Source organism: Punica granatum, chromosome 4 (genome assembly GCF_007655135.1).
Source record: "Punica granatum isolate Tunisia-2019 chromosome 4, ASM765513v2, whole genome shotgun sequence".
NCBI classification, from domain to species: domain Eukaryota; kingdom Viridiplantae; phylum Streptophyta; class Magnoliopsida; order Myrtales; family Lythraceae; genus Punica; species Punica granatum.
Genome location: NC_045130.1, coordinates 28,853,217 through 28,925,305, shown reverse-complemented (window position 1 = coordinate 28,925,305; position 72,089 = coordinate 28,853,217). Strand labels below are relative to the sequence as shown.

General features: G+C 42.4%; 2 protein-coding genes and 1 long non-coding RNA gene across 4 annotated transcripts in view; all 3 read left to right on the top strand.

Annotated features, from left to right (window-relative positions):
* The first annotated feature begins 23,142 nt into the window (after positions 1 to 23,142).
* Positions 23,143 to 30,814, top strand: LOC116206280 ((3S,6E)-nerolidol synthase 1-like). Of its 2 annotated transcripts, none has more exons than XM_031539108.1 (7): positions 23,143 to 23,367; positions 26,564 to 26,831; positions 28,041 to 28,443; positions 29,057 to 29,275; positions 29,389 to 29,521; positions 29,642 to 29,893; positions 30,213 to 30,814. In XM_031539108.1, exons 1-7 carry the CDS (start codon positions 23,158 to 23,160, stop codon positions 30,489 to 30,491), a joined length of 1,764 nt encoding a protein of 587 aa, XP_031394968.1. In that variant the 5' UTR covers positions 23,143 to 23,157; the 3' UTR covers positions 30,492 to 30,814. The 2 variants fall into 2 exon arrangements, with proteins under 2 accessions (XP_031394968.1, XP_031394967.1); XM_031539107.1 differs by lacking the exon at positions 23,143 to 23,367 and adding an exon at positions 26,102 to 26,416.
* A 37,410-nt stretch (positions 30,815 to 68,224) lies between these two features.
* On the top strand, positions 68,225 to 71,488 carry LOC116204295 (probable terpene synthase 4; the record flags this gene model as incomplete). Its single annotated transcript, XM_031536387.1, has 4 exons — positions 68,225 to 68,446; positions 69,647 to 69,874; positions 70,803 to 71,054; positions 71,378 to 71,488. Coding segments are annotated over 4 exons (813 nt in total), but the record flags the coding sequence as incomplete, so codon positions are not given.
* Positions 71,489 to 71,916: 428 nt separating this feature from the next.
* The window catches only part of LOC116205564, a 907-nt gene continuing 734 nt past the window's right edge, over positions 71,917 to 72,089 (top strand). Inside the window, exon 1 of the long non-coding RNA XR_004156531.1 lies at positions 71,917 to 72,089. This exon is cut by the window's right edge and continues 60 nt beyond it. This is a non-coding gene — a long non-coding RNA (uncharacterized LOC116205564).

Here is a 72,089-nt window from a genome sequence, read left to right as displayed (position 1 = left end):
TCCTGAGGGACTGCTCTTGGTGTTCATGACCAGCTTGTGGCGTGCGCACGACTGATTTCAACCGGAAATGCAAAGAGAAACCGATAAAAAAACTATGAAAACCAGGTAAAGGAAAAGATTGGAAAAGGGCGGTCTTGCGTGGTTGAGTGGCTCTCGGCACGTGACCATCTCGTCACGGGGGAGAGTGAGGATCATGAGGAACCCTTAGAAAGTGATGGCACGACTCGCCATGGTCGTGGGAAGGAATGGCGTCGAAGAAGCCCGGAATGCACCCGTGAAACCCGATTCTGCTCAACTCTGGAACGCGGGGCTGGAGGGTTCAAATGCAAAAACTAAGCTCGGAAATAGACTTAGGAGGTCGAAAACATGTGGGATATGAAGTTTGGTTGAGTTTGCTTAAGTCGAGAGGGAAGAACTCGCCTAAAAACCGGGAAAACGCTTAAGGGACTGTTTCTGGATAGAGCTGGAACGAGGTGCTAGGAGATTCAAATGAAAAATCTAAGGTCGGAAATGGACTTAGGAGGTCGAAAACATGTGGGATATGAAGTTTGGTTGAGTTTGCTTAAGTCGAGAGGGAAGAACTCGCCTAAAAACCGGGAAAACGCTTAAGGGACTGTTTCTGGATAGAGCTGGAACGAGGTGCTAGGAGATTCAAATGAAAAATCTAAGGTCGGAAATGGACTTAGGAGGTCGAAAACATGTGGGATATGAAGTTTGGTTGAGTTTGCTTAAGTCGAGAGGGAAGAACTCGCCTAAAAACCGGGAAAACGCTTAAGGGACTGTTTCTGGACAGAGCTGGAACTAGGTGCTGGGAGCTTCAAATGAAAAATCTAAGGTCGAAAATGGACTTAGGAGGTCGAAAACATGTGGGATATGAAGTTTGGTTGAAGTCGGCTAAGGTTGGGTGGCGGTCGCCGGAAAACGGTTGAGTTTTCGGGCAAAACGGCCTTAGAACCGGGCTGTGCTTTGGCTGTGCGATTTCTGGAAAATGCTGAAGTTTGAGAGGGCTTGGAGAGGGTTTCCTAGAGTGAGAAAGCTACAGAGATGATGGAAGTTGAGTTGTGATTAAGTTAATGACCCAAGAGGCTTATATAGGAAGGCTAATGATGCAAAATTAGTGAAATTAAATGCGATTAGAGGGGGATTATGGGGCTGCCGAATTTTGAAGAGGGGTTAGGGAGGGGTTTGTGTCACTTAGAGTGTAGGGGAAGTAAGGGAGAAGTGATGGAAAGTGATGGGAAGTGATGGATGTGAGGATATGTAAGAAATATTTGAAATGTGGGAGGGGGGGGGGGAGCTCTTGGGTTTGAGCCACCGAAATTGGGATTGAGCCGTGGCTTAGGGGAAGTTGAGCCAAAGCTTAGGGTTGAGCCATGGCTGTGGGTTTTAGCCGTGGCTTGGAGGCTTGGCTTGGCTGAGCTGTGGGTCCCATTCGACTAGGAGAAAAGCCGGGAGAAGCTCGAGGCTCGATTGATTGCGCGTCCGATCCCTGAGGTTCGATTAATTGATAGATTTGGAATGTTTGCATGAAGAGAATTTGAATGAACCTAATATCGCCATATGTCATGTGAACGAATATTCAGGTGACTCGGCACCTCGAGAGTCGGTTTTGTCCCGTTTGGACATCCAGAGTGGAGTTGACCGTCCCCGTTCTCAAATTGCTCCTTTGTGCATTGTAGTGTTCGTCTCGGTGAGTTTTTTTTTTTGCCCCATGCGGAATCGTTGGCTCGTCGTCCCTGACCGAAGACCATTAGCCAGAGGTGACCTAGGGATCCGCGATCGGGGTTTTCTCAGTGTTTCCCGAATATCCTGAGGTGTTTGAAGACTGCTGTGGCCTCTGTTCATCAGAAACATGCTCCGAAGACTTGCCGAGAGGCGTTCGTGATCACTGAAATGTCACTCGGGAGGCCTGACTGATTTGCTTGGCCCGAGGCAAAATGATTTCCCTAATCCTAAGAGTCGTAGGGAATGAGTGGTGTGAAGCCCGGACGTCAACTTTCCACCGAATGAGCTCTGAACGCTAGATCCCGTTCGAAAGGGGGCCTTTTTTCTAGGTCGAGGTCCACTCGGGAGACCAAGTCGAGTTCCGAAGGGCCATCTGAAACTTGTTCCAGGGTCTAGGTGGTCCTTGGGTGCGTGCAGGCCCGTTTCCGGGTGCCGTTTACTTGTCCGTGGATCGGGCGCCCGGGAGCCCTGTCAGGAAGGCGTCTGTGAATGTTCGGGAGTGCCTCGGCTCAAGCAGGATGCTTCTGAAATGCGCCCGGATGTGCCGTTGGTCATTTTGGCATCAAGAGGGATTTTTAGAGTCCCATATTGGATACCTTCTGACGTTTCGGTGATTCGATGATGAATAGTATCATAATGCCAGCTTCTGTTGCTTTAGGGCTCGTTGTTCATCTCCCCTTTTGATTGCCCTTCTGAGCCTTTTGGAGGACCCTGCTTCCCTTCTATAGTTCATGCTCCCACGTCCGCGCGTTCGCCTCCTATTGTCGGGTCATGAATAGTAATCCGAGCTTCGGCCGGGAGTCCTCGTGTCGAGAGCCGGTGGGCCAAAATGGGGTGCTGACAGACTCCTGAGCAGAAAAGTAGTCGGGACGTACCCGAAGGGGACGACCCCTGTACAGCAAAGTAGTCCGGACGTACCCGAAGGGGACGACCCCTGAGCAGGAAAGTAGTCGGGACGTATCCGAAGGGGACGGACCCCTGAGCAGAAAAGTAGTCGGGACGTACTCGAAGGGGACAGACCCCTGTGCAGAAAAGTAGTCGAGACGTACCCGAAGGGGACGGACCCCTGAGCAGGAAAGTAGTCAGGACGTACTCGAAGGGGATGAACCCCTGAGCAGAAAAGTAGTCGGGATGTACCCGAAGGGTTTGCAATATGCACGGGGCGCATACCGAATGAACAACATGGTTCAAAGGCGCCTACCCAATGGACTTGCGGGGTTGCATGGTGCAGGGAAACTTAAAGTCGGGACGGACCCGAAGGGGACGGACCCCTGAGCAGAAAAGTAGTCGGGACGTACCCGAAGGGGATGACCCCTGTGCAAAAAAACAGTCGGGACGTACCCGAAGGGGACGGACCCTGAGCAAAAAAGTAGTCGGGATTGACCCGAAGGGGACTGACCCTTGTGCAGAAAAGTAACGTTGCATGGGATGCATTGCAGAATGAAAATGCTTGCTAGAAAATAAATGCAAACGATGGAAAGTTGCGTGAGGTGTGGAAGGAATCATTGTGATTCCTCCATCACTGAGCTTGTCTGTGCTGCAATCGATTTTGTGGCAGAATGTTTCATTGTTTGCCAACTAATTGTGATGCCATTGAGTGCATGTAACGCTATCCTAAAGACTCTTCGTGTGTGGGTGTGAAACCTTGGGTGTAAAACCCGAATGCAGCGGAACGGGTGTGAAACCCTGACTGCGGTGGTGTGGGTGTAAAACCCGAACGCAGCGGAGGGCGTGTGAAACCCTGACTGCATTGGTGTCGGTGTGAAACCTGAATGCAGCGAAACGGGTGTGAAACCCTGACTGCGGTGGTGTGGGTGTGAAACCTGAATGAAGTGGAGCGGGTGTGAAACTCGGACTGCGATGGTGTGGGTGTGAAACCCGAATGCAGCAGAGCGGGTGTGACACCCTGACTGTAATGGTGTGGGTGTGAAACCCTGTATGTGGGTTTGAAACCCTGGGTGTGAAACCTGAATGCAGAGAGCGGGTGTGAAACCCTGACTGCGGTGGTGTGGGTGTGAAACCCGGTGTATAGGTGTGAAACCCGAATGCAGCGGAACGGGTGTAAAACCCTGACTGCGGCGGTGTGGGTCTGAAACTCGAATGCAGCAGAACGGGGGTGAAACTCTGATTGCGGCGGTGTGGGTGTGAAACCCGAATGCAACGGAACGGGTGTGTGAAACCCGGTGTGTGGGTGTGAAACCCTGGGTGTGAAACACTAATGCAGCGGAGCGGGTGTGAAACCCTGACTGCGGCGGTGTGGGTGTGAAACCCGAATGCAGCGGAGCGGGTGTGAAACCCTGATTGCGGTGGTGTGGGTGTGAAACCCGAATGCAGCGGAACGGGTGTGAAACCCTGAGTGCGGTGGTGTGGGTGTGAAACCCGGTGTGTGGGTGTGAAACCCGAATGCAGCGGAGCGGGTGTGAAACCCTGACTGCGGTGGTGTGGGTGTGAAACCCGAATGCAACGGACCGGGTGTGAAACCCTGACTGCGGTGGTGTGGGTGTGAAACCCGAATGCAACGGACCGGGTGTGAAACCCTGACTGCGATGGTGTGGGTGTGAAACCCGATGTTGTTGTGATACCCGAATGCAGCGGAGCGGGTGTGAAACCCTGACTGCGGCGGTGTGGGTGTGAAACCCGAATGCAGCGGAACGGGTGTGAAACCCTGACTGCGGTGGTGTGGGTGTGAAACCCGGTGTGTGGATGTGAAACCCTGAGTGTGAAACCCGAATGCAGCGGAGCGGGTGTGAAACCCTGACTGCGGCGGTGTGGGTGTGAAACCCGGTGTGTGGATGTGAAACCCTGAGTGTGAAACCCGAATGCAGCGGAGCGGGTGTGAAACCCTGACTGCGGCGGTGTGGGTGTGAAACCCGAATGCAGTGGAGCAGGTGGGAAACCCTGACTGCAGTGGTGTGGGTGTGAAACCCAAATGCAGCGGAACGGGTGCGAAACCCTGACTGCGGTGGTGTGGGTGTGAAACCCGGTGTGTGGGTGTGAAACCCGAATGCAGCGGAGCGGGTGTGAAACCTTGACTGCGGTGGTGTGGGTGTGAAACCCGAATGCAGCGGAACGGGTGTGAAACCCTGACTGCGGTGGTGTGGATGTGAAACCCGGTGTGTGGGTGTGAAGTTATTTAAGGAATCGATAAAACAATACCGACTTCATGCATGTAAGAAAACACGAGAAAACTCGGGAATCGAACTTGGATTGGGCTAAGAAGGTCGTTCTTAACTCGAGGAAAGCAAGCCAAGTCTCGGTTACCTCTTCTTGAGACAAACCCGAGAGCTCTTTTGCTTATTTCGGGTCGGGAAGGTCTTCCGAGGGTCGATAGAAACGTTTCCTGACATGTTAACATGTTATATGATAACGAGCATGCATAATATAACATGAAAGTGTATAAAAATTAAGTTTTGCAAGTTAAATATGTATAAAACGCCATATTACTTCATAGCCATGCAAATAACGTAAAAGGTTCTAACTTCTCTAAGTCGAGAATGTTATACCTTGCCTCGGGATACGAGGAAAGAGTCGTGGAAGTATTCGAGAGTCGGGTGACTCAGTTGAACGATTGGAAGAGTGCTCGGGTGCAAGGGCATGCACGTTCGGGGAGCTAGGCGCTCGGGGCGTGCGGCTGGAGTGCACGGTAGGCGCGCGGGAGAGCGCGACTGTGCGCGGGCGCTCGGAAGCGTGCGACTACGGGTGCACTGTTCACCCGAGAGCACGTCCTTCACCCGAAATCACCTAAATGACCTGAAATGATGAGCAAATGACTTCAAATAAAAAATCTAAGTTCATAAATGAACTCCTTGGGTCCAAAACATGTGGTCCATGGAGTTTGAGAATTTTTGAACTTAAGTCGGGATGATGAACATTGGCTTCCGACTTAAGAAACTCAAAGCTTTCTTCGGGTTTTCTTCAGTTTTTCTCTCTTTGTTTTGAAGTGTTGAAGCTTGCTGGTTTTGGCTATGGAGTCGAGAGCTTTTCTTGAGGGAGAAAGCTTGGAGAGAGTGTGCAAGAGGAGAAGTAATTAACTTAATCACTTTTGGGCCATTTATAGGCAAAGCTAATGACACAATTAGCAAAAGCAAGTGCTCTGAACCCCCATGCTTAGCAAATTTCGGTTTGATTAAGAAAATATCAAGCCTCATCTTCTTCCATTGCATTAATGAAGAAGAGATAAGACATTGATGAGCATTAATGAGCATTGATGACAAGTTGAATGTTGTCTTCAATCTCTTCAAGATATTTTGGATAAGAGAGGGCAAGTTGGCTTCTTGCATTGAAAAAGAAGAAGAAGCTTCTAGAGCAAAGGGTGACTCATCTTGGGTAGCCCGTGGGTTCCACGACCGAAGAGGAGAAACCGGGAAAAGGCTCGGGTCTCGATTGATCGCGCATTCGAAGTTCGTGGTTTGAATTGAACATCGAATTATCGATATACGCAAGGAAACAGGTTTAATGAGTCCGAGATTGGCATTTTCCGTGAGAAATTGCCAAATGTCTGTATGAGGCTCGGAAGCCGGTTTTGCTCCTTTTATGCATTCAGAGCGAGGTTGCCCACTTCTGACAGCATATCTTGTATCTGAATCCCACGTCGGTCATTTTGACATAAATTGTCAAATTACGTGGGCACCGACCCTTAAACCGGTAAATGCAAATATGGAGCCGGAGATGTCCTAAGAGGCCGAAACTGGATTTCTCAGATTGCTTTCTGAGTATCTTGGGCGATCCGGAGATCACTGTGATCTCTGTTTGTCGAGATTGGGCCTCTAACGATATGAAAAGTGCATCTGAGACCCTTAAAGCACTGCTCGAGGGGTCTAGATGAGTTGTGTGATTCATTCCGACGACTCCACATCGAGCCTTGAGAAGGCTAGCATTGTGTAACGTAAGCATCCGGCGTCAAGTTTCCCCAAAGAAGACCTCCGGATATGGATTTCCACTGAAAATGGTCTTTTGTGCTCCTCGGAGGTTACTCGGGAAACCGAGAAGGGTTTTGCTGTCTGTTTTGCCAAATTGCGAATGTCCACTGGAGTTTTCAAGCCAATGCAGTATGAACTTCGTTTGCCGTAATTCCATCAGACCAGTCTCCGGTTATGCTCTTCCGAAAAGGGGTATGCCCGTTTTGTCGCTCGAAAGTCATTCAGGGTGTCTGTATGGCTTCCAAAAGGCAATCTAAAGCACTACTCGTGATCTGTATGATTGTGGGGCATGGCCGCATCTGATATTTGGAATTAACTTTTCTCCGAGAAACCGGCATTTTTGGACTTCCACTAAAAAGTTGTCTGTCTACAGAAAGTTGTTCTGTATAGAGCAGATGATTTGCGAAATGCGTTTGAAGACACTTTTCATCTGTTTGGCATTGATGTGGATTTTTGAAGTCCAATGTTGGCTATCTTCCGACGGTCGAGCGAACTATCGAAAAATAGGACTGTCCATGTGGTACACTGGAAATGCCGGTTTTGGACATTGTTGAGCTCTCTAGCCACTCTGTTACCCTTTGGTGACTCCTGGAGTCCTTCTGTCAGATGTGCATGTATTCTGCTCAATTTTGCCGACTTGAGGATGAATAGTGATTTCTACTCTGTTAAGTCGTTTTTCTGTATTCTGCTCAAGTTGTGGCTTGGACCATTGCTAATATCATTGTTTGGAAAGGTGAGCCAAAATGGGGTGCTGACAGTGTCTAGTGTAAAAATATTATGGGAAGGCATGGACAAGTTAGAAAAAAAAAAAAAAAAAAAGCTTGGCTGTTGACCATTGTTTTTTCAAACACATGGTGCCCACAAAAAACAAAAGCAACTGGGAAGGAATGAAGAAGTGTTATATATATTTCAACGCGGAGCTTGGCCATCGTCCAATGCAGGGTTGTGAAGTCGCCCCCTACCCAACAGTAATAATTGGCCAAGGAGAAAAAAAAAACCCAAATATTAAAAGCAACGTGGAGTAGTTGCTGACGCCCAAGACAATATGTCAAGCACGTGGGCCCACAAAAAATAAAAGTTACCCGGAGCTTTGTCCACTTGCTGGTAAGAATAAGTAGAGTTAAACATATTTTTATGGGGAATTTACCTAAAATGGCCCAAAGTTTACCCGTTTTGTCAAATCTATGATATACTTTTATTTCAAATCTATCCCATGATTTACTTTTTGCATCAAATCTATCCCGGCATTAACTTTTCCGTCGACATCTAACGGTCGTGCTGACGTGGCGCCCACGTGGCAAGTGTGGTCCACTATCCTTCAACGTGCTATGTCAGCACGGCCGTTAGATGTTGACGGAAAAGATAACGTCGGGATAGATTTGATGCAAAAAATAAACTATGAGATAGATTTGACAAAAAAAAAGCATATGATAGATTTGACAAAATTGGTAAACCATGAGCCATTTTAGGTAAAAACCCCTATGGGTGGACAAACGAAGCTCTTGTCATTAGTGAGGTTCGAAGAAGAGGTGGACGAGTCACAGCTAGTTTATGTGCTAATCGAAAAAGAGGTGGCTGCTGAAGTGTCAATCCCAACCGCAGCCGCACCCATAGTGGTTGAGTTTTGGACATCTTTCCCGATGAGCTTCCCGATGGTTTACCACCTACGGGTGATATCCAGCACCGAATTGACTTGGAGCCAGGAACGGTGCTGCCAAATAGACCCCATTACAGGATGAGTCCTGGGGAGCATGAGGAGTTGTGGAGGCAGGTTAAGGAGTTGCTGGCCAAGGGGCATATCCGTGAAATCCTGAGTCCCTGCGCAGTTCCGGCCTTGCTTACACTGAAGAAGGATGGCTCGTGGTGCATGTATGTGGATAGTCAAGCCATTAATAAAATTACGGTGCGATACAAATTTCCAATTCCACAATTGGATGATATGCTTGATCAGGTCAGCGGTGCAACGGTGTTTATGAAATTGAATTTGAAGAGTAGATACCATTAGATCAGCATAAGACCCGGCGATGAGTGGAAAACAGCTTTAAAGACATGCGAAGGGTTGTATGAGTGGATAGTGATGCCTTTTTGGCTGTCTAGCGCACCAAGTACTTCTAAGCGTGTGATGAACCAGGCCTTACGACCATTCATCGGCAAGTGTGTTGTCGTTTATTTTGATGATATTCTGATTTATAGTGCTAACAAAGCAGAGCATCTCCAGCATTTGCGGGCAGTTCTTTGTGTGTTTCGCAAGGAGAAATTCTATGCTGCCCTTAAGAAGTGTGTATTCATGGCATCGAAGGTCTTATTCCTTGGGTATGTGGTCTCCGGCGAAGGACTGAAGGTATATAAGTCCAAGATCGAAGTGGTGAAGCAATGGCCGTAGTCGAGGACACTTATTGAAGTTCGCAGCTTCCATGGACTTGCTTCCTTCTATAGGTGTTTCATCCCTCACTTCAACACAATTATGGCACCTATAACAGATTGCATGAAGGGTGGAAAGTTCGTATGGACGGAGGAAGCGGAGAAGGCATTCCAGCTTATCAAGATGCGTCTTACAATTGCCCCAATATTAGTCTTGCTTGATTTTGCTCAGCCCTTTGAGTTACATTATGATGCTTCCAAAGTGGGCATTGGAGCAGTTTTGAGCCAAAATAACAGGCATGTCGCATATTTTAGTAAGAAGCTGTATGAGGCTAAGTTAAAATACAGCACCTATGATGTGGAGTTCTATGCGGTGGTACAAGCAGTCAAACATTGGCGGCATTATTTGTTTCATCGGGAGTTCGTGCTTTATATTGACCACGAGGCGTTAAACACCTTCACCGCCAAGATAAGGTATCCCCACGGCATGCCTCATGGATTGCTTATTTACAACGTTTTACCTTCGTGGTGAAACACAAGTCGAGGGTGACAAATTGGGTGGCTGACGCATTGAGCCGAAGGAGCATTTCTTGGTCAGCCTGCGTATAGAGGTACCTGGTTTTGATTGTCTTCATGATTTGCTTGAGACTGATCCTTATTTCTCTAATATTTTGGGGAAAGTTCGTGCTGGAGAGAAATCAGAATTTTTGCTGCATGATGGGTTTCTGTTCAAGGGCAACCAATTTTGTATCCCATATTGCAGCCTCCGTTTGAAGATTATTAAGGAGTTGCATGGAGAGGGCCATGTTGGGCGAGATCAAATGTTACTATTAGTGCAGGGCTCGTATTTTTGGCCGACCATATGCAAGGAGGTAGAAAAGTACGTGCAAGGGTGTCGGGTCTGCAACGTGTCAAAGGGGACGGCTACCAATGTTAGGTTGTATATGCCATTACCAGTTTCAGCGCGGCCTTGGGAGGATGTTAGTATGGATTTTGTGCTGGGTTTACCGCGAACACAGCGTGGTAATGATTCCATTTATGTTGTTGTTGATCGATTTTCTAAGATGGTACATTTTATTCCTTGTAAGAAGACGACAGATACTATTCGGGTGGCTTAGCTATACTTTCGCGAGGTCTATAGTCTTCATGGATTACCAAAGTCCATTATTTCTGATCGGGATACCCAGTTCCTTAGACACTTTTGGCAAAGTTTATGGAAGATGGTGGATACACAACTGCAATTCATTAGTCCTTATCATCCCCAAACCGATGGGCAAACTGAGGTCGTGAATCGGTCCCTAGGTAACTTGCTGCGAAGTCTGGTGGGGGAGCATGTGAAGAGTTGGGACCTCAAGTTGTGCCAAGCGGAGTTCACCCATAATCACGCAGTCAATCGTAGCACGGATTTTAGCCCTTTCCAAGTTGTGTATACTGCTGTTCCCAAGGGTCCTCTGGATTTAATTCCTTTGCCTAACCGATCTAAAGTTCATGGTAAGGCAGCAGATTTTGTGGATAGTTAGCGAGAGATCCATTAAGCAGTGTATGATCACTTGACAGCAGCTAACGCCAAGTATAAGCAAGCTACAGATAAGAAGCGCCGTTCTGTGGAATTCGAAGTGGGTGATTTTGTGTGGGCACTTCTTACTAAGGATCAATATCCTGCTGGGGAGTACAACAAGCTTTCAACAAGGAAGATTGGGCCGGTGGAGGTCATAGAGAAGATCAATCCGAACGCCTATCGGCTTAAGCTTCCTAGTTATATTCATATTGCTGATGTGTTTAATGTGACGCACCTGATTCCTTACACAGGTGACAGCTCGGATGATGACGAGTCGAGGGCGAATTCTCTCCACCCAGGAGAGAATGATGCGGTAGAAGAATGGGCAAGTCGGTACCTGGAGAAAAACAGGTTTTGACAATTTTGTCTCATGGGAAACGGCCTTCGGAGCAAAACTCACTGCCTTTGGCTATGAAATTACGAAATTTAGGCCGAATTCCTTCGTTTAAGGCCTCAAATAGACATTTTATTGTTATTAGGGTGTTTTTGTAATTTTAGGAAAAGTTTATATTTTTCGTGCAATTTAGGCGTTTTTTAATTCTATTTAAGTTTTGTACAACCCTAGGGTTGAAGACAGTTATTTTCTCGGATTATCAATAAAGTTGTGGAGCTACTGTGCTCTTTCTCCCAATCTCGAATTTAATTCGAGTTTGATGCCTATTTCCTAGTATTCGTAGAATCAACAGGTGATAGAAAGTTGTTGTCTGGTATTCGTGCGCAAATCAACATATCGCAATTAGTTCCGTTGCGTCAGCAAAAAATTAGCAATATAATTAAAAATTGTCATAATTATTAAAGTGATTAACAATTATTATTATCACATTTATTATTATCTAAGTAATACTTTCTTACACCACGTAGCGAAATAGTATCTTCAAATTAGGAATTTCTCATTTGGTGAAAATTGTCCCTTCCCACCCAAAGGGGATTATGTGACACATGTATCTATGACGATGGCCTTTAAGTTAGACCTCATGTGCTTGATTTCAGAAAAATAAACTAGTCATATGGCCTGCTTGTTGCGAGGATTTTTGTCATGATATTACATTCAAGTTAAGAAGGTGTCTAATAATGCTTATTTTCCACAAGTAAACGTGATTAATAAGCGTATTTTATACCCTAAAAAAGATCTATCTTCTTCCGAGTGTGACAATTCTAGAGGTTCTGAATTGTTTGTGTTTTCATCTAATTCATACTTTAATAGATGCCTTTCCAATGTTTTTGTTTCTATTTGTTATAAGCATTAATAATGATAATAATAACTAGATGACGGACCCGGGCATTCGCGGGCTAGAATTATTAGGATAAATAATTTTCTAGTTTTAATTTTTTTTAAATATACAAACATGAAATTAATTAATGTCATGAATCAAGAAACAGTTGTAAATGAGAAATGTTATAAGGGAAGAAGAAACTTTTATAATATCTCATCACATGTTTCAGCTTTTTGCATAGTCAATCAATATGCTCTATCAATTAAAGTTAAAAAAATTTCATAGTGAATAAGTCATACCTTTGACTTGATTAGAAACATTTTCCTCTTCAAATCTAAAATTTCCTTTCTTCGAGCATGTGCAATCTCAAGGTGCACCGAGTCAACAACACGACCATAAACAGTTTACAAATCACTTCAATTAGCTCTTTGTAAAAATTATAGAAGCTTTTTTTTAGCCTCACAATCTTATAGAAGCCTTATAAAGAAAATCCAATGATCGCATCCCTTCTCCTCTATTACATTAGCAAGAGCTTCCTTGTTAATACTTTCGCCTTATATTATGTCTTTTTTTTTTTAGAAATGTCTATGATTATGACTTAGTCTTTACATCTTTCATGCATCGGTTTAGAAGTGAGGTGGCACCACGACACTACGCCTCCTGTCAAATTGTTGTTGTGGTCATACGAAAGGTCAAGCGAGGAGAACCCTCCTCTGTCCTACGTGGCATTGATAGATGCATCAACTCGGCTTTTAATATTTATATAGATGTAGATAATGACGATGATGATGATGATGATAACAATAATAATAATAATAATAATAATAATAGGGATTTAGAAAAAAAAAATGTTATGTATTTAATGCAGAGAATCGAAGAGATTTGTTTTGGTGGAAAAGTGAGGCAAGAGCCCAAAAAAGATAAATAAATCAAGAAATAAAAAAGCGGAATAAGGAGACGCTCAATGATATCGCTAAATAATAACGCTTCCATATTGAATGGCGAATGAGAATGACAATGAAGATTGAAGGGCAAAAGCAGAGAACTCCTCTCCAACCAATTAGCACGAGTATTTCCTTCACAATATACATGGCACACCTGGACCTATCAGTCCCTATTAATTAGCTCCTTGATCGCCTCGACTAAGGGAGAGACATGTGGTGCGCATCTATTCATGCTTGGAACAAGCCTGTAAGCAATTTCCAAATCAACCTCCAACGCTACTCTTGAGTTTAGAAATTATCAAAAAGAATTATGTGACATATTCTCTGTGCATGAATAAAAGTCTCTCATTGCAAGAATTTAAAGAGTACACTTTAAATACCCATATTTGATTACCGCACAAGCATTAATACCATATGAGCCCTAATTGACCCAATCGGCACATGTTCCTGTCTTGTAATTCGTCACCGACCAAAGAAGACTCAGAAGCAATCATTAAGAACATTGCAAAATTTAATTCACTATTTAACGGGTGCAGTACATCCATACAATCCTTGAGTCAAAATAGAAAGGTCTCACATTTTATTCTTGTCAGAAGGATCTTATGACCTTTTATTTTTCCTTTCTTATTTTCTATTAAACACATTTGCTTTTTCCGTAACCGAAAATGAATAAATTTTTTCGATGTCAACTTTGATATTCGAAAATTCAATTGGATCTCCACCAATTTAATCGAGTTGGGTCAGGTCGGCCCACTAAAGAATAAAACTCTTTCAGTATGAATTTTCTGTATTCACAAAAATTCGAACCTGAGCCCTTCTCTTATTTAAGTGAAACAAGTGCCGAACAACTTAAACCAACCCATATTGGTGAATAATTTTTTTTAATTATACACTAAATGCATAAATTTAAAAGAGAATAAATAGGAAATGGAAATATAGAGACAACGTCAGTCCCATCTGTAAGAGTTGGCGCTATCTAGATAGTATGTACAACTTGATAGTATTTTATGGTAGTACTATATATTTTACATTTCTAAATACTACATAAATATCAAATAACATGTTTTTGATAATATTTACTATTTGGGGAACTCTGAGAGTAGTCCCTATCTCCTAGATATCGAGCAATCTCGAGGAGGCGGAGGAAGTCAGCAATTAGGACCCCAATGCTGGGAAGGGGACGCTCTTCCCGGATTCTTTTCTTCATTTTTTTTTCAAATTTCTTCCTTTTGTTCTGAATTTTCTCTTTTTTTTTCTATTTTTATATGTATAATTTTATCCTTACCCCAAAAATAAAAGATTGAGGGTTGTATAGCAAACGTCAAACATTGAATTACTTTAGTCAGACTGCGGGCCACCATTTAAATTATTGGCCTACTTTGGCAGTCGCCATTCTTACAGTACTCTTACTTTTGGCGGGGCACCTTAGAGAAATCCTTATGCTTCGAAAAATCGTACAATGATTAGTGGGATAAAAGCAAAGGAAAAGCCCCATGTTTTACATGCATAACATATTCAATACTTTTAATTTAATTATTTAATATTTTAATTCAAGTATTTAATATTTTATTATTTGTAATGAGCGGTATAAAATATTAAATATTGAAATAAAAATATTAAATATTTAAATTAAAAATAACCAATGTATTATTGGCTGATATCAGAGCTAGACCGGCCGATGGGACCCCAAATCAAAAAGGCACTTCAACTCAGCCTTTTCCTATCTCAGCTACAGCCACCTTTTGTCTTTTTGCTTCATTATTGAATCATTATTCGCATGAAAAGATAGGAGCTACCTCCAGAATCAGAGGAAGGGTTCGGTTGGAACTTGTCTAGTTATTATTCCCCTATTATGTTCAAATGTTCAAAATGGCGTATATTTATTGTTTAGCTCAATAATATACGTATTATTTAAGATTTAATAAAACGTGTGGTTCGCCTTATTGAATTCCTAATTAGACCCATGATTCCATGAACCCATTGTCTCCGCTGGTTTAACATTCAATCTGATTGTAATAGAATTTTCATACGCTTGAAAAAGATCTTGTGTTTAAATAAAGTAATATATTGTTTTACATAAAACTTTACAATGTCAATTTGACGTGATACTTTGCAATTGACTTTTAGTATATCATGGCCAATGACTTATATAACAGACCACTTTACTTTATGCATGGTACTCTCCTTCTAAATTAAGGCACGTGTAACATGAAATTAGTTCATCTTCACATCATTGGTACTATTGGGCTTGGCTTTATACGGCTCGGATCCATTCGCAACCCAAAAGTTATAACCAATGGATTATTAGGACTTCACCTCATATAAGCCCTCTCAATTCTCTTGGGGGCCGACATGGGACAATTACTTTGTCCCCCACCTCTTTTGTACTCCACCAGGTACTCTGCAATGACTTGCAGCGCCTATTGAGAATCGTTATATCTGGATTTAAAAAAAGTAGATGTTTTTCCCATATTATGAGGAATTTAGTAATGGAAAATGCAAAATTGATTAAAAGTGGCACACGAAATTTTACTGGCATGAATTAGCAATTAAAAAAGTTGATATTTTTCTAGTGTTACAATACGACTCATGAGTTTAGCAACGGTGAATGCAAAATTGATTAAAAAGTGACACATGAATTTTACTGGTGTAAATTCAAACAAGTAATTTTATTTTTCAGCTGAATGCATGAGTAGCACTATACCATATATCCTTTTAAAAAATGAGATTTTTTTTTTCAGTAAATGAATAGAGTTTAAGCCCTGAAACAAATTAAAATTCATAAAAGCGGGGTATGAAGTCTTCTATAATATTTACCTAACACCAGAGTCTTAGATCTATTCGAACAATACGAAGAATATTGGACATGATTGAGATTTATATATCTTTATATTGGACATACAAACAGAACATTACTTGGAAGATTTTGATTTCAATTTCTGCCTCACTTCCAACTGTAAAAGGGGAACTTCTTTCCCTCTAAGGAAACGGGAATGTAGCGACAGACAATGTGCGCGTCGACCCTGTTACTGTGTTACTCATGTAAAGCACGTTTTGTTTTTTGTTTTGTTAGTACAAATAAAGCATGTTTTAAGATATCTGAACTGGATGGAATGGCGAATATGATGCGAAACCTCTACAAAAAAAAAAAAAGGCTCCTAGGACTTCCCTAAAGAACTTTACCTCTGTAATGGTCTCCAAACTTGATTGAATATATAATTCATGAAGCTTTTAATTATTTACATAGGAGTAGAAGAAATATTTAGGTACATGGATTTTTTTTTTCCAGTAGGACAGACTGAATTCTAGTGCAATGGAATTCGTTTTAGACTAAAAAAAAAAATTTTAGGTACAATTTTCTTCCGGTATTATTTTTGGTACAATTTTCACAAATGAAACTTGTGGTGTCTCTTATTTGCCATTCCTATTTCCTGCTGGCCATATTACATTTTTTGTAACCAGAAAAATGAAATATATATCAATGGTCACTTTCACAGATGAACTATCATTGTGCTAATAATGACATCAATTCGCGAAAGGTCATTTTCCAATTTAGGGACCACATGTACTTATTAAGACATTTCCATTCTGATGATATACGGGAGTTTTATGGATTTGATAAAAATTCTCTGAGTTTTCCATTCTTTACACGTGCATACGGTTAATGTTGAGCTGCAAAAAATTGCACTCCAACCATTTAAAGGGTTATGGCCCGTCTGTGTCGGCCATTTCGGGATGAAATTAAACAGTTCTTCAAGCGTTGTGGGGAAGAGAGGTCCCTAGTATGGCATTAGATTAAAGTACTCCACCAATTACAATAATTCCTGTTGTTTTCGTTGGTTGTACATACAGATATTTTTGAGGGCTTCATGACCAAAGAAGATAATAATGCTGGATATGTGTTTGACCCGAAGTTGTGGAAGGACATTTTCGGGCTAATAAGCATGTATGAAGCTTCCCATTTGGGCATACAAGGGGAAGATATACTCGACAAGGCGGCGGACTTCAGTAGAAGAGCTCTAATTCTGAATGTTGCTAATGACATTAATGGCACGAATTCTCAAATATTAAAAGAGCTTGTGAGCAACACATTGACAAACCCCTTCCAAAAGAGCTTGCCAAGGTTCACTTCCAAGAGCTTCCAGAGTTATTTCGCATGGCCCTATGAGTGGACCGGAGCAGTTGGGGAGCTGGCCATTTTGGACACCAACTTGGTTCAATCCATTAATCAGACCGAAATCCGACAAATCTCCAAGTAAGTTTCTTATAATTAACTCATGTACCATCTAAACGATAACGTCAATTCTTGAAAAGCCTACCCTTGTTTATTATTGTAAAATTTCTATTCCGAAAATTGGACCATGTATAGTTCAAGCTATAAATTACTATATGGACGTCCCATCCCCATTCCTATTCATAAGGAAGTATTATGGGTCAAAATAGAGGATAGGGAAACTCAGAGGGAAATAAAAGGGTGTGATTACTTAGAAGTCTCTGATGAGAATCGAATTTGACAACTTCTTAGTTTCACATCGAGAGTGACTCGATTTCCCCATTAATACTGTATTCTAAGTTCATATATGCGCCAATAAATTGAAATTATCTAAATCTCATGCCATCACAATTATATCTCGCACGCCCTATCGGTACTCTAACTTGTCTAGGCTTGTCATTTTAATTCAATTACCGCTTAATTAAGTTCCGCTCATCTTACGCGTTTTGACACCGTAAATTCGAAGAAACACTCCGACCGTCCACTCTCCGACTGGGATTCTTACATGAATAAATGTACAACATAAATCCTTACATTGTCCTCTCAAATAAATAAAATTCAAATTACAACAACTGAATCCTGGTCGGTTCGCGTTCGGTTATTATTCCACTCGTGCTCATCGTGTGGTTTGAAAAGACTGGAATTGAAATTAAGACGCGCGCTTAGTGTTAGGGGGATTGGACCTCGTGATTTATGATTGGGCGTTGGACCCTCTATGAACCGTGTCCTAAAGGATTGGGCTTGATCCGCATAACAAACAAGTGCAAGAATATAACAAGCGGGCACAAATAAACAAACAATGGGGTTTTGTTATTGCGGAATTTACGTGAATTAACCGATTATTAACCGGGGTATTTTGGCATACAAATCCTACCCTAAAGCAGACAAAGTGGGTGCAGGGTGTGAATCGATCAAGGATCGCCTCGGGAAGGTATTTTGCATTTGGCATTATTTTCCGAGGACCTAACGTACGTGACGTCTGTTATCAAGTCTTGTATTTGTGGGTTGCTTTTAGGATTGTTCTATATTGTGACACTACGGTTATTACAAGTTATTACCGAACATGGATTCCGCCCGTAAATCCTAGAACCTAGTGCTTATTCCGCTATTGCCCATTTTTTGTCTTAGCCAAGTACATAATTAGTCCGGTATTTGTATTTTGAGCCAATCCACCCGAACTAACTACCCGAGACTATGCTAGAATAACAAAAACTCATCGGTCGGATAGAGCGGGCTATGTAGATGAACCTGCGCCTAGACAGGTAGCCCATCCCTACCCTGATACTGTAGTGTTTCTCTTATTCTAACCCTAGGGGTGTCGCTAAGTTGCAAATAGACGATTTTTCCTTTGAGGTGAAAATTATTTTCAAAAAAGAGAGATTACGCGATGCGGACCAACCCGGCCTGTAACCGGCGCTAACCGATCCCCTGGACCTTCCAAGGTTGTCAAGAACCCTAAAAAGCCAAAGGATCGGTTAATCTATCCGAAAGTGATCAAAGAAAAACTTCCATGCCCCGACCTGAGTTTCCTGAAATCAGGTGGGGCCTTGAGTCAAGACGCACAAGTCCTTCCTAGACATCCATGTCACATTGAACCACGTGTCTCGAGTTTTATAAAATTTGCAAGTTTTGATAAGGGCACCAACGCATGTTTGCAACCTATCAACGCGTGTTACCTGTTTATTACCAATTCGTGCAAAAAATTTATAGGGCCAAGTGAGTTAATTAATCGCATGAACGTCCCAATTACCCCGCTAGTGGAATTATTGATTAAATTAATTAATGTTTTGCCAAATGCTCTAAATATGCGGGTTTCAGACCGTCGAGCCGATCATTGATGGACCGTCCGATACGAATCCTAATTCCCGACCATCTTGGGATTTAAAAATTAATTTTAGGTCGAGTTTGCATGATTAAATCGATTCATGTGAGGTTTCGATTAAAACGAGAAAATAAAGCGTTTAAACACGGATCAAGAGCACATTATCACGTCAAGCACGACAAACATACATGTTTTACACAATCAGTGCCGCCATGATTATGATAAACACATACAAACATACACAAACATAATATTAACGGAATCGATAAAACGGCACCGACTCATGGAAGCGAAAAATCATGCAAAGAGCACGTATTATCATGTTGTATACATATAATTACAGAAAAAAAAATATTTAAACGGGGCACATACGTTGTCGGTCGAGGATCCAAGTAGGAATGGGTTGGGTATCTTAGAAAATGTCCAGGGACTTATTTGAACAATTTTAAAGAGCAGGGACTGATTTGAAAATTCGGATAAAGTTTCGGGGGACTGATTCGAAAATTCTGGAAAAATTGGGGACTGTGTAAGAATTACTGAAAATGTCCCAGGACTTGTTTGAAACGAATTTGAAAATTCGGGCTGATCTGAAAAGTGAAAAAATGCCTCAAGGACTAAACTGAGACAACTTTAAAAGTTTCCGGAACAGGTTTAAAAATCCTGAAAAATTCAGGGACTGATTGGAACGTGCTAAAAACGGCCGGGACTCGACTGAAACGAATTCTAAAATTCGGGGCAGATCTGAAAAGGATGGAAAATAGCCCCGGGACTAAACTGAAACAACTTAAAACGTTCCTTGGAGTGGTTGGAAAATTCAAGGACTGATTGGAAAATGGTAAAAATGGCTGGGACTTGACTGAAACGAATTTTAAAATTCGGGGCAGATCTGAAAAGGGCGGAAAATAACCCCGGGACTAAACTGAAACAACTTGAAAAGTTCCTTGGAGTGGTTGGAAAATTCTGAAAAAAACTCAAGGACTGATCTGGAAATATTAAAATGACCGGGGCTTGACTGAAATGCATTGGAAAGTTAAGGGCTGATTTTTTAAAAAAATGAAAAGGCGTCCTCAGGACTGAAGTGAAACAAAACGGAAAGTTCATAAAATCGAGTTTGTTTTGTGACAAATCCGACCACCCACGCAACCCACTAACGCTCATTTCACATCATATCCATTCAAGCAAACATTAATATTCAGAAACGGAGCTCTAAACATGCCACTAAGTCGAGGATTTACCTAATTCGGGAAGTTGGGGGATGGTTCTGTAAAATTATAAAATTATAAAATTAAAACGCTGGGCGAGTCAAGCCGGGCTGTGACAGGCCGGACTGGGCCGAATGGGCCGCTGGATCTAGGGCTAGGCTGAATGGGCCGATCGACTGCCGTTGGGCCTCATTGAACCGCAGCTAGTGGGCTGGACTGGATCGTGGCGGCTGGGCTAGGCTCCTGGGCACGGGCTGGGCCTCCGTGCGTCTATTCTGGCCGCTCACGGGTGACACTCGTGCGACCCGAAAAAAGAAATGGACCCGGTTAGCTAAACCCGAAACACAGAGGGAGAAGGGAGGTCCGAGGGCGGTTGGCGACGAGTTACGACGACTTCAAACTCCCAGGGAAGGGGCCACGTCTGAGTTATGGGAGAATCCGAGCCGAGTGAGAGAGTGCCGGGAGTTGTGAGCGTGGGAGCTAAGGGCGAATGGGGGGAGCTGGGGGGCGAGTGACCAGCCGGGAATGCGTGAACGAGCTGGGTTCGGCGAGAGAGCTGGGGGGTCGGGCCGTGGGCGAACTGAGGGTTCCGCACGAGAGCGAGCTTCGATTTTTTTTTCGAGAGAATTCGTGAGCTGTGGGGTCCCGGTGCTTCTGCCGTTCTCCCTATTTTTGTGTGTGCTGGGGTTTTTTTTTTTTTTTCGAGAGAGATCTCGGGGCCAACCGCGTTTTTCAGAGAGTCGTTGCCGTGACGAAATGGAGAAGACAGAGGGCCGGTTGCGTGCACAGAGTTAATCCGGACGGGAGGTTGAGCCGAGAGTTTGCGTGAGAAATTGGGGGGGCAGCAGAGGTGGCGTGTGACAGAGGGAGAAAAGAACTCGGCTTGCAGGCATGGCAGGTGGGGAAGGTGGCCGTCGGCTTCGGGTCAGAGGCGCAGCAGGCTCGGGTTCGGTTAGCAGCCGGGAGGAAGAAGAGCAGAAGAAGAAAAAAGAAAAAAGAAAAAAGAAAAAAAGAAAAGAAGAGGAAAGCAAAAAGGAAGATGAAGAACAAGGACGGTCAGAAGTCAGCAGTCTGACTTCTGATCGGAATTTTTTTTTTCGACGTGCGTACAAATTGAAAATATTGCATTCTTGATCAGACGTCGAAAAAATAATTCGAGACTGTCATCGTGCTCAGAAAAATTCGTTGATCGATATTATGTGATAAAATTATTTTCAATCTCGAATTTTGTCCTGGATTTTGAAAATTGACGTCGATATACGCGAAATTCGAAAACGTCTTAAATAGTATTATTTTTGAAAAAATCATAAAATTGGTGTTAAATTAGGGAAATTTGCTATTTTTAAAAATGTCGTGAATACTCAAGTAATTAATTGAAAATACTTCCCTTACGGGTTGCAAAATGACGATTTTGCTTCTCTGGAGCCGGTGGACCAAAATTGGATGCTGATAAGTCCTATATATTTTATGTTTCTAAATACCACATAAATATCAAATAACATGTTTTGATATTATGTACTACTTGGGTGCCTCATAGAGTAGCCCCCATCGCCCCCCGAGGCATCCTAGATATTGAACAACCTTGAGGAGGCGGTGGAAGGAAGCAATTGAAACCCCAATGCCGGGAAGGGGAAGCTCTTCCCGGATTGTTTTCTTCATTTTTTTTTTTCAAATTTCTTCCCTTTTTTCTGAATTTTCTCTTCTTCTTTTTTCTATTTATATGTATAATTTTATCCTTACCCCAAAAATAAAAGAATTACTTTAGTCAAACTAATGGCCACCATTTAAATTATTGGCCTACTTGGGCAGTCACTATTTAAGTTTTTGCGGGGCACCTTAGAAAAATTCTAATGCTTAGAAAACTCGAACAATGATTAGTGGAATAAACGCAAGAGAAAAGCCCCATGTTTTACATGCGTAATATATTTAGTACTTTTAATTTAATAATTTAGTATTTTAATTCAATTATTTAATAATAAAAATATTAAATATTTGAACGAAAGTATTAAATATTTAAATTAAAAATACCAAATGTATTACTCGCTGATACCAGAACTGGACTGGCCTATCGGACCCATCTCAGCTACAACCACCTTTTGTCTTTTTCCTTCATTATTGAATCATTATTCGCATGAAAAGATAGAAGCTACCTCCAGAATCAGAGGAAGGGTTCGGTTGGAGCTTGTTGTCTAGTTATTATTCTCATATTATGTTCAAATGTTCAGAATGGTGTATATTTATTGTTTAGCTTAATAATATAGATATTATTTAATATTTAATAAAATGTGGGGTTCGACTCATCGAATTCCTGCTTAGACCCATGATTCCATGAACCCATTGTCTCTGCCGGTTTAACGTTCAATCTGGTTGTGATAACACTAGTATTTCTGTGACATATTGTCGTGATAGAATTTTTATACGTGCGAATAAGACCTTGTGTTTTAATAAAGTAATAGATTGGTCTCCATAAAACTCTCCGAAGTCAATTAAAACATGGTACTTTGCCACAACTTTTAGCATATCATGGCCAATGATTTATATAAAGGATCAATTCATTTTATGCATGGTACTCTCCTTGTCAATTAAGGCACGCGGAAAATGAATTCGGTTCATCTTCACATCATTGGTATTATTAGGTCAGGTCTACCCCTTCCATTACTCAAAAGCTATAGCCAATGGATTATTAGGGTTTCACCTCGTATAAGCCCTCACACAAATTAAAATTCACAAAAGTGGGGTATGAAGTCTCCTATAATATTTATGTAACACCAGAGTCGTAGGTCTATTGGAACCTTATGAAGAATGTGAACACCTAGAGGGAGCCTAGGCGTCCCCTTCACTATGAGAATTCTGTCCACGCAATTTCCGGTTTCGTGCTAGAAGAAATTTTAAGCAGAAAATTGGGGACCAAACACGTAAACTCAGATTACCAATGTCGTTATTAGAATTACCTGAACGTGCAAGGCATGGGCACGTACTTCCGATGGGATAGATCCAAATCAATAAAAAAAAATAGCACTTAGACTTGTTTCTCATCGTACCAATTACTTCTCTCTTAATTCATGTTCTTCTTCTCGTATTCGAAGAACATCGATCATCCTAGGATTCTTTCACCGTCTGATCAATTGATCTTATCTCCATGGCCCTGTTCCGAGCCGTATTTGCTTGTCCCCAACAACCAATTCCTACCCCAAGATTGTCGCCGCCACACATTATAAGGGCTGATTACCAAGAGTGCAGTATGTCTCGGCCGATCTACTATGATAAGTCAAGGGCTGCCCTTTATGACTGCATTGTTTCTTCCCCTTTAGGAGCCTCTCATCTTCCAGATGGACTTCACAAAATCACAGTTAAGTACTGGCGAGCTCAAGGGACACCAAACTATCAATGTCCGAATGCACATGACTTTATATAGCCATTCTTTTGACATATGTTGGGGCGGTTGCCTGATAAATATATCTTTCTCAAAATTAAATGTATGGGGATGCTTGTGCAGGATGGTTCGGAAGGTTTACACAGGATCTCAAGCCTTGAGTCAAAATAGAAAGGTCTCACATTTTATTCTTGTCAGCAGGATCTTATGACCTTTTACTTTTCCTTTCTTATTTTCTATTGAACACATTTGTTTTTCCGTAACCGAAAATGAATAAATTTTTTCAATGTGAACTTTGATATTTGAAAATTCAATTGGGTCTCTACCAATTTAATTGAGTCGGGTCGGGTTAGCCCACTAAGGGATAAAACTCTTTCAGTATGAATTTTCTACATTCACAAACACTCGAACCCTTGCCCTTACCTTACTTAAGTGAAACAAGTGCTGAACATCTTAAACCAACCCATATTGATGAATAATTTTTTTTAATTATAAACTAAATGCATAAATTTAAGAGAGAATAAATAGGAGATGGAAATATAGAGACAATGTCAGTCCCATCTGTAAGAGTTGGCGCTATCTAGATAGTATGTACAACTTGATAGTATTTTATGGTAGTACTATATATTTTACATTTCTAAATACTACATAAATATCAAATAACATGTTTTTGATAATATTTACTATTTGGGGGACTCTGACAGTAGTTCCTATCTCCTCAACCCCCCCCCCCCCCAAAGGCATCCTAGATATCGAGCAATCTCGAGGAGGCGGTCGAAGTCAGCAATTAGGACCCCAATGCCGGGAAGGGGACGCTCTTCCCGGATTCTTTTCTTCATTTATTTTTCAAATTTCTTCCTTTTGTTCTGAATTTTCTCTTTTTTTTCTATTTTTATATGTATAATTTTATCCTTACCCCAAAAATAAAAGATTGCGGGTTGTATAGCAAACGTCAAACATTGAATTACTGAATTACTTTAGTCAAACTGAGGGCCACCATTTAAATTATTGGCCTATTTTGGCAGTCGCCATTGTTACAGTACACTTTTGGCGGGGCACCCTAGAGAAATCCTTATGCTTAGAAAAATCGTACAATGATTAGTGGGATAAAAGCAAAGGAAAAGCCCCATGTTTTAGGTCGCATAACATATTCGGTACTTTTAATTTAATTATTTAATATTTTAATTCAAATATTTAATATTTTTATTATTTATAATGAGCGGTATAATATATTAAATATTTAAATTAAAAATACCCAATGTATTATTGGCTGATATCAGAGCTAGACCGGCCGATCGGACCCCAAATCAAAAAGGAACTTCAACTCAGCCTTTTCCTATCTCAGCTACAGCCACCTTTTGTCTTTTTGCTTCATTATTGAATCATTATTCGCATGAAAAGATAGGAGTTACCTCCAGAATCAGAGGAAGGGTTCGGTTGGAACTTCTTGTCTAGTTATTATTCTCATATTATGTTCAAATGTTCAAAATGGCGTATATTTATTGTTTAGCTCAATAATATACGTATTATTTAAGATTTAACAAAACGTGTGGTTTGCCTTATCGAATTCCTGATTAGACCCATGATTCCATGAACCCATTGTCTCTGCCAGTTTAACATTCAATCTGATTGTAATAGAATTTTCATATGCTTGAAAAAGATCTTGTGTTTAAATAAAGTAATAGATTGTTCTACATAAAACTCTACGATGTCAATTTGATGTGATACTTTGCAATCGACTTTTAGTATATCATGGCCAATGACTTATATAACAGACCACTTTACTTTATGTAAGGTACTCTCCTTCTAAATTAAGGCATGTGTAACATGAAATTGGTTCATCTTCACATCATTGGTACTATTGGGCCTGGCTTTATACGGCTCGGATCCATTCGCAATGGATTACTAGGACTTCACCTCATATAAGTCCTCTCAATTCTCTTGGGGGGCGACATGGGACAATTACTTTGTCCCCCACCTCTTTTGTACTCCACCAGGTACTCTGCAATGACTTGCGGCGCCTATTGAGAATCGTTATATCTAGATTTAAAAAAAGTAGTTTTCCCGTATTATGAGGAATTTAGTAATGGAAAATGCAATATTGATTAAAAGTGGCACACAAAATTTCACTGGCATGAATTACCAATTAAAAAAGTTGATATTTTTCTAGTGTTACAATACGACTCATGAGTTTAGCAACGGTAAATGCAAAATTGATTAAAAAGTGACACGTGAATTTCACTGGTGTAAATTCAAACATGTAATTTTTCTTTTTCAGCAGAATGCATGAGTAGCACTATACCATATATCCTTTTAAAAAATGAGATTTTTTTTTTCAGTAAATGAATAGAGTTTAAGCCCTGAAACAAATTAAAATTCACAAAAGCGAGGTATGAAGTCTCCTATAATATTTACCTGACACCAGAGTCGTAGATCTATTCGAACAATACGAAGAATATGAACACCTAGGCGTTCCCTTCCCTATAAGAATTCTGCAGGCGCAATTTCCAGTTTCGTACTGGAAGAAATTTTAAGCAGAAAATTGGGGACCAAACACGTAACCTCAGATTATCAATGTCGTTATTAGAATTACCTGAACGTGCAAAGCATGGGCACGTACTTCCGATGGGATAGGTCCAAATCAATAAAAAAAAAATGCAGTGAAGTCTACGAAATACGTCCTATAAATAGCACTTAAAACTTGTTTCTCATAGTACCAATTACTTCTCTCCTAATTCATGTTCTTCTTCTCGTACTCAAAGAACATTGATCATCCAAGGATTCTTTCACCCTCCGATCAATTGATCTTATGTCCATGGCCCTGTTCCGAGCCGTATTTGCTTGTCCCCAACAACCAATTCCTACCCCAAGATTGTCGCGGCCACATATTATAAGGTCTGATTACCAAGAGTGCAGTATGTCTCGGCCGATCGACTATGATAATTCAAGGGCTGCCCTTTGCAACTGCATTGTTTCTTCCCCTTTAGGAGCCTCTCATCATCCAAATGGACTTCACAAAATCACAGTTAAGTACTGGCGAGCTCAAGGGACACCAAACTATCAATGTCCGAATGCACATGACTTTATATAGCCATTCTTTCTACATATGTTGGGGCGGTTGCCTGATAAGTATATCTTTCTCAAAATTAAATGTATAGGGATGCTTGTGCAGGGTGGTTCCGAAGGTTTACACAGGAGGAGGCTGAAGGAAGTGAGGCATTTACTCGAAAAAGTGGAGAAGGGATCTTTAGAAAGTCTAGTTATGGTGGATGCTCTCCAACGGCTTGGCATTGCCTACCACTTTGAAGAGGAGATAAAGAGCATTCTGCACGAGCATCTTCTCATTTCTACCTTCGATGGCTACCCAGGCAACATCAGTCTCTACGAGGCCTCACTTCGTTTTCGACTTCTTAGGCAAGAAGGCTACTTCATGCCTGCAGGTTCGTAAGTACATATATACATGATTGAGATTTCTATATCTTTATATTGGGAATAACTTTTGATGATGATAATCCATGTGTATTTAACACGGTGAACCGATCGGTCACTTACAAACAGAGCATTACTTGGAAGATTTTGATTTCAATTTCTGCCTCACTTCCAACTGTAAAAGGGGAACTTCTTTCCCTCTAAGGAAACGGGAATGTAATCTGCCTACCCGGCATGGAAAGGAGGAACTCTTCTAATATAAATGCCGGGACGGACAATGTGTGCGTCGACCCCTTACTGTGTTACTCATGTAAAGCACGTTTTTTTTTTTGTTTTTGTTTTTGTTTTTTCTTGTTAGTACAAATAAAGCACGTTTTAAGATATCTGAATTGGATGGAATGGCGAATATGACGTGAAACCTCTTTAAAAAAAAAAATTGCTCCTAGGGCTTCCCTAAAGAACTTTACCTCTGTAATGGTCTCCAAACTTTATTGAATATATAATTCATGAAGCTTTTAATTATTTACATATGAGTAGAAGAAATATTTAGGTACATGGATTTTTTTTTCCAGTAGGACAGACTGAATTCTAGTGCAATGGAATTCGTTTTAGACCTAAAACAAAATATTTTAGGTACAATTTTCTTCCAGTAGTGTTATTTTTGGTACAATTTTCACAAATGAAACTTGAGGTGTCTCTTATTTCCCATTCCTATTTCCTGCTAGCCATATTACCTTTTCTGTAACCAGAAAAATGAAATACATACATACATATATATGTATATATAAATAAATGGTCACTTTCACAGATGAATTATCGTTGTGCTAATAATGACATCAATTCGCAAAAGGTCATTGTCGTACGGCCCTTCGCCAAATCATTTTCTAATTTAGGGACCACATGTACTTATTAAGACATTTCCATTCTAATGATATACGGGAGTTTTATGGATCTGATAAAAATTCTCTGAATTTCAGATCGAATATAAGATGCCAATACATTGACCTCTATCTTTACACGTGCATACGGTTAATGTTGAGCTGCAAAAACTTGCACTCCAACCATTTATAGGGTTATGGCCCGTCTGTGTCGGCCTTTTCGGGTTGAAGCTAAACAGTTCTTCACGCGTTGTGGGGAAGAGACGTCCCTTGTAAGGCATTAGATTAAAGTACTCCACCAATTACAATAATTCGTGTTCTTGTCGTTGGTTGTACATGCAGATATTTTTGAGGGCTTCATGACCAAAGAAAAAAGTACTGTTGGATATGTGTTCGACCTGAAGTTGTGGAAGGATATTTTCGGGCTAATGAGCATGTATGAAGCTTCCCATTTGGGCATACAAGGGGAAGATATACTCGACGAGGCGGCGGACTTCAGTAAAAGAGCTCTAATTCTGAGTGTCGCTAATGATATTAAGGGCACGAGTTCTCAAATATTAAAAGAGCTTGTGAGCAACACATTGTCAAATCCCTTCCACAAGAGCTTGCCAAGGTTCACTTCCAAGAGCGTCCAGGGTTATTTCGCATGGCCCTATGAGTGGACGGGAGCATTTGGGGAGCTGGCCATTTCAGACACCAACTTGGTTCAATCCATTAATCAGATCGAAATCCGACAAATCTCCAAGTAAGTTTCTTATAATTAACTCATGTAGCATCTAAACGATAACGTCAATTCTTGAAAAGCCTACCCTTGTTTGTTATTGTAAAATTTCTATTCCGAAAATTTGGACCGTGCATAGTTCAAGCTATAATTTACTATATGGACGTCCCATCCCCATTCATAGTCATAAGGAAGTATTATGGGTCAAAATAGAGGATAGGGTTAACTAAGAGGAAATAAAAGGGTGTGATTACTTATAAGTCTCTGATGAGAATCGAATTTGACAACCTCTTAATTTCACATCGAGAGTGACTCAATTTCTCCATTCATACTGTATTCTATGTTCATATCTGCGCCAATAAATTGAAATTATCTAAATCTCATGCCATCATACCTATATTAATATCTAATATCAACGTAATTACGAGGTGTGACTTGATTGGCAAACTATGCTGCTAGTAAGCCGATTTATCTTGCGATAAAGGGGTTCGGAGACCACTAAAAGCATTTCGTGTCCAAGCAAATCAAAGGCCAACTTGGATTAGTCTCCCCTAATAGGCGAGACACCTCTTAGTAATACATTTATACATGTAACCCGGTTGTACTTGATCTGATCCACGAACATGTATGTATACAGGTGGTGGAGTGATCTAGGGTTAGCAAAGGAATTGAAGTTCGCACGAGACCAACCAATGAAATGGTACATGTGGCCAATGGCAATACTGCCGGACCCGAAGTTGTCACAAGAGAGACAGGATCTCACCAAGGCTATCGCCATGATCTACATCATTGATGACATCTTTGATGTGTACGGATCTCTTGATGAACTTACTCTGTTTGCACAAGCCATTAACAGGTAATTAGTTATATACAACAAAGTAATACACTTGGTATTGTATCCCTTCAATCATATGATTATTTGTCATTTGAAAATTTTTAACAATTATTCCTCCATCTTTACGAACTCAGATGGGAATGTAACGAAGAGTTGCCCAACTACATGAAGGCATGTTTCAGGGCTCTAGATGATATTATAAATGACGTCAGCTTCAACGTCTTTGAAAAGCATGGATGGAATCCAACAGATTTAATCAGGAAATCGGTAAGCATTTTTTAGCTAATTTTCTACTTTTAGTTCAGTATTGCCGAATGACTGAATCGTTCGAGGATGGAGAATACATGAAGAAATCTATTCATCTATATTGATTATTAATTGTCATAGTGGGCGAGGCTGTGTGATGCATTCCTGGTGGAAGCGAGATGGTTCACTTCCCGCCATTCTCCTTTGGCCGATGAGTACTTGAAGAACGCAATTGTCAGCTCCGGCGTACATATCGTGATGGTCCACTCGTTCGCATTCTTGTCTGAAAGTGTGAATCAACATAGTCTTGAGATGATGCTAAACAACTTTCCGGGAATTTCATCCTCAACGGGGGAGATTCTACGTCTTTGGGATGACCTTGGAAGTGCCAAGGTATGTTCCCTAGCTATATGATAATATAACGTAAGGTCATAACTTTTCTAACACGATTTTGTGCATGTTTCTTTTTCTTCTATTTTTCTTTTTCCTCAAAAAGCAGATGTATTCAAGACTAATTTATATAGTTTACTTTTTCTCTTCCGGCTATGAGGAAGGCACGTGACACAATGTCATGTGCTATATCCATAACAAACAATACCATCTCGTACAGGAGAGGCCAAGGGCCTTATTGGGAATATTGGAAAGGAAAATAATGGCCTTTATCTTTTTATATATAGATGGATACTTCAATCTTGGATTTATGATTTTACAGGACGAGAATCAAGAAGGGCATGATGGGTCATATTTGGACTACTACATGAAGGAGAACCCCAGTTGCTCACTCAAGGGGGCAAGAGACCATATGAAGGAGATGATCTCAGACGCATGGAAGAGCTTAAACAAAGAATTCTTGTTCCCCGACCCATTCTCTCCTTCTTTGGTTAGGATTTCCCTAAACACGGCCCGAATGGTCCCTCTTATGTATGATTACGACGAGAACCACCACCTCCAGAGAATCGAGGAGTACATGAAGTCAGTGTTGCACGTTTAACGCGTCATTTTAAAAGAAATCACCCTCCTCGTGCTCAAAGAATCATCAAATGCACTTTTGCATGTATACATAGTAATTGCCATAATCTTTTTCAATTATCGCAATTCAATAGGTTCTTCATCACTATATCATTGTGAGGTCAGATTATATAACTATGAGATTTTCTCATAAGTTAGTTTAGTTGTCCTCATTTGGGTTGTAAGCTTATTTTCTCATTGTCAGGTCAGATCATATAATTATTTTATCGGAAAAACTTGTAACTATGGGGACAAAAAATGTGACGTTATTTACTGTAAAAACTAGAGGTTTATTTCCTTAAATGACATTATTTGTGCCTATAATAATCGTTAATAAAAGAAAAGGCTAATAAACTTGCGTGCAGTGGACACATGTTGAGAAAAAAAAGTCTTTTTTGAGAATAACCGATACGTCTTTAACGGTCAGGTTATTTGACCCAATGAGTTCACAAGAATACCCTCTACTTTGCTAGGCTAAGTTTAAAAACACTGGAAGAAAGGGAAAAATGTAAACAAAAAAAAAAGAACTTGAAAGTTAAAGATGAAAAGACTAGACACTGGATAGTAGGAAAAAATTTCACACTGGCAACTTAGAATTTGAAAAAAAAAAATGTATATGTAGTATTTTCATTACGAATTTTCTTCTAATTTTGCTCGACAAAAATTAAAGAAAAAATATTTTTTAAAGGCCGGCAATAACAACCAAATTGTTTGGGTCAACCGAATTGCTTTCTACCTTGTTCTGATTGAATTTAAAAAAAAAGGACAAAAACGAAAAATTTAAAAATTAATGAAATTTGCAGAAATTAAAAGTTTTAAAATATAAAAAGACAGCTGCGGATGGGGAAGACTTTCCCATTCGCCAGCTGATCGCATAATGGGACCATGCTTTAAATTCCTTATAAGTGTAAGTGTAAGAAAATAAATAAATAAATAAATCTTTAATTCTTTAAATTTTAATCTCTTTAATTCTCTAATCTTTAATTGGACCAATTTTAATTTTTCTTAGTGATGATGACGACTATCAGTGAAGTGAAGACCTCCTCAATTCCCGACTGGTCCCATAATTTTTCGTTCACGCTTCACACAATGTAGGTGGAGAAAGAGAGAGGTGGCTTCTAAGAGACGGAGACGAAGAGGAATATGAAGAAACAAACGAGTGTGAAATGAGCAGGAAATGGGAGAGAGGGGAGAAGCTTTAAAAGATAAACTGACAAAAAGTAAGAGAGAGAATGTCAAGTCAAGGACTAGATTGGTGTAACATAATCTCAGTATTGTAAGATGGAACATTAGTTCGTTTTTCTGTTACAACAGTTAGGTTTCTTCTACTTAACGGATGTCAGTCACCGTCAACCAAACAGTAGTCAGCCAACATTGAGGGACTTATTTGATGTAACGAGGACCCATCTGATGGGGCAATGTTTCTCGAGGACCACATTGATGCAATTTTGATTCATGATGGACCTAATCGATGTAATAAGGACCAACTTAATGTAATTTGACAAAGTCAAGGTACCAAATTGATGCAGAAAATAAGTCAAGAAGGAAATTGATGCAACTATGCAAAGTCATGAACCAAATTGCCTATTTATTCAAACAATTCACTAAAAAAAAGTTCATCGAAAAAAAAGTCAACTTATTAAATTCAATGTGGTTTATTATTTTATTATTCAATAGATAGGATAAAGATAAAACAAAAAAATTATAAATCAAGCAGTTTATGGGAAGTAAACCAATAGAATTTCTTGGTTTCAAAAATTACTACTGCAATGAAACCCCTCTCTTCGGACGAGAGAAAAATTGCTACTGCAATGAAACGCTTCTTTCGGACGAAAGCACAGTTTATTGCACTGCGAAATTTTACCCTCGAATGATATGGTTGAATGGCCTCGCCATGTTAGCCCTTTAGTGGTTCAATGGTTCTTCATATGGGGATGAAGTTCCTTTTATGCCATTATAATTACAGTAGCACTCCATCAATTCCTTTCATTGTCCTTTGATTGTACAGATATTATTATCTTTGAGGACTTCAAGAGCACAGAAGACAACAATGGTGGATCCGCGTTTGACCCGAAGTGGTGCAATAACGTGCTCGGGTCGGGCTAATGAGATTGTATGAAACTTCCCGTTTGGCCATACAAGGGGAAGATATACACGACAATGCAGCTGATTCTTATATTCCTAGCCAGAGCATGTGGTGGTAAGCATTGCCCCCCTAGCTCCATCTCCGATAATCTTTTTCTTTTTTGTTTCGTGTTAATATTTGCAATTTTTTGTTTTGTAAAATTATTTTTAATTTTGCTAAAATTAAAAATAAATTCTTTTTTAAGAGAAAAGTTAATAAAGTTAAAAAGTCGCCATAAACAAAATTGAGTATTGATATATCCTCCTAATAGTCAATTTAAAAATCCTCATAATTCAAATTTTAACTCACAATGGCATGAATTGTAATCTACATAATATTTAAGGATTATTAATATATGTCAGTGAATATTTGAATTAGGAGTATTTTTAGGTAAAACACTTATGAGGATTTAGTATTTTTGAACAAAATTACTTGAAAGTATGTAAAGTTTGGGGTTCTCTCCGAAATTAATCCTATATAAAATAAAAGATTTTTAATATAAACTTATAAATACATAGATTATGTGTATCATATTTTTATAAGATGAAAGAATTATTATTAACTTTTACTGTGACAAATCTGTCTGATTTAATTGGAGGAAATTTTAAATGGCTTTACCTTATAATAGTGTGATGAGAAAAAATTAATAATATAATAAAAGATTATCGTGATAATTATTGAAGTGATTAACAATTATTATTATCACATTTGTTACTGTCTAAGTGACACTTTCTTATACCAGGTAGTCAAATAGGATCTTCAAATTAAGAATTTCTCATTTCGTGAAAATTGTCCCCTCCCACCCAAAGGGGATTATGTGACGTGCGTATCAATGATGCTGGCCTTTAAGGTGGACCTCATGTGCTTGGTTTCAGACAAATAAACTAGTCATATAGCGCATCGCACCGATTTTTGTCATGACGTTACATTCAAGCTAAGAAGGTGTGTGATAATGATTATTTTCCTCGTAAACGTGATTAATAAAGGTATTTTATTTCCTAAAAAATATCAATCTTCTTTCGAGTGTGACGGGTCTAGAGGTTCTAAATTGTTTATGCTTTCATCTAATTCATAATTTAATAGGCGTCTTTCCAATGTTTTTGTTTTTCTATTTTTTTATAAGCATTAATAATGATGATAATAACTAGATGACGGACCCGCGCATGTGCCAGCTAGAATTATTAGGACAAATAATTTCTTTTTTAATTTTTTTAAAAATACAAACATGAAATCAATTAATATCATGAATCGAGAAAACACTTATAAATGAGAAATGTTTTAAGGGAAGCATAAATTTTTATTATATCTAATCACATGTTTTAGCTTTTTGCACAGTCAATCAATATGCTCGATTAATTGAAGTTAAAGAAATTTCATAATGAATAATTCATGCCTTCGATTTGATTAGAAACTTTTTCCTCTTCAAATCTAAAATTTCCTTTCTTCGAGCACGTGCAATCTCACGGTACACTAGTTCAATAACATGATCACAGACAGTTCGCAAATCACTTTAATTAGCTCTTCGTAAAAATTATAGAAGCTTTTTTTTAGCTGCACGATCTTATAGATGCCTTATAAAGAAAATCCAATGATCTCATCCCTTCTCCTCTATTGCATTATTAAGAGCTTCCTTGTCAATACTTTTGTCTATAATTATGTCATTTTTTTTAGAAATGTCTATGATTATAACATAATCTTTCCATCTTTCATGCATCGGTTTAGAAGTGAGGTGACACCACGACACTTTGCCTCCTGTCAAATTATTGTTGGTGGTAATACGAAATGTCATGCTAGGATAACCCTCATCTGTCCTACGTGACATTGATAGATGAGTCGATTCAGCTTTGTAATATTTAAATTCATATAGATAATGATGATGATGATGATTGTCAGTATCCAATTTTGGTCCACCGGCTCCAGAGGAGCAAAATCGTCATTTTGCCACCCGTGAGGGAAGTATTTCCAATTAATTATTTGAGTATTCGCGACTTTTCAGAAATAGCACATTTCCCTAATTTAACACCAATTTTATGATTTTTCAAAAATAATATTATTCGGGACGTTTTCGAATTTCGCGTACATCGACGTCAATTTTCAAAATCCGGGACAAAATTCGAGATTGAAAATAATTTTATCGCATAATATCGATCAACGAATTTTTCTGAGCACGATAGCGGTCTCGAATTATTTTTCCGACATCCAATCAAGAAGACGGAATTTCCAATTTTGTAAGCGCGTCGAATTCGAAAAAAAAAAACGGTCAGAAGTGACCGTGACCCTTTTTCCTTCTTTCTTCCTTTTCTCTTGTTCTTCTTCTTCCTCTTTTCTTCCTTTTTCTTTTCATTTTCTTCTTCTTCTCCTCTTCCTCCCGGCCATACCCGAGCCTGCCGCGCCTCCTGACCCGCCTCGGCACATGCCAACCCCTCCGCACACGCCAACGGTTTTCGTGCACGCCATCTCTCTCTCTCTCTCTCTCGACTTTTTTGGAAGAAAACCGGCAGCTCGATTTTTTTTGGATGGGGGGGGGGTGCAGTCGCTCATTCTCGGAAAAAAAAAAGAAAAAAAAAAAGACCGAAGCTCACACGAAAAACCCTCAGCTCGAACGGCGAAACCGACTCTCAGTACGGACGCTCGTTAGGTCCTCAGCTCAGGCTCTCACATTTGGCTCGCTCTCTCTCTCTCTCCCGGTTTTGAAGAACCCACGGTTCACAGAGAAAAGGAGCCGGCAGCTCGGACGCCCATTTCTTCCTAAGCTTCGACACTCTCTCTCTGGAATTCACAGCCCATAGCTCGTACACGCACACCCGAGACGGCACGAATTTTCAGATTTTTTCTCTTGGCTCCCCACACTCTCTCCCTCGGCTAGCGGCCTCCGAGTTCGTCCCGGTTCTCGCGCCACCCCTCAGCTCACTCTCCCGCTTTCCCTCACCTCGGCTCCCTCAGCTCCTTGACCGGCCTCCAGCTCGCCTCTCACCGCCACCCGAGTCGCTCGGCCGCCCCAAACCGCCTCCCTTCTTCTCCTTTGTTTCATTTTTTTTTTTTGCTAATCGAGTCAACTCATTCTCTCCGGGCCAACACAGGTAGCAGCTCGGTCCGGATTACAGCGGCCCAGTCCAGATTTTTGAGCCCAACCCAACCTAGCCCGCGTCCACCGGCCCACTAGCCGCTGTCCGGTCCGTCCAGCAGCGGCCCAGTTTAGCCCAACAGCCCGGTCCGGACCCCAGCGGCCCAATCCAGCCTAGTTAAGCCCAATCCACAGCCAATAGCCAGTCCGACCCAGTCCGGTCTCCCCTCTAGAAGCCCAATTAGCCCAATAACTAGGTAAATTCTCGACTTAGTGGCATGTTTAGGGCTCCATTTCTGAATATTAATGTTTGCTTGGATGGATGTGACGTAAAATGAGTGTTCTTGGGTTGCGTGGGTGATCGGATTTGTCCCGAACTCGTTTTTACGAACTTTCCATTTTGTCTCATTTCAGTCCTGAGGATGCATTTTTATTTTTTCAGATCTGCCCCGAATTTTAAAATTCTTTTCAGTCATGTCCCAGACATTTTTACCATTTCCTAATCAGTTCTTGAATTTTCCAGAATGTTCCAACCACTCCAAAGAACTTTTCAAGTTTTTTAGTTTAATCCCGGGGCTATTTTTCAGCCTTTTCAGATCTGCCCCTAATTTTAAAATAGGTTTCAGTCAAGTCCCAGCCATTTTTACCATTTTCCAATCAGTCCTTGAATTTTTCGAAATTTTCCAACCACTCCAGGGAACTTTTTAAGTTGTTTCAGTTTATTCCCGGGACTATTTTCCACCCTTTTTCAGATCTGCCCCGAATTTTAAAATTCATTTCAGTAAAATCCTGGCCATGTTTAGCACGTTCCAATCAGTGGCCGAATTTTTCAGAATTTTTAAACCATTTCCTGAAACTTTTAATGTTGTTTCATTTTGGTCCTTGGGGCATTTTTTCACTTTTCAGATCAGCCCGAATTTTCAAATTCGTTTCAAACAAGTCCTAGGACATTTTTCAGTAATTCTTACACAGTCCTCAATTTTTCCAGAATTTTCAAATCAGTCCCCCGAAATTTTATCCGAATTTTCAAATCAGTCCCTGTTCTTTTAAAATTGTTCAAATCAGTCCCTGATCATTTTCTAAAGATACCCAACCCTTTCCTACTTGGATCCCCGACCGACAACGTATGTGCCCCCATTTAAATATTTTGTTTCTGTAATTAGATGTATACAACATGACAATGTGTGTTCTTTTATGTTTTCCCGCTTCCATGAATCGGTGTCGTTTTATCGATTCCGTTAATATTATGTTTGTGTATCTTTGTATGTGTTTATCGTGATCATGGCGGCACCGATTGTGTAAAATATGTATGTTTGTCGTGTTTGACGTGATAATGTGCTCTTGATCCGTGTTTAAACGATTTATTTTCTCGTTTTAATCGAAACCTCGCATGAATTGGTTTAATCATGCAACCTCGACTTAAAATTAATTTTTAAATCCCAAGGTGGTCGGGAATTAGGATTCGCATCGAATGATCCATCAATGATCAGCTCGACGGTCTGAAACCCGCATATTTAGAGCATTTGGCAAAAAAATTAATTAATTTAATCAACAATTCCACTAACGGAGTAATTGGGACGTTCATGCGATTAATTAACTCAGTTGGCCCTAATAATTTTGCACGAATTGGTAATAAATCGGTAACACGCGTCAATAGGTTGCAAACATGCGTTAGTGCTCTTCTTAAAACTTGCAAATTTTATAAAATCGGAGACACGTGGCTCGATGTGATATGGACGTCTAGGAAGAACTTGCGCGTCTTGACTCGAGGCCTCACCTGATTTATGGAAACTCGGGTTAGGGCGTGGAAGTTCTTCTTAGATCACTTCCGGATAGATTAACTGATTCTTTGGCTTTTAAGGGTTCTTAACAACACTGGAAGGTCCAGGGGATCGGTTAGCGTCGGTCACAGGCCGAGGTGGCCTGCACCGCGTAATCTCTCTTTTCCAAAAATAATTTTCACCTCAATGGCAAAATCGTCTAATTGCAACTTAGCGACACCCCTAGGGTTAGAATAAGAGAAACACTACGGTATCAGGGTATGGATGAGCTACCTGTCTAGGCGCAGGTTCATCTGCATAGCTTGCCCTATCCGACCGATGAGTTTTTGTTGTTCTAGCATAGTCTCGGGTAGTTAGTTCGGGTGGATTGGCTCAAAATACAAATACCGAACTAATTGTGTATTTGGTTAAGACAAAACGGGCAATAGCGGGATAGGCACTAGGTTCTAGGATTTACGGGCGGAATCTATGCTCGGTAATAACTTATAACAACCGTAGTGTCACAACATAGAACAATCTTAAAAAACAACCCACAAACACAAGACTTGATAACAGACGTCACGTACGTCAAGTCCTCGAAAGATAATGTCAAATGCGAAATACCTTCTCGAGGCGATCCTTGATCGATTCACACCCCGTACCCACTTTGCCTGCTTTAGGGTAGGATTTGCATGCTAAGATACCACAGTTAATAATCGGTTAATTCACGTAAATTCGGCAATAATAAAACCCCATTGTTTGTTTATTTGTGCCCGCTTATTACATTCTTGCACTTGTTTGTTATGCGGATTGAGCCCGATCCTTTAGGATACGATCCATACGGGGTCCAATGCCCCAACCGTAGATCACGGGGTCAAATCCCCTAACACTGAGCGCACATCTTAATTTTAATTCTAGTCTTTTCAAACCACACGGTGAGCACGAGTGAAATAATAACCGAACGCAAACCGATCAAGATTCAGTTGTTGTAATTTGTATTTTAATTATTCGAGAGAACAATGTATGGGTTTATGTTGTACATTTATTCATGTAAGAATCCCGGTCGGAGTGTTTCTTCGAATTTACGGTGTCAAAACGTGTAAGATGAGCGAAACTCAATTAAGCGGTAATTAAATTAAAATGGCAAGCCTAGACAAGTTAGAGTATCGATAGGGCGTGCGAGATATAGGCTCGCATGTAACAGAACCCCTGAATTCGGAATCTCGAGTTTCGCAGACCATATGCCTTAGCAATTAGGTGTACCCCCGTACCCCTAGACCCGGGTAACTTGTCGGCCCTCAACCTTCAAGTTGTAAAATGGCAAGTGGCGACTCCTTCTCACATGCGTCCGTCGCGCGTCCCCGGGAAGGTGGACACTCCCAAGCCGCATTGCATAGGCGCGCGCATGCGTGCCCTAACGAGATTAAAATTCGGGTGCGCACAGTTTGGCGACTCCACTGGGACGTTTAGAGGGCTCGGGCTCGATTTCGTTTGTTTGTTTGCTTGTTTATTTACCGCTTTCAGTTATTTATTGTTTATTTACTTTCCGCACATTTATTTCCTGCACTTGCATTGCACATCATCCTAATTCTAGGTACCAATGGGTCGTGTCCCACGACCGATATTAGGAAACACATGTTAGATAGGGATTCGAAGTAGCAGTACAGCGCGCAATTCGACTGCCGCTTAGGCTTTAAAAAGAATCCCGCCCGATCTCGAGGAATTGACACCTTTGAGTTGAGAGCCCCCATCCCTAGGTAGAACGGTCCCTATAGCACCAAACCATGCATTGTGCTAAGCCTCCATGCAAGCTTCAACCCGGCTCCGACAAACAGTCCATCACGTCGGCCTGCATGCCACTTGAGTCTTTTCTATTTCAAGAGCGATGTATCTTGTAATTGTACTAAGCTGTGGGCATTTACTTTCTTTGCACACATGCATCATCTGTCTTACAAAATTAGAGTGTCATTCATATGGACGAGTCCTAAGTCAGTCTTTCTTTCGTCTTCGTAAGAAACGCCTTGCTCGGCCTTTTGTTCGTGCCTCGACAAAGTCCGTTAACACACGAGAATCCCACCGAGTCTCCGCAAACCAAAACCGGCACACCTGCCAGGACATCCCCCACTTCAGCCACTATAGTCGACCTCACCAATAACAGAATCGATCACCTTCGCCGGTAAGCTACTGAGAAAGATGGGGAACTGGTCGGCCAACCACAACCTCAGAGGGAGCTCAGAGGGAGCTCGCTCAGACCCACGCCAAACTACAGAAATGCAATTAGGAGTTTGCTCAAACTCCGAGTGTAGGGGAAGATTGGCTTAGGGACATTGTACTTTGAACCTTTTAAGTCAATGTGAATGACGGCATTAGTTTTGAAAAACTCACGCATCACATGCATTCTACTCATTTACTGTTTTGCATAACAGTTAACATCCCACCATACAAGTGAGTGAAGACCTCCTTCGCAGGTAGACCAATCGCGACCTCCACCCTCCTTCCACGGCAAGACGAGCCTTGACCTGAGGGCCAATCCACCTTCCTTAGCAAAGCTAGCTTCTCACTAACCCCACGCAACCAAGCGTCATCGCGTGATCGAGCACACGTTTCTTCGCGCAACTGAGCACATCCATCAGCACAACCGAATGCGTTCTTCCGCATCGTGCAAGCATGCCTCTACCTTACCCATGCACACACCCCCGGCGCGCTCGTACGACGCCTACCAGGCTAATTCAATCCCCTGCGCCCTTGCGTTGAAATTGCGAACATAGATTGCTCCTTCATCGTTCCCTTTTTCCCATTGCAGGAACTAACCGACAAGAAGGCAATCTGAATCCCAAACGACCACAATCGAAACAGGAAACACTTCTCTTCTACCTCCTTGAACTCCAAACACTGAGAACCGACCCTCTCTCCACGAAAGATCACAGGTGACAGCTCCGACGAATGGAGCACGGCCCTGCCCACCCGCCACGGGAGTCATTTGCACGGTCACACCTCTGACCGGAGAATGGGCCCACCCCACCCTCCGTTGTGGCCATCAACCAGGCACCAGGGCAACACGCCCTCTTCCTTAAAGTCTCTCTTACATTTATATGCATTCATAAATAGGTTCCCGGCATGAACAAACCCTTCAAGTGGCACTAGGACCGTCCCAAAGACGCCCTATTGATTCAGTCGGATCTGTTCGACTCGCCTGTCCTCTTGGGACCCAACTCCTCGAGCCTTCCCTAGGACGGCTGCGCATGCCAACCCTCAATCGGGAAAAGTACAACTATGCGGTCCTCAATCACAGTCTAACCGCTCCAGCGTGGCGATGACCGGACTCTCGGAATTGAGTGTCCCCCACGCGCGGCATCCTATGGGTCGCACGCTGGATGAGGGAACTTCCCATGGGTCCACCTTACATTTCTTACCACATATTCCACCGTATAATCACCTAATACATCATCATATTTGTCATCCTTCATAGGGACACGCCAACTACAGGCGAAGAGCGATACACGGGTTCACACCTCCACGAGAACTCTTATCGGGTCTCTCTCCCTATACTTCGACAAGAAAGAGGCTTGATGTGGAGGTACCCCCCTTTTTACGAAGCCGAAGACAAAAACGACTTAGCGAGCCACATGCTATCAACCCAACCATCTCAGTCGATAGCAAGCATGACCCCCGAGGCAAAGCACGTCCGCCGACTTCAAGAGCACCTATCTTCCTAGGGGCACCCTTCACGGGAGCGACAAGACACGGTCGGGAATGGCGATCGCACAAGGCGTCCGACACAAACCACGAAGACCTGGGCATCTGCGTCTAACACTCATGTCGGGGCAACCTCGGTCACCTGCACCCCTAGGGCAAATCTTGTTCTTCTTTTTAGACGACAGGGGAAATCATATGTAAAGTTTGCAATGACGAGCAGCATGAAGTTAGGCTTCCGAATATGCAGGAGCCAAATCTCCATGAAAGTCTGGCCCTCATGAAATAGGGCAAGGCACACCTAAGCAACCACGCAATATAAAGTCGAGGAGTTTCCAACAAATACACGGGGCACAAAACAAACCCCAACTGCAAGAAAAAACAGAGCGAAAAGAAGCGGGAAAAACCCGCCAATGAAGAGAGAGAGAAAAGACGCGGGAAAATCCCGCCAATTAACAAAACAAGGCACCACCGAGATATACAACTTCGGCACCGCTAATTCGAAGAAGAAATCAACGAACCTCGACAAAAAGGGGAGCAGCAGACGTAACTCCTCGACAGAGACAAAACACAACGCATTCGAAGGTCGAATCCTTCGAATCCTTCGCCCTTGCAAACTCGAGAGACAAAAGAATCGAACCCGCTAGGTCGAAAACCCCTCGGGGCGACATAGGCAAAAGCTAGGGCAAAAGAGAGGCACGACTGAAAATCTCGAGGCGGACAATCGTGGCAAAAGGAGAGCTAATCCCCTTTAGGTTGAGAGGTGCGGCCGAATCCCGAGGTGGGCGACCGTAGCAAAATGAGAGCAAAATGAGAGATAAATAAATCAAAGTGTCACCCTAGGCCGCCACACATCATGCGGACAAGGGTTTCCCCATGGGAAACGATCAGTTTGTCTGCTCCAACACAATCATCGATCGGTTCTCCTGCACTACTCAACTGTCTAAAGCGAAGTCTCCCTCTCATACAGTAGGCAACCAAGCATACCATCCGAGCAGTTTAGGAAAACTTACGCAACAGAAGGACAAAGGAGAAAGGGGGGGTACGTGTCGCTGCAGGCGTGAACCCATGTATCCTTTTAGCTTGGGGCAGCGTGCTCCCTAAGCCTTCTCTTTTTCTCTTTGTCAAAGCATAACTCCAAATGGGTCACAACCACCCTTTAATCGACTACTACAGAGCTTAAAATCTCGCACTCCTCTCCGGGAGTCTAGTCATAATACTCCGGAAATGACTAGATTGAGGTCTAACCAAATTTGCATAGAAATCCCCATGTGGATCACAAGCGTAGCAGCCCTACGATATCCTGACGAGGAGGGTCTTAAGCCGACGGGCGCGTCGAATAACCGACAAAGCCGCTAGGGCATCATTGAAAATGTCTCGATATGCCCGTGCATGGCCAACAAGAGCCCTGGAGGCCTCGCATTAAAGCATTCGGAAATGGGATCTCATTCACATCGACAAAGTAAAAACTCTCTACGGGTTGCCCAGGCTACCCGAAACTGAAGAACATGCGTCGCGAATACATCCTTTTACTTGTGCTTACAAATCGCTAGTAATCCCATGACTTACTAATGATGTCAGGATCACAGGTACAACAAACGCGAGAACTACGGCGAACTCTAATTCCTCATCCCTCGGGGTACGTAGGCACTTCATCCAGAGCTCGAGTCCTTCATCGCAAGATCGGGGCATCCCCAGCAAACTACGATCGCCCCAGCGCAAACTACAATCGCCCCAGCGACAGAGCCGGCATCCGGTAGAGCAACGGGCAACTGCCCCAGTGGCGGGGCTGGCTTCCGGCAGATCAAAGCACAACCATCCCGGCAGCAAAGTAGGCCTTCAGCAAAGCACAACCATCCCAGCAGCAAAGCCGGCCTCCGGCGAAACACAATTACCCAGCAGCAAGGCCGGCCTCTGATAGATCAAATACACCGCCCTAGGGGCAAGGCACCAACGAAGCAACTTCGTCCCGACAGCAACGTTGGCCTCAGGCAGATCAACACATTTGGGGTAGCATTAGCCCTACACGTTCAGCGTACACCACCGTCCACATGACTAATGAAAAGTGGTGCCCATCTCTGTGAGAGAGCCACGTGCGATCCTCACTCTCCATTGAGACAAGATGCGTCTTGGTCCCTAGAGTTAGTCCAACCCACAGCACCGCCTCACTATAGCAACATTCACAAGCAATAGCATTCCCGGTAAGCACAGTGATCAGACCATCCTCGCCAAGCACGCGACACAAGTCATCCAGCATGCACCCAATCATGCGACAAATCGCAAGCCACGTCTACCGCTGCACCATCCCAACAAAGCCCTGACCCAATGCCAAGCGCCCCCCTTCGGCGCCCCGCACCATTCCCTAACACTAGTCGTTGCTTTTGCATTTCCTGCATTTTCGCATCATGCCCACATTTACTGCTTTTCGGACTTCGTGCCCCTGTTTACTACTTTCCGGATTTCGCGTCCACGAACTTTGTGTCCACACTTATTGCTTTCAGGACTTCGCGTCCACGGACTTCGTGTCCACATTTACTGCTTTCAGTACTTCGCGTCCACATTTACCGCTTTCTGGACTTCGCGTTCACGGACTTCGCGTCCACATTTACTTCTTTCTGGACTTCGCGTCTACGGACTTGACGTCCACATGTACCACTCTCAGGACTTTGCGTCCACGGACTTCGCGTCCATATTTACTGCTTTCTGAACTTCGCGTTCATATTTACCGCTTTCAGGAATTCGAGTCCACAGACTTCGCGTCCACATTTACTGGTTTTAGGACTTCGCGTCTACAGTTATTGCTTTCTGAATTTCGCGTCCACATTTACTGCTTTCAGGACTTCGTGTCCACATTTACTACTTTCTGGACTTCGCGTCCACAATTAACGCCTTTCGGACTTCGTGTCCACATTCTTCGTGTTCACATTTACTGCTTTCCGGACTTCGCGTCCACACTTACTGCTTTCCGGACTTCGCGTCCATATTTACTACTTTCAGGACTTCGCGTCCATATTTTACTGCTTTCAAGACTTCGCATCTATATTTGCTGCTTTCCGGACTTCGCGTCCATATTTACTGCTTTCATGACTTTGCGTCCACAGACTTCGCATCCATATTTTACTGCTTTCAGGACTTCGCGTCTATATTTACTGCTTTCAGGACTCCGCGTCTGTATTTACTGCTTTCTAGACTTCGCGTCCACATTTATTGCTTCCCAGACTTCGCGTCCCCGTTTATTGCTTTTTGGACTTCACGTCCACATTTACTACTTTCTGGACTTCGTGTCCACGTTTACCTCTTACTGGACCTCGCGTCCACGGACTTCGCGTCCATATTTACTATTTTCTGGACTTGGCGTCCGCATTTATTGCTTTATGGATTTCATCCCCGCATTTGCTGTTTTGAGTTACAAATTCACACTATATCGCTTCCTTGCCATGACTCATTTGTCTTTTTCCTCCCACAAGCAGGTTCGTTGCATCTGGGAGAATGTCCAGATGGTCGTTAAGACCAAACGAGTGCTTCTCATGATCTTTGGCTGCACCCTCTATCCGAGCACGCAATCAAAGATGGGCAAGCTATCAGCACCCAATTTTGGTCCATCGGCTCCAGAGGGGCAAAATCGACATTTTGCCACCCGTGAGGGAAGTATTTCCAATTAATTACTTGAGTATTCACGACTTTTCGGAAATAGCACATTTCCCTAATTTAACACCTATTTTATGATTTTTCAAAAAAATATTATTCGGGACGTTTTCGAATTTCGCGTATATCGACATCAATTTTCAAAATCCGGGACAAAATTCGAGATTAAAAATAATTTTATCGCATAATATCGATCAACGAATTTTTCTAAGCACGATAGCGATCTCGAATTATTTTTCCGACGTCAAATCAAGAAGACGGAATTTTCAATTTTGTAAGCGCGTCGAATTCGAAAAAAAAACGGTCAGAAGTCAGAAGTCTGACTTCTAACCGTGACCCTTTTTCCTTCTTTCTTCCTTTTCTCCTGTTCTTCTTCTTCCTATTTTATGCCTTTTTCTTTTCCTTTTCTTCTTCTTCTCCTCTTCCTCCCGGCCGTACCCGAGCTTGCCGTGCCTCCTGACCCGCCTCGGCACACGCCACCTCTGCACACGCCAACCCTCCGCACACGCCAACGGATTTCGTGCACGCCATCTCTGTCTCTGTCTGTCTGTCTGTCTATCTCTCTCTCTCTCTCTCTCTCTCTCTTCACTCTCTCGGCTTTTTTGGAAGAAAATCGGCAGCTCGATTTTTTTTCGGATGGGGGGGAGGGGGGGCCGTCGCTTATTCTCGGAAAAAAAAAAGACCGGAGCTCACAAGAAAAACTCTCAGCTCGAACGGTGAAACCGGCGCTCAGTTTGGACGCTCGTTAGGCCCCCAGCTCAGGCTCTCGAAACCGGCTCGCTCTCTCTTTCTCTCTCTCGGTTTTGAAGAACCCGCAGTTCACAGAGAAAAGGAGCCGGCAACTCGGACGCCCATTTCGCCCTGAGCTTCGACACTCTCTCTCGGGAATTCGCAGCCCAGAGCTCGTTCACGCACACCCGAGACGGCACAAATTTTCAGATTTTTTCTCTCAGCTCCGCACGGTCTCTCCCTTGGCTCGTGACCTCCGAGTTCGTCCCGGTTCTCGTGCCACCCCTCAGCTCACTCTCCCGCTTTCCCGCACCTCGGCTCCCTCAGCTCCTCGACCGGTCTCCATCTCGCCTCTCATCGCCACCCGAGCCGCTCGGCCGCCCCAAACCACCTCCCTTCTTCTCTTTTGTTTCGTTTTTTTTTTTGCTAACTGGATCAACTTCTTCTCTTCGGGCCAGCACAGGTAGCAGCCCGGTCCGAATTACAGCGACCCATTACAGATCACCGAGGCCCAGCCCAGCCCACGTCTACCGGCCCACTAGCCGCGGTCCGATCCGTCCAACAGAGGCCCAGTTTGGCCCAACAGCCCGGTCCGGATCCCAGCAGCCCAATCCAGCCCATTTCTGCCCAATCCACAGCCTAATAGCCAATCCGGCCCAATCCGGTCCCCCCCTTAGAAGCCCAATTCGTTCGACGATTTTTAATTTTTTTATTTTTTATTTACAGAATCACCCCTCAACTTCCCGAACTAGGTAAATTCTCAACTTAGTGGCATGTTTAGGGCTCCATTTCTGAATATTAATGTTTTCTTGGATGGGTGTGACGTAAAATGAGTGTTCTTGGGTTGCGTGGGTGATCGAATTTGTCCCGAACTCGTTTTTACGAACTTTCCATTTTGTCTCATTTTAGTCCTGAGGATGCATTTTTATTTTTTCAGATCTGCCCCGAATTATAAAATTATTTTCAGTCATGTCCCAGACATTTTTATCATTTCCTAATCAGTCCTTGAATTTTCCAGAATTTTCCAACCACTCCAAAGAAATTTTCAAGTCGTTTTAGTTTAGTCCCGGGGCTATTTTTCACCCATTTCAGATCTGCCCCGTATTTTAAAATTCGTTTCAGTCAAGTCCGAGCCATTTTTACCATTTTCCAATCAGTCCTTGAATTTTCCATATTTTTCCAACCACTGCAAGGAACTTTTCAAGTTGTTTCAGTTTAGTCCAGAGGCTATTTTCCACCCTTTTCAGATCTGCCCCGAATTTTAAAATTCATTTCAGTCGAGTCCTGGCCTTTTTTAGCACGTTCCAATCAGTCCACAAATTTTTCAGAATTTTTAAACTAGTTCCAGAAACTTTTAAAGTTTGGTCCTTGGGGCATTTTTTCACTTTTCAGATCAGCCCGAATTTTCAAATTCGTTTCTAACAAGTCAGGGAAATTTTTCAGTAATTCTTACACAGTCATCAATTTTTCCAGAATTTTCAAATCAGTCCCCCGAAATGTTATCCGAATTTTCAAATAAGTCCCTGTTCTTTTAAAATTGTTCAAATCAGTCCTGAACATTTTCTAAAGATACCCAACCCTTTCCTACTTGGATCCCCGACCGACAACGTATGTGCCCCCGTTTAAATATTTTGTTTCGGTAATTAGATGTATACAACATGACAATGTGTGTTCTTTTATGTTTTCCCGCTTCCATGAATCGGTGCCGTTTTATCGATTCCGTTAATATTATGTTTGTGTATCTTTGTATGTGTTTATCGTGATCAGACGGCACTGATTGTGTAAAATATGTATGTTTGTCGTGCTTGACGTGATACTGTGCTCTTGATCCGTGTTTAAATGCTTTATTTTCTCGTTTTAATCGAAACCTCACATGAATTGGTTTAATCATGCAAACTCGACCTAAAATTAATTTTGAAATCCCAAGGTGGTTGGGAATTAGGATTCGCATCGGACGATCCATCAATGATCGGCTCGACGGTTTGAAACCCGCATATTTAGAGCATTTGGCAAAAACATTAATTAATTTAATCAATAATTCTACTAACGGGGTAATTAGGACGTTCATGCGATTAATTAACTCACTTGGCCCTAATAATTTTGCACGAATTGGTAATAAACCAGTAACACGCGTCGATAGGTTGCAAACATGCGTTGGTACCTTTATCAAAACTTGCAAATTTTATAAAATCCAAGACACGTGGCTCGATGTGACATGAATGTCTCGGAAGAACTTGCGCGTCTTGACTGGAGGCCTCACCTGATTTCAGGAAACTCGGGTTGGGGCGTGGAAGTTCTTCTTAGATCACTTCCGGATAGATTAACCGATCATTTGGCTTTTTAGGTTTCTTGACAACCCTGGAAGGTCTAGGGAATCGGTTAGCACCGGTCACAGGCCGAGGTGGCCCGCACCACATAATCTCTCTTTTCCGAAAATAATTTTCACCTCAAGGGTAAAATCGTCTATTTGCAACTTAGCGACACCCCTAGGGTTAGAATAAGAGAAACACTACGGTATCAGGGAAGGGATGGGCTACCTGTCTAGGCGCAGGTTCATCTGCACAGCCCGCCATATCCGACCGATGAGTTTTTGTTGTTATAGTATAGTCTCGGGTAGTTAGTTGGGGTGAATTGGCTCAAAATACAAATACCGGACTAATTGTGTACTTGGTTAAGACAAAACGGGCAATAGCGGGATAAGCACTAGGTTCTACGATTTACGGGCGGAATCTATGTTCGGTAATAACTTGTAACAACTGTAGTGTCACAACATGGAAAAATCTCAAAAAACAACCCACAAACACAAGACTTGATAACAGACGTCACGTACGTCAAGTCCTCGGAAGATAATGTCAAATGCGAAATACCTTCCCGAGGCGATCCTTGATCGATTCACACCCTGTACCCACTTCGTCTGCTTTAGGGTAGGATTTGCATGCCAAGATACCCTGATTAATAATCGGTTAATTCACGTATATTCGGCAATAATAAAACCCCATTGTTTGTTTATTTGTGCCCGTTTGTTACATTCTTGCACTTGTTTGTTATGCGGATCGAGCCCGATCCTTTAGGATACGATCCATACGGGGTCCAACGCCCCAACCGTAGATCACGGGGTACAATCCCCTAACATTGAGCGCGCATATTTGTCAGCACCCCATTTTGGCCCTCTGGCTCCCTCCACAAGAATACTCAGACACGGGGGCACGAACTACGAGAGAAAAGCAGGATCCTAGAAAGGCATAGAAGGGTAATTGGAAGAATAAACCAACGACAAGCCCCGAAACGACAGGAGCTGGCACTGTGGTACTATTCATCGTCGGGTCACCGGAGCGTCAAAAGGTATTCAATATGGGGCTCTAAAAATCCCCCGTGGTATCAAAATAACCAATGGCACGTTCGAGCGCAACTCAAAAGTCTACTACCTAAGCTGGCGCACCCTCGAACATCCTCAGACGCCTTTCCTGGCGGGACCCCCAGGAGGCCCGATACATGAACAGATAAACGGCACCCGAAGACAGGCCTACAAATACCCAAGGGCCATCAGGACCTTGGAGTAAGTTTCAGACTGCCTAACGGAGTTCAGCTTGGTCTCCCAAGTGGACCTCGACCAGGGAAAAGGTACCCCGTCAAACGAAATCTTCCGCTCGATGCTCAAACGGGTAAATGTTGACCTCCAATCTTCACACCTTTCACTCCTAGCAACCCCTAGGGCCTGGGAAATCATTTTGGCTCGGACCAAGCGAATCATACCGGTCTCCCGAGTGACTTTTCGATGGTCACGAACGCCTCTCGGTAAGTCTTCGGGGCACGTTCTTGGCAAACTGAGACCACAGCGGTCTCCGAACGCCTCGGAGCATTCGGGAGACACTGAGAGAACCCCGATCGCGGATCCTTAGGTCGCCTCCGACTAATGGTCTTCGGTCAGAGACGATGTGTCAACGGTTCCGCATGAGACGAAAGGCACACCGAGGCGAACGATACAGTGCATGAAGGAGCAATTGGACAACGGGGACGAACAACCTCGTCCCGATCATCCAAACGGGGCAAAACCGGCTTTCGAGGTGCCAGACCACCGAATATTCATTCACACGAAATATGGCAATATTGGGCTCATTTAAATTCCCTTCATGCAAGCATTCCAAATTTATCAATTAATCAGACCTCGGAGATCGGACGCTCGATCAATCGAGCCTCGAGCTTCTCCCGGCTTTCCTCCTAGTCAAGTGGGACCCACGGCTCGGCCAAGCCAAGCTCCCAAGCCACGGCTCAACCTCAAGCCAAGGCTCAGCCGCACCTAGCCACGGCTAAACCCCATGGACGGCGGCTCCAAGTCCTCCTCTCTTCCCTCCACCAGACAATTCAAATATCTTCTTACACACACTCACATCCATCACCTCCCATCACTTCTCCTCTTGCTTTCCCTTCACTCAACATGACCATTTCCTCTCCCTAACCTCTCTTTAATTTTCAGCAGCCCATTAAGCTCCCCCTAAGCATACTTAACTTACCCTAATTGCTTCATTGAGCTCCCATTTATAAGCCCTTGCACCATTAAGCTTAATCACTTCTTCAACTCCACTCTCTCTCAAGCCAATCTCTCTCTAAAATCCTCTCAACCTCCAGTCCACTACCTCATCCCCGCACAGCCCACCTCCTGGCCGAAACCAGCTAAAGCCGACGGAAAACCACTCGGTATTCCGATCACTGCCCGACCCGACTTAAGCCAAACACAACCAAACTTCCTAGCCTACGTATTTCCCACCCCCTAAGTCCATTTCCGAGCTTAGATTTTCGATTCAAGGCCCCCAACCCCGGATTTTAGCCGTGAACAATATCGGGTTTAAAGGGTGCTCATCCGGCGCATCCGGGTCCTCATGCGTGCCATTCCTTTCCGCTACTTTGGCGAGTCGTGCCACCACGTTCGAAGGGTCCCCTCACAACCCCCACTCTCCCCCATGAAGAGGTGGTCACAGTCCAAGAGCCATACAACCGTGCACAACCTCCGTTTCACCCACTCTCTCTTTATCGGGTTTCATCGTTTCTTGCCGAACTTTCTCTCATCATTTCAGGTTTGTCCAGGCTCTAGCATGTTCGAAACCGTCCACGAAGGTCTAGATCTGTCCCTTAGGAGTTCGAGGAACTCGATCTCACTTGGTGCCGTGGTCGGAGCTAGCATGCCGAGCTCGATCTTCCCCGGCTGCCACGGACGCTGTCTTACGGGCATCTATTGCCCTCGACGTCCAGCCGAGTCCTCTGACTCCCATTGCCACTTCCCCGACTCTTTTCCTCGTACATCGAGGCTAGGTAACACTCCTCTATGACTTAAAGGGACTAAGTCTTCGATCTTTGTTTGTTATGAGACAATAAAGTGATAAAAATGCATGTTATATGCAAGTTAGGTTTTTTTCTTTAATTTCATGCAATCCCATGCAATACCACGTGTTCTTATCTTTTGTTACGTTCATATGTCATATAAACGTGCATGCCATGACGGGAAACGACTCATTTCGTAGTTGGAGAGATCCTTGTAGTCCGTAGGGGCCATAGGGACTCACGGTCATGCCTCCCGAAGGGATGGCCGAGAGTCCCCTTGTCCCTCACGGACACGTGGGGAAACTCTCCCGCCCCGAAGTTTGTCGTTTCCCATACCTTATTGCCCTGAATGTCGTATAGCATGTGGACGTGACAAGAAACATTCGAAATCTAGGGGGAGAGGCCTTATGGATCGGCTGCACCAAGAGAAGCTCACGGCTACCTTCCGTAGAAGGGGGCCGAGAGGTCCCTTGGTCCATCCGAAGCCATGGATCTCTCGTCCCATGATGTTGTGTGTTTCTCGTGATTTATTTCCGAAACTATCATTGAATGGGCCAATGTCATTTTATCGACTCCTTTGAATATGATGTTTGTGTTTGTCCTACGTGTTCATGTAACCGAGACCATGATGACATTGGCTTAGTGAAATGTGTGTTATTCTCGTATGCATGCTACTTGATGTATGTAAGGAACGATTAGAAATGACACGAGAGACCCATCGAAACTCGAATTGGGTCAAGAAGTATTCGGCCAATTATCCCTAGGGAATGGCCGAATTCCTCGTGACCTCCTCTGAGTTAGGGTTGGCCTCTTTTATCATTTCAAAGTCGATCCTTGGAATTGCTTGTAATTACGTTTCTCTTTAATTATCGACTACATGTTGATTACTTGTTAGGCACGTTAGTTTCGGATAATTACCCATCAAATCCATAATAATCGTGACACGAGGTGATAATCACCGAATAATTTCACAAATGGGAGAAACGGGATGTGTCATTCGATTAATTAAATCACTCAGACCAAATAATTGGATAAATTGATTATTAATTCGTAAACGCATCGATGGTTCACGGAACGGCGGAAATGCCCTTTTATTTAAAAGCTCACAATTTCAAAGCATCGAGACGTGTAACACGAATAGAATCGTGTCTAGCGAGTACTCGCGTACTATGACTCGAGTCCGGGCCCAATTTGAGGCGGCTCGAGTCGAGACGCGCGAGTCCTTTTTAGATCTCTTCGTGTCACACGATCTTTAATTTATATGTGAACTACACACGTTTTACCGATCAAAGGCATAATCGTCATTCCGCGATTCATCGATATCCTAGTGTCAACACCCCATTTTGGCTCACCTTTCCAAACGATGATATCAGCAATGATCCAAGCCACAACCTGAGCAGAATACAGAAAAACGACTTAACAGAGCAGAAAATCACTATTCATCCTCAAGTCGGCAAAATAGGGCAAATGACACATGCATATGACAGAAGGACTCCAGGGGTCACCAAAGGGTAATAGAGTGACTAGAGAGCTCAGCAATATCCAAAGCCGGCATTTTCAGTATATCACACGGACAGTTCTATTTTCCGATAGTTCGCTCGATCATCGGAAGACAGCCAATATTGGACCCCAAAAATCCACTCCAATGCCAAACAGATGAAAAGTGCCCCCAAAGGCATTTTGCAAATCATCTGCTCTATACAGAACAACTTTCTGTATACATACAACTTTTCAGTGGAAGTCCAAAAATGTCGGTTTCTTAGAGAAAAGTTAATTCCAAATATCAGATGCGGCCATGCCCCTCAATCATACAGAGCACGAGCAATGCTTCATATTGTCTTTTAGAAGCCATACAGACACTCTGAATGACTTCCGAATGACAAAACGGGCATACCCTTCTTCGGAAGAGCGTAACCGGAGACTGGTCTAATGGAATTACGGCAAACGAAGTTCACACTACATTGCCCTGAAAACTCCAGCGGACATACGCAATTGGGCAAAACAGACAGCAAAACCCTTCACGGTTTCCCGAGTAACCTCCGAGGGGCATAAAAGGCCATTTTCAGTGAAAATCCATATCCGGAGGTCCTCTTTGGGGAAACTTGACGCCGGATGCTTACCTTACACAATGCTAGCCTTCTCAAGGCTCAATGTGGAATTGTCGGAATAAATCACACGACTCATCTAGACCCCTCGAGCAGTGCTTTAAGGGTCTCAGATGCACTTTTCATATCCTTAGAGGCCCAATCTCAGCAAACAGAGATCGCAGTAATCTCCGGATCGCCCAAGAAACTCAGAAAGCAATCTGAGAAATCCAGTTTCGGCCTCCTAGGACATCTCCGACTCCATATTTGTATTTACCGGCTTAAGGGACAAGGGCCCACGTAATTTGACAATTTATGTCAAAATGACCGACGTGGGATGCAGATACAAGATATGCTGTCAGAAGTGGGTAACCTCGCTCTGAATGCATAAAAGGAGCAAAACCGGCTTCCAAGCCTCATACAAACATTTGGCAATTTCTCACGGAAAATGCCAATCTCGGACTCATTAAATCCATTTCCTCGCGTATATCGATAATTCGACGTTCAATTCAAACCACGAACTTCGAATGCGCGATCAATCGAGACCCGAGCTTTTTCCCGGTTTCTCCTCTTCGGTCGTGGGACCCACGGGCTATTCAAGATGAGTCACCCTTTACTCTAGAAGCTTCTTCTTCTTCTTCAATGCAAGAAGCCAACTTGCACTCTTGCTTGAAAATATCCAAGAGTTTGAAGACAACACTCAAGCCTCCATCAATGCTCATCAATGTCTTATCTATTCTTCATTAATGCAATGGAAGAGGATGAGGCATGATATTTTCTAAGCATGGGGGTTAAGAGCACTTGCTTTTGCTAATTGTGTCATTAGCTTTGCCTATAAATGGCCCAAAAGTGATTAAGATAATGACTTCTCCTCTTGCACTCTCTCCAAGCTTTCTCCCTCCAGAAAAGCTCTCAACTCCATAGCCAAGAACCAGCAAGCTTCAACACTTCAAAACCAAGAGAGAAAAATCGAAGCAAACCCGAAGAAAGCTTTGCGTTTCTTAAGTCGGAAGCCAATGTTCATCATCCCGACTTAAGTTCAAAACTTCTCAAACTCCATGGACCACATGTTTTGGACCCAAGGAGTTCATTCATGAAATTAGATTTTTGGTTTGAAGTCATTTGCTCATCATTTCAGGTTGATTTCCTCATTTCGGGTGAAGATCGTGCTCTCGGGTGAACAGTGCACCCGTAGCCGCACACTCGCGCGTCCAGCCGCGCACACGCGCGCACAGCAGCGCGCCCGCGCGCACAGCCGCGCACCCACGCGTCCGCGCGCCCGCGCACGTTAGCCGGCCTCCCGTGCACCTAGCTCCCCGAACGTGCATGTCCTTGCACCCGAGCATTCTTTCAAGCGTTCAACCGAGTCACCCGACTCTCGAACACTTCCCCGACTCTTTCCTCGTATCCCGAGGCTAGGTAAATCACTCTTGACTTAGAGGAGTTAGGGCTTTTTACATTATTTGCATGGCTATGGAGTAATATGGTGCACAAAGCATGTTCACTTGCAAGACTTCATGTTTATGCACTTTTTACATTATATCATGCATGTTTATCCTCGATTAACATGTTAGCATGTCGGGAAACATTTGGATCGACCCTCGGAAGACCTTCCCGACCCGAAATAAGCAAAAGAGCTCTCGGGTTTGCCTCAAGAAGAGGTAACCGAGACTTGGCTTGCTTTCCTTGGGTTAAGAACGGCCTTCTTAGCCCGATCCAAGTTCGATTCCCGAGTCTTCTCGTGTTTTCTTACATGCATGAAGTCAGTATTGTTTTATCGATTCCTTAAATAACTTGTTTGTGCATGTTTGCATGTTCGAATGCGTTATTCAAATCATGGCAATACCGATTTTCGTTTAATCGTGTCATTTATCATGTTTGTCGTTTGAGCATGCGAGAAATGATTCGAAACGAGACGGGTAAACCTCGTGGAACCCCATTCGGGCCATGGGACTTCTCGGCTATCTCCAAAGAGAAGTGGCCGAGAGCCTCTTAGACTCGTACGGGTTGCATGAGGCTTCCTCTTCCCGTTTTGAGTCTGTTCTCGGCTTTCGTGTAATTTGCAATTTACATTATCGTCGCAATATCGCATGAAAATGTCTTTTCAAAACAAAGCATGCATGGATTCGGGTATCGATGACTCATTCGGGTCCATTCGGTTATGAGGGTAGTTTCGGTCATTGGACCAAATTATCCTCGATCCTTATGGAATCGTCTTGGTCGTCGAGTCGTGAATCGTTTTCACAATTAATGCATTCGGCATAACCCTTAAGCATCAATTCCACAAACGGGTTAATCGGGACGCTCACATGATTAAACCTACTTTACACTGATAAAGTTTACACGAATTGGCCATTAACTGATAACTCGCGTCGATGAGTTGTCAAATGACGTTGGTGCCCTGTTCAAACTTATCAATTTCAAAACCCGAAACGCGCGGTCCGATGTAGCCTGGACGTCTGAAAAGGGCTTCTGTGTCTCAACTTGAGTTTTTACCTGATTCCAGGTAACTCAGGTCATGATGCAGAAGATCTTTCTAGATCACTTCCGGGCAGACCGACCGGTTCTTTGGCTTTTTCGGGGTTCTTGCATAACCCTGGACGATCCAGGGAATTGGTCGACACCGGCTACAGGCCGAGGTGGCCCGCACTGCGATGTTTCCCCTTTTCTGAAAACAATTTTCAAATAAAGGGCAAAATCGTCATTTCACAATTCAACGACACTCTTAAGGTTAGCATGACAGAAACACTACAGTACAGGATAAGAACGGGCTACCTGTTCAGGTGCAGGTTCATCTGCATAGCCTTTTCTTATCTAACTGATGAGTTTCTGTCATCCTAACATAGACTCGGGTAACTAGAACGGTTATCTCTGTCAGAAAACATGCAAAATGCTGATTAACCTTTCACTCGACCTAACCAAACACTAGATAATGGTTAGGAGGAATTCTAGATTCCAAATCTAGAGTCAAAACACGAGTTTGGCTAATTCAGTGGAAATTCAGTGTCACAATACAGAACAACTGTAAAATCAATCCACACACATGAGATTTGACTCTCTTTGTCAGGTTCTCAAAACAAAGCAGAATGCTAAAACATTGGCACGTGATGGTTTGTCTAGGGTAGGATTTGCACGCCAAAATACCCCGGATTAACAACTTGTTAAAACACGTACACTCGATAATAACAAACACTTTGTCTATTATTAAGATGTTGCGTGTTATCTTTCCGCACCTGTTTGCCAAGCGGGTCGAGCCTGATCCCTAGGCCGAATAATATTAGGGTTCAACGCCCTAATCATCGAGCACAGGGTTCAACGCCCTAATCAACACTCACAGGGTCCAACGCCCTATTCAGTGAGAGCGTCCATTGAATTTCAGTTCTTCGGTCTTTTTCCCTAAACTCACTGTGAGTTAGAGTGGAATAATAACCGAACGCGAGTCGACTGGAATTCGGCCATTTGTAATTTGTATTTATTGTTTTCGAGAGCATTGTAAGGATTTTATTTTGTACATTTATTCTGTAAGAATTCCAGTCGGTGAGCGAACGGTCCGAGAGTCGAATTAATCGAATCGGTCTAATGCTTGCCCAGATACAAGTAAATCCAAGAACTCGCGGTTCTGGTTCACGCAGGGATTCAACCTCCATGGTTCGATGAACTGTAATGCAAGATTGTGAACCAATTCCCCGACACACGGGTTTACTTCTCTCTCAGCTTCTCCACCGACATCGTTTAATTCATCGAAGTTACGGTGTCAAAACGTGTGAGCCGAGTGCAGCCTAATTCATGCGGTAAATAAAACAAAAATGCAAGCCTAGCAAACCAGAGTACCGAAAGGGCGTGCGGGATATAGGCCCGCACGTAACATGAACCCCCGAACACGGATTTTCCGGTTCCGCACAGATCAATGTCTTAATGACAAACTAGGTGTTCCATACCCCTAGACTCGGGTAACTTATCCGCCCTCGACCTACGGGTCGTAAAATGATAAGTGGCGACTCCTTCTCTCACGCGTGTCCTGTCACGCGTCCCCACGGGAAGGTGGACACTCCCAAGCCGCGCTATCCAAAAGCGCGCAATGCGGGCCCCGACGAGAGTCCACATTCGGGTCCGTACACCTAGGCATTAGGGAGTTGGAAACACCTCGATCTATGGACGGAAAAAGGCGACCCGTTCGGGTGCGAGTTTCATTCGCACGGCCCATTCCGTCCACTTTCGATGTTTCTATCTCCCTATTGTAGATTCGGTGGCGAGCATTTTATTTCTGTTGCAAAACACGAAAAACCGGATTAATCACGCATTCGGCCTAATCAAACATTAGATAATGGATAGGCGGAATGCTAGATTCCAATCTAGAGTCAAAATACGGGTTTGGCGAATTCGGTGAAACCTCAGTGACACCTCACAGAATAGAGTTCTAAAACATAATCACACATGTAATTGGCTTAGAACCATGTCTTGGCCCACCTCTTTGTTTGCCTAAGTTAGATACATTGTTTGATAATCAATCTCCATTAATAACTGATTAAATCATGTACATTCGGCTTAATATACAACTTGTCTGTATTTATCTATATTTGTCAGTTTTTGTTTGTCCTTCATCATTTTTATCAGTTTTCTTCTGTTTTCCATTTGCTTTTGTTGATTTGTTACTTGTTCGGGCCCGAACCCATAGGTTACGTAATACACGGGGTCCAATGCCCCAAATCACCGAACACGAGGTCCAACGCCTCCTAACCCACTGAGCGCGTGCAACCCGAGTGTGGAATGAGATCTAGCCTCGAGTCACCATCACACTCCAAGCACGGCCTATGTGGAAGGCAATTTGGATTGGATTTGTGAAACGTGTTTAGATATCACCCGGGAGCTCGATCGGTCCAACGGTTACAGTGGGGATCGATTGGTTCTCCTGTCGACTGTTGGTTCGATCGGAACCGACCCCCGGCTCTTTGAGCCTGCGTTGCCTTAATTTATTTATCGATCATTCAGAACACACGGTGAGCCGGAGTGGAATATTGGCCAAATGCAAACTGATCGGGATCTATTTACTTTATTCAGTTATACTTCGTAATTATTCCAGAGAACATTGCGAAGATTTTGTTTGTACATTCATTCATTCATTTGTAAGGATCCCGATCGGAGAGCGAGAGGTCTGAGTGTCGAACCGGTCAAGTTGGTCTATTGCTACCTGGAGACGAGTAAGCCCGAATACTCGCGGTCTCGGTTCACGCAAGGAGTCGACCACCATGATTTGACGAACTGTAAACGTTAGGATAGTGAACCGATTCCTCAACGCACAAGCCTACTCATCTTTCGGGTTCTTGGCCCAACTTGATTAATTCATCGACTTTACGGTGTCAAAACGGGCGAGTCAAGTGCAACCCTAAACCACACGGTAATAAACAAAACGGCAAGCCTAGCAAGCTAGAGTACCGAAAGGACGTGCGGGATATAGGCCCGCACGTAATAGAACCCCCGAATTCGGAATTTTTGGTTCCGTACGACCATTGCCTTAGCATTTTGGTGTACCCCGTACCCCTAGACCCGGGCGACTTAACGGCCCGTGACCGTGGGTCGTAAACTGTAAGTGGCGACTCCTTCTCACGGGCGTCCGTCGCGCGTCCCCACGGGAAGGTGGATACTCCCAAACCGCGTTGCATAGGTGCGCGCATGCGTGCCCCGACGAGATTAAATTCGGGTGCGCACAATCTTAATTTTAATTCCAGTATTTTCAAACCACACGGTGAGCACGAGTGGAATAATAACCGAACGCGAACCGATCGAGATTCAATTGTTGTAATTTGTATTTTATTTATTCGTGAGAACAATGTAAGGGTTTATGTTGTACATTTATTCATGTAAAAATCCCGGTAGGGGAGTGGACGGTCGGAGTGTTTCTTCGAATTTACAGTGTCAAAACGTGTAAGATGAGAGGAACTCAATTAAGTGGTAATTAAATTAAAATGGCAAGCCTAGACAAGCTAGAGTACCGATAGGGCGTGCGAGATATAGGCTCGCACGTAACATAACCCCCGAATTCGGAATCTCGAGTTTCGCAGACCATATGCTTTAGCAATTAGGTGTATCCCCGTACCCCTACATCCGGATAACTTGTCGGCCCTCGACCTTCATCGTAAAATGGCAAGTGGCGACTCCTTCTCACGTTCGTCCGTCGCGCGTCCCCGAGAAGGTGGACACTCCCAAGTCATGTTGCATAGGCGCGCGCATGCGTGCCCTAACGAGATTAAAATTCTGGTGCGCACAATGATAATAGGGATTTAGAAAAAAAAATGTTATGTATTTAATGTGCAGAGATTCAATGAGATTTGTTTCAATGGAAAAGCAAGGCAAGTGCCCATAAAAGATAAATAAATTAGGAAAAAAAAAGCGGGATAAGGAGACCCCCAATGATATCCCTAAATAATAGCGCTCCCATATTAAATGACAGATGAGAATGACAATGAAGATTGAAGGGCAAAAGCAGAGAACTCCTCGCCAACCAATCTGAACAGGTATTTCCTTCACAATATACATGGCATACCTGGACCAACAACCCTCAATTAATTGGCTCCGATCGCCTCGAATAAGGGAGAGACATGTGGTGCGAATCTATTCATGCTTAGAACAAGCTTGCAAGCAAATTTCGAATCAACCTCCAACACTACTGTTGAGTTTAGAATTTACCAAAAAAAATAATGTGGCATATTCTCCGAGCATGAATGGAAGTCTCTCATTGTAAGAATATGAGGAGTATACTTTAAATACCCATATTAGTTTACCGCACAAGCATTAATACGGTACGAGGATAACCGTTGGTACAGCCTTAATTGAACCAATGAGCACATGTTCCTGTCTTGTAATTCCTCACCGACCAAAGAAGACTCGGACGCAATCATTGAGAACTCATTGCAAAATTTAATTCACTATTTAACGGGTGCAGTACATCCATACAAGCCTTGTATCAAAATGAAAAAGGTCGCACATTTTATTCCTATCAGCAGGATCTTATGACTTTTACTTTTCCTTTCTTATTTTCTATTAAACACATTTACCTTTTCAGTAATCAAAAATGACTTTTTTTTGTGTGAACTCTGATATTCGGAAATTCAATTGGATCCCGACTAATTCATTCGAGCCGAATCGGTCCACTAAAAAGTAATGCTCTCTTAGTATGAATTTTCTGCATTCACAATAATTCGAATCCGAACTCTTACTTAAGCGGATCAAGCTCCGAATCGCTTGAACCAACCCATATTGGTGAATAATTTTTTTTATAAACGAAATGCATAAATCTAAAGGAGAATATATACGAGATGGAAATATAGAGACAAGGTCAGTCTCATCTGTGAGAGTTAGCACTATCAGGATAGTATGTACAACTTGATAGTATTTTATGTTAGTCCTATATATTTTATATTTCTAAATACTACATAAATATCAAATAATATGTTTTGATACTATGTACTATTTGGGGGCTCTGAGAGTAGCCCCCATTGCCCCCCAAAGGCATCCTAGATATCGAGCAACCTCGAGGAGGCGGTGGAAGTCATCAATTGGGACCCCAATGCCGGGAAGGGGAAGCTCTTCCCGGATTCTTTTCTTCATTTTTTTTTCAAATTTCTTCCCTTTTTTCTGAATTTTCTCTTCTTTTTTTTCATTTTTATATGTATAATTTTGTCCTTACCCCAAAAATAAAAGATTGAGGGTTGTATCGCAAACGTCAAGATTGAATTACTTTAGTCAAGTAAGGGCCACCATTTAAGTTATTGGCCTACTTCAGCAGTCACCATTCTTACAGTAGTCTTAGTTTTTGCCGGGCACCTTAGAAAAATTATAATGCTTAGAAAAATCGTACAATGATTTGTGGGATAAACGCAAGAGAAAAGCCCCATGTTTTTCATGCGTAACATATCTAGTTTTAATTTAATTATTTAGTATTTTAATTCAATTATTTAATAATAAAAATATTTAATATTTGAATAAAAATATTAAATATTTAAATTGAAAATATTAAATGTATTAGTCGCTTATACCAGAATTAGACCGGCCTATCGGACACCAAATCAAAAAGGCACTTCAACTCGGCCTTTTCCCATCTCAGCTACAACTACCTTTTGTCTTTTTCCTTCATTATTGAATCATTATTCGCATGAAAAGATAGGAGCTACCTCCAGAATCAGAGGAAGGGTACGGTTGGAACTTGCTGTCTAGTTATTGTTCTCTTATTATGTTCAAATGTTCATAATGGTGTATATTTATTGTTTAGCTTAATAATATACGTATTATTCAATATTGGGTTAATTGCATCGATAATTTAAAAAATTTCATGAATTTTTCAAGTTGGTTCAAAATATTTTTTTGGTAACTTATTTGTACAAAAAGTTCAAAACCGTTTCAATATACTGTATTCAGTCATGTCGCGCTTGACGCCATTAGCTACAGCTGACATGACAGATATTATGTGTCACTTTTGTTATGTTGGACCAATCATAGTGTGCCACATTATTTAAGAGGATATAAAATCAGAAAAAATCTAATAAAAATACATAAAAAGAAAAAATGGAAAAAATGGAAAAGATAGAAAAAGAATTTTTAAATTTTAAAACTTAATAAATTCAGTTGCCCAAATCTGAAAAAGGATAAAAATAAAAAAAATATATAAAAAATAAAAAAATAAAAGAAAACCCTAAGATCAGGAAGAATGAGAAGGGGGAGAAGGAAGGAGAAGGAAGGAGCGGCGCCAGAGAGGACTAATTGGTGGTGCTGGTGTTGCGGCGGGGCAGTTGGTGAGACCCAAAACGACCTCGAGGGGTGGAGCCCAGCCGGATCCTCCGTTGCTGCGCTTGCGGGAAGGCAGTGCTGCCTATGGGGCGACTGCGGGGGAGGAACAGGGGAGACAATAGAGATGGGGTTAGGGGAGGAGGCGAAGTTGGGGCAAGTACCGCGCTTGAGGTGCTCGGAGGCGGTGCGGGAGGGGTTGGAGGCGGAGAAGACGGAGTCGCAGAGGGAGCACCAGAGCCCCATCCCCATCGTCATCCCCATGTCTGCTTCTTCTCCTTCTTTCTTCCCTTTCTACTTACTCCTCGTACTTGATCTTAGGGTTTTCTTCTTCTTTTTTTAATTTTTTTTAATTTTTATCCTTTTTTTAGAAGAGAAAGAGGGATATTTTTTTTATTTCATTACATTTATTTTAATTTTTAAAGTTTTAAAATTAATTTTTTATTTTCTATATTATTTTCTATTTTTCTGTATTTTTTTATTATTTTATGTATTTTTATTGGACTTGTCAGCACCCCATTTTAGTCCACCGGCTCTAGGATATGACATCAACAAGGCTTCCGACTAGGGTTCCACAACTCTAACAAAAAATGACGACGGCAACATATGGAATTTTGCAGCATACACAATTGATCCCGAAGAGTAAGGCACGAATTATCAATATTCGAACCGAAGGCAGTGGACAAAGGGGAAATCACGTCTCTGTATCATTTTCTTCGGTGAGAACGACTATCTTCGTGGATCCTAGAACTAAGTTCGATATTTTTAGATCAAGGTTTGGTGAGTTGGGGACATTTCAATGCAAAAATCACGTCGAGAGCCCTTTCGAGCAAAAAGATAAAATTCGTGGGAGCTGGGGTGCCCAAACAGTGAATACAGCAGCTCGAGCATGGGATTCGACGCATCATATCATGGTCAATCCTGAACCTAAAAGGGTGAATTCTATATGCTTGACCTAGGAAATCGAGTTAGGTTCAATTTGATGGGTCGTTCATTCCAATATTCAATACAGAGAGAGAGTTATGAATTTTTGAGCGCACCATGCCCGAAACTGTTAAACCGGGACAGACTCTACCAATCGAGGGAGAAAATCCATAAGCAATTCAATTCTTCGCGTCTTCGAGCATGGCCAACGGCATTGGATTCCCAATTCACTGGAGATTCAGAAAATCAAGAAAAAGGGGATGCATTTTTGGCTAGATTAGTACAGAATTAAGGGTCTCTTCACAGATAAGGACCAAATTTTCCGGTTCGGGCCAGCTATTGAAGAAAAATTGTTTCGAGAACTTCCCGAGGTCGAACGATCTTCAAATTTTACAAGGCTGTGCCCAGCTCATGTAGGGATCAAGGAAAAATATCACATAGACCGAAAGGTTCATGAGAAATTCAGGAAAATTCCGGATGTTCGGGTCATCCCATGGACCAATGGTCACAGCTCTGCCCCTCCTGCCTTTTTTTCCCCGCTGCCCCCATTTCCTCTTCTGGTGCTTCTTCTCTTTTCTTTTCTTTTCTTTTTTCGGTGGGTCCAAAAAAAAGAGAAAAAAACCTCCAGCTCACTCTCAGCTGACGCTCCCTTAGCTGGCAACGAAAAAAAAAAACCCTAAGGCTGGAGGGAAAAAAAGAAAGAAAAAGAAAACCCTAGAGGCTCCTCCAGCTCCCTCACGCCGCCTCGAGCTCCTTCCGCTGGACTCCCTCAGCTTGACTCTGATCGGAACGAACCCTCAGCTCAGTCTTCTCTCCCTCTCAACTGACCGGAGCTTTGGTTTTCCCGGAGTCTCTCTCCTTCTCGCGGCCAGGACAACACAGATCGCCGGTGCTCCTCCCTTGCACCCACCGAGTTACTGCCCTACTCGACTTCAGTCTTTGTCGCCACTGCCCTGAAACCTTCAGCTGCCTCTCACTTTTCTCTCTCAACACCGTCGACTTCTTCTCGAGAGCTAAGTTTTCTTCCCGTTCCCTCTATACTCTGGGCAGCATTGGGTTGTAGCCTTAAGAGATTTGTTTTAATCATCTTTACCTCACGAAATGAATTGCCTTCATGTCTAGATGTTTTAAGGACACCTTCCCTTTGCTTCTAATGTCGTTTTGATCTCGTTAAAGTAGATTTCGTGTACTTACTGTGACACCCGAGTGCATGGCTGAGATGCAAGTTAAAGTTTTCTACTCGATTTATGGTCATTGCATTTGATTTTGTTGGGATGAGATGGTACTAGAACTACGGACTGAGTAGAGTGATGATTCATGGGTCAATATTAGCATGTTTGGCATGATTTTGATGATTCAATGTTGCATGTAAGTATGTGGCTGAGTTACATGCTGACACTTCGATTGATTTTGGGTCAATCCATACGATCTTGATGACTCCAGAACATATATCTCATGTAAGCTGAGTTGTGTGCATTCTCTTGATCACTTTGAGTATGTTTGACATGGTTTTGATGAGAACGCGTTACGTTTAATGTATGGGCTGAGCTGATTGGCCGCATTTGAGGGATCAGAGCGCATTTCTTTGATCTTGTTAATCCAAGAATATGTCCAATATAAGAGCTGATTTGTGTAGCTGTTATTTTCTTCGATTTAGGATTTTTTTGCATGAGTTTGATGACGCCCGAATGTGTAGCTCAATGGGATGTGCTAAGCGGTGATATTTCCTTGAATGCAGAGAATGAATGACACGAAGAATGGCCGAGACGAGGGATGGCCATTCATGTGGTTGACTTGGAGATGGGTTCATGATATTATTTAGTGAATTTTATGCGACTTGAGATGTTTTATTCGAGTTCGATAAGTTATCATCATGTCCGATTTTGTAGCTGATCTATAAGTAGAGGTTTGTTGGTCCCATTGTGGCTTGAAGTGAATGTTATATCATCTCTTCGGGGGTTGTTTTTCCATGTTTGGTTACGGGATGTCGATTATAGTCGAAGGAATATAATTTTTGTTGATTTCAAGCTGATTTTGCCCTAGTGACAGTTCTGATCCGAATTTAGTGTCATAGGCTTTTGAGCTTCAGTTCAATTTGAAAAAAGACACTTGATCTAGTAGCAGGCTGATTGGCTGGCATGATTTATTCGGTGTCTTTGAAAGTTATTAAATAAAGATTGATGTCATCCATTGGTCGTCCATGAGCATGCATTCCTTGGCTTCATTTTGCTTACGCCTAGCAGCATTTTACTTGGATAGGATCTCTTCTATTTATGTGCCATTTGCCTCCCAAATTATAGGAGTGATCTTGTGATGCTATGTTCTTGCCTTGGAAGTCTTGTTTTCACAGTAAGCGCTCCTCGTTGTGTTCTTCTTCTTCCGTACTCCCCTCGCATTTGTTTCTTGTCTTGCATGTCTCACGAGAGGAGAAGAAAGGGGAGATATAAGAAGATATTTGGCCAATGCCGATGGAGCTCCAAGACGTGGAGACTTACCTAGGCTTAGGTTGAGTCTCGACTTGAAGGCCGCCCCGGTCCGTGGTAGTCAAGGATCTTTCGAGCTAGCTCATCCTGAGAATCTCTTGGAATCAGGTATAAATCTCCATCTTAGTAACATGCGATAGGTCTTTCGATGTTCGATGAGTGAATTCGATGAGCTTGACATGATTGTGTGCCCGTGATTTGTGTGTCTGGATGTTTCCTTGATAATTTAATTAAAATCTCACACGAATTTGGATTAATCATATAAACTCAGTTTAAAAATTGAATTTAAATTCAAGATAGTCGAGAATTAGAGTTTTTGTCGGACGGTCCACCAATGACTGGCTCGATGGCTCGAAACTCGCAAACTAAAGCATTCGGCATATTTTAATTAAAGTCAATAATTCCACGTACGGGGAAAGAGACGTGTAATTGGGCTAAATAAATCACTCGGCTTTAAGCAAAATGCATAAATTGATAAATTATCGGTAACCACGTCGATAATTTAAGAACAAGTTCTTCTGTCATAAAATGCAGAATTTGACTAACTGTGCATTCGGCATAATCAAACACGGGTAAATAGGCAAAATTGGATAAATTTTGGGTTTTTAGGCGAAAACATTTTTGTCATAATTTGTAAAAGCCACATCGTCATGGTACAGAATAATTTAAATATAACTCACACATTCGAAACTTGACTACAGACGTCTTGTCTATCGGGTCCATTTAAAATAATGCCGAATGCTACATACCCTATCCATCAATCTATTTGTTTATTTTAGGGTAGGATTTGTATGTCAAGATACCCCGGATAATAATTGATTAACTCACGTAAATTCGACAATAACAAAATCTCATTGTTTGTTTATTTAAGCTTACTCGTTACATTTTTGCACTTGTTTGTTATGCGGATCGAGCCCGATCCTTTAGGACTCGATTCACACTGGGTCCAACGCCCATAATCGTCGATCACGGGGTCCAATGCCCCCATACACCGAGTGCGCATTTAATTTAATTTTCGGTCTTTTTCAAAACCACACGGTGAGCATGAGTGAAATAATGGCCGAATGCGAACCGACCGGGATTTAGTCATTGTAGCTTGTCTTTTATTTATTTGAGAGAACAATGTAAGGTTTTATATTATACATATATTCATGTAAAATCCCGGTCGGAGAGTGGACGGTCAGAGTGTTTCTTCGAATTTACGGTGTCAAAACGCATAAGATGAGCGAAACTTAACTAAGTGGTAATTAAATTAAAATGGCAAGTCTAAACAAGCTAGAGTACCGAAAGGGTGTGTGGGATATAGGCTCATACGTAATAGAACCCCCGAATTCGGAACTTTCGGTTCCGTACAGACCATATGCCTTAGCAATTAGGTGTACCCAGTACCCCTAGACCCGGGTGACTCACCGGCCCTCGACCCTCAGGTCGTAAACAGGTAGTGGCGACTCCTTTTCACGTGCGTCCGTCGCGCGTCCCCGAGAAGGTGGACACTCCCAAGCCGTGTTGCATTTAGGCGCGCGCATGCGTACCCCGACGAGACGAAATTCGGGTGCGCACAGGACTTTTTCAGATTTTAAATTTTCTTAAATGACATGACGCACTATCACTGGTTCCGCGTTACAAAAGTAACACATAAGATGCGCCACGTCAGTAAAATGTTAACGGTGTCATGGGCAATTGACGGAATACTTTACATCAAAATGGTTTTGAAACTTTTTGTACCAACAAGTTATCAAAAAAGTATTTTGGACCAACTTGAAATATTCATGAAACTTTTTGCACCACTGGTGCAATTAACCCTTTAATATTTAATAAAACGTGGGGGTTCGACTCATCGAGTTCCTAATTAGACCCATGATTCCATGAACCCATTGTCTCCACCGGTTTAACGTTCAATCTGGTTGTGATAACATTGGTATTACTATGACATATTGTCGTGATAGAATTTTCATACGTGTGGATAAGATCTTGTGTTTAAATAAAGTAATAGATTGGTCTACATAAAACTCTCCGAAGTCAATTAAAATATTATACTTTGCAACGACTTTTAGCATATCATGGCCAATGATTTATATAAAGGACCAATTCACTTTATGCACGGTACTCTCCTTTTCAGTTCAGGCACGCGGAAAATGAATTTGGTTCATCTTCATATCATTGGTATTGTTGGGCCAGGCCTACCCCTTCCATAACCCAAAAACTATAGCCAATGGATTACTAGGGCTGCTCCTCATATAAGCCTTGAAACAAATTAAAATTCACAAAAGCGGGGTATGAAATCTCCTATAATATTTATGTAACACCAGAGTCGTAGATCTATTGGAACCTTATGAAGAATGTGAACACCTAGAGGGAGCCTAGGCGTTCCCTTAACTATGAAAATTCTGTCCACGCAATTTCCAGTTTCCTCCTAGCAGAAATTTTAAGCAGAAAATTGGGGACCAAACACGTAACCTCAGATTACCAATGTCGTTATTAGAATTACCTGAACGTGCAAAGCATGGGCACGTACTTCCGATGGGATAGGTCCAAATCAATAAAAAAAAAATGCAGTGAAGTCTACGAATTACGTCCTATAAATAACACTTAAACTTTTTTCTCATCGTACCAATTACTTCTCTCCTAATTCATGTTCTTCTTCTCGTACTCAAAGAACATTGATCGTCCTAGGATTCTTTCACCCTCCGATCAGTTGATCTTATCTCCATGGCCCTGCTCCGAGCCGTATTTGCTTGTCCCCAACAACCAATTCCTACCTCAAGATTGTCGCGGCCACACATTATAAGGTCTGATTACCAAGAGTGCAGTACGTCCCGGCCGATCAACTATGATAAGTCGAGGGCTGCCCTTTACGACTGCATTGTTTCTTCCCCTTTAGGATCCTCTCATCTTCCTGATGGACTTCACAAAATCACAGTTAAGTACTGGCCAGTTCAAGGGACACCAAACTATATGTCCGAATGCACATGACTTTATATAGCCATTCTTTCGACATATGTTGGGGCGGTTGCCTGAAAAGTATATCTTTCTCAATATTAAATGTATGAGGATGCTTGTGCAGGGTGGTTCCGAAGGTTTACACAAGAGGAGGCTGAAGGAAGTGAGGCATTGAATCAAAAAAGTGGAGCAGAGATCTTTAGAAAGTCTAGTTATGGTGGATGCTCTCCAACGCCTTGGCATTGCCTACCACTTTGAAGAGGAGATGCAAATCCTTCTGCAGGAACATCTTCTCATTTCTACCTTCGATGGCCACCTAGGCAACAGCAGTCTCTACGAGGCCTCACTTCGTTTTCGAGTTCTAAGGCAAGAAGGCTACTTCATGTCTGCAAGTTCGTAAGTACATATATACATGATTGAGATTTTTATATTTTTATATTGGGCATAAATTTTGATGATGATAATCCATGTGTATTTAACAGTTAACACGGTGAACCAATCGGTCACATACAAACAGAGCATTACTTGGAAGATTTTGATTTCAATTTCTGCCTCACTTCCAACTGTAAAAGGGGAAGTTCTTTCCCTCTAAGGAAATGGGAATGTAATTTGCCTATCCGGCATGGAAAGGAGGAACTCTTCTAATATAGAATAAATGCAGTGACGGACAATGTGCGCGTCGACCCTGTTACTGTGTTACTCATGTAAAGCACGTTTTGTTTTTTGTTAGTACAAATAAAGCACGTTTTAAGATATCTGAATTGGATGGAATGGCGAATATGACGTGAAACCTCTACAAAAAAAAAAAAAAAGCTCCTAGGACTTCCCTAAAGGATTTTTCCTCTGTAATGGTCTCCCAACTTTATTGAATATATAATTCATGAAGCTTTTAATTATTTACATATGAGTAGAAGAAATATTTAGGTACATGGATTTTTTTTTCCAGTAGGACAGACTGAATTCTAGTGCAATGGAATTCGTTTTAGACCTAAAACAAAATATTTTAGGTACAATTTTCTTCCGGTAGTATTATTTTGGGTACTATTTTCATAAATGAAACTTGTGGTGTCTCTTATTTCCCATTCCTTTTCCGCAACCAGAAGAATGAAATATATATATATATATATATATATATATATATATATATATATATATATATTGGTCACTTTTACAGATGAACTATCGCTGTACGAATAATGACATCAATTCACGAAAGGTCACTGTCATACGGCCCTTCCAACAGACGCCAAGTCATTTTCTAATTTAGGGACCACATGTACTTATTAAGACATTTCCATTCTGATGATATACGGGAGTCTTATGGATCTGATAAAAATTCTCTGAATTCAAGATCGAATATAAGATGCCAATACACTGACCTCTATCTTTACACAGTTCAAGTTGAGCTGCAAAAAATTGCACTCCAACCATTTATAAGGTTATGGCCCGTCTGTGTCGGCCTTTTAGGGATGAAGTTAAACAGTTCTTCACGCGTTGTGGGGAAGAGAGGTCCCTTGTATGGCATTAGATTAAAGTACTCCACCAATTACAATAATTCCTGTTGTTTTCGTTGGTTGTACATACAAATATTTTTTAGGGCTTCATGACCAAAGAAGATAGTAATGCTGGATATGTGTTTGACCCGAAGTTGTGGAAGGACATTTTCGGGCTAATGAGCATGTATGAAGCTTCCAATTTGGGCATACAAGGGGAAGATATACTCGACGAGGCAGCGGACTTCAGTAGAAGAGCTCTAATTCTGAATGTTGCGAATGACATTAATGGCACGAGTTCTCAAATATTAAAAGAGCTTGTGAGCAACACATAGACAAATCCCTTCCACAAGAGCTTGCCAAGGTTCACTTCCAAGAGCTTCCAGGGTTATTTCGCATGGCCCTATGAGTGGACTGGAGCATTTGGGGAGCTGGCCATTTTGGACACCAACTTGGTTCAATCCATTAATCAGACCGAAATCCGACAAAACTCCAACTAAGTTTCTTATAATTAACTCATGTACCATCTAAACGATAATGTCAATTCTTGAAAATCCTACCCTTGTTTATTATTGTAAAATTTCTGTTCCGAAAATTTGGACCGTGTATAGTTCAAGCTATAATTTACTATATGGACGTCCCATCCCCATTCCTACTCATAAGGAAGTATTATGGGTCAAAATAGAGGATAGGGAAACTCGGAGGGAACTAAAAGGGTGTGATTACTTAGAAGTCTCTGATGAGAATCGAATTTGACAACCTCTAAGTTTCACATCGAGAGTGACTCGATTTCTCCATTAATACTGTATTCTAAGTTTATATCTGCGCCAATAAATTGAAATTATCTAAATCTCATGCCATCACAATTATATTAATATCTAATGTCAACGTAATTACGAGGTGCGACTTGATTGGCAAACTATGCTGCCAGTAAACAGATTTATCTTGCGATAAAGGGGTTCGGAGACCACTAAAAGCGTTTCGTGTCCGAGCAAATCAAAGGCCGACTTGGATTAGTCTCACCTTATAGGCAAGACACCTCATAGTGATACATTTATACTTGTAACCTGGTTGTACTTGATCTGATCCATGAACATGTATGTATACAGGTGGTGGAGTGATCTAGGGTTAGCAAAGGAGTTGAAGTTCGCACGAGACCAACAGATTTAATCAGGAAATCCGTAAGCATTTTGGAGCTAATTTTTTATTGAGAATACATAAAGAAATCTATTCATCTATATTGATTATTAATTATCATAGTGGGCGAGGCTGTGTGATGCATCCCTGGTGGAAGCGAGATGGTTCACTTCCCGCCATTCTCCTTTAGCCGATGAGTACTTGAAGAACGCAGTTGTCAGCTCCGGCGTACATATCGTGATGGTCCACTCGTTCGCATTCTTGTCTGAAAGTGTGAATCAACATAGTCTTGAGATGATGCTAAACAACTTTCCGGGAATTTCATCCTCAACAGGGGAGATTCTACGTCTTTGGGATGACCTTGGAAGTGCCAAGGTATGTTCCCTAGCTATATGATAAAATAACGTACGATCAGAACTTTTCTGACACAATTTTGTGCATGTCTCTTTTTCTTCTATTTTCTTTTTCCTCAAAAAGCAGATGTATTCAAGTATAGTTTATATAATTTACTTTTTCTCTTCTGGGTATGAGGAAGGCATGTGACACAATGTATGTGTCATATCCGTAACAAATAATATCATCTCGTACAGGAGAGGTCAAGGGCCTTATAGGGAATATTGGAAAGGAGAATAATGGCCTTTATCTTTTTATATATAGATGGATACTTCAATCTTGGATTTATTATTTTACGGGACAAGAATCAAGAAGGGCACGATGGGTCGTATTTGGACTACTACATGAAGGAGAACCCCAGTTGCTTACTCAAGGGGGCAAGAGACCATATGAAGGAGATGATCTCAGACGCATGAAAGAGCTTAAACAAAGAATTCTTGTTCCCCCACCCATTCTCTCCTTCTTTGGTTAGGATTTCCCTAAACACGGCCTGAATGGTCCCTCTTATGTACGATTACGACGAGCATGGTTTTCAGAATCGTGATTCGAATCGTAGAAACGTACGATTATACGATTCAAGGGGAGTCATACGATTCCGATTCGAATGGCTGAGTCAGAAAATATATAATCGTAAGTGAATCAGGCAGTGAATCACGGAATCGCGGAATCGGGCCGATTTTGCGATTCCGGATTCAGCCCAGACTCGGGCGACGCCAAGGCCTGATTCGGGTCCTCAGGAGAAGGCCAGGCCAGATTTGGGCCGAAGCCCAGCCCATTGGCCCTGAGCCCGATAGCTTCTTTTTTTTTTCCCCTCCTTTTCCCTTCTTCTCCGGCACTCCCCTCTCTCCCCAAATACTTTGTGCCCTAACCTAACTCAGTCTTCGATTCCTCCGAATCTCCGACGGTCCGAGATGAAGATTTAGCCATTTCTTCTTGTTCGGTTGTTCCGAGTCTCCGACGAGCTTAAGGCTCCGTGAGTCCGTAGTTCCGACTCCTGAGTTCGACTTCCGCCCAAGC

Bases quoted from the DNA above. Each gene is read 5' to 3' on its own strand.
- LOC116206280 (XM_031539107.1), top strand. From the start codon at position 26,201: ATGTCCATGGCCCTGTTCCGAGCCGTATTTGCTTGTCCCCAACAACCA. The intron at 26,832-28,040 runs GTTCGTAAGTAC...TTGTACATGCAG, and splicing joins AGGCTACTTCATGCCTGCAG to ATATTTTTGAGGGCTTCATG. The intron at 29,276-29,388 runs GTAATTAGTTAT...TTACGAACTCAG, and splicing joins TTTGCACAAGCCATTAACAG to ATGGGAATGTAACGAAGAGT.